The sequence below is a fragment of the Medicago sativa genome, chromosome 4 (genome assembly GCF_051527215.1).
Source record: "Medicago sativa cultivar Bolivia chromosome 4, Bolivia_mono, whole genome shotgun sequence".
Classification (NCBI taxonomy): Eukaryota; Viridiplantae; Streptophyta; class Magnoliopsida; order Fabales; family Fabaceae; genus Medicago; species Medicago sativa.
In genome coordinates, this window is record NC_140752.1 from 32,220,242 (window position 1) to 32,281,189 (window position 60,948).

The 60,948-nt window shown below is 35.5% G+C and overlaps 4 protein-coding genes and 2 long non-coding RNA genes across 7 annotated transcripts; 5 read left to right on the top strand and 1 right to left on the bottom strand.

Annotated features, from left to right (window-relative positions):
* The first annotated feature begins 6,534 nt into the window (after positions 1–6,534).
* LOC146928804 (uncharacterized) lies at positions 6,535–8,037 on the top strand. The gene is made up of 2 exons (XM_085707129.1): positions 6,535–6,751; positions 6,869–8,037. Exons 1-2 carry the CDS (start codon positions 6,535–6,537, stop codon positions 8,035–8,037), a joined length of 1,386 nt encoding a protein of 461 aa, XP_085563255.1.
* A 23,019-nt stretch (positions 8,038–31,056) lies between these two features.
* On the top strand, positions 31,057–32,550 carry LOC146928805 (uncharacterized). Its single transcript, XM_085707130.1, has 4 exons — positions 31,057–31,206; positions 31,736–32,000; positions 32,092–32,188; positions 32,276–32,550. Exons 1-4 carry the CDS (start codon positions 31,057–31,059, stop codon positions 32,445–32,447), a joined length of 684 nt encoding a protein of 227 aa, XP_085563256.1. The 3' UTR covers positions 32,448–32,550.
* Positions 32,551–33,429: 879 nt separating this feature from the next.
* Positions 33,430–34,905, top strand: LOC146928806 (uncharacterized). Its single transcript, XR_015005867.1, has 4 exons — positions 33,430–33,566; positions 33,669–33,794; positions 33,892–34,146; positions 34,603–34,905. It is a non-coding gene; the product is annotated as an uncharacterized LOC146928806 (long non-coding RNA).
* Positions 34,906–36,091: 1,186 nt separating this feature from the next.
* Positions 36,092–39,587, top strand: LOC146928807 (uncharacterized). 2 transcript variants are annotated; one of them, XR_015005869.1, is made up of 4 exons: positions 36,092–36,251; positions 36,340–36,441; positions 39,252–39,508; positions 39,541–39,587. It is a non-coding gene; the product is annotated as an uncharacterized LOC146928807 (long non-coding RNA). The 2 variants fall into 2 exon arrangements; XR_015005868.1 differs by having other exon boundaries at positions 39,252–39,587.
* Positions 39,588–50,878: 11,291 nt separating this feature from the next.
* LOC146928808 (uncharacterized) lies at positions 50,879–52,401 on the bottom strand. Its single transcript, XM_085707131.1, has 2 exons — positions 51,692–52,401; positions 50,879–51,257 (listed from the first exon to the last, which is right to left on the bottom strand). The coding sequence occupies exons 1-2, from the start codon at positions 52,399–52,401 to the stop codon at positions 50,879–50,881; spliced, it is 1,089 nt and encodes a 362-aa protein (XP_085563257.1).
* A 4,763-nt stretch (positions 52,402–57,164) lies between these two features.
* LOC146928809 (uncharacterized) lies at positions 57,165–59,558 on the top strand. The gene is made up of 3 exons (XM_085707132.1): positions 57,165–58,286; positions 58,392–58,518; positions 58,561–59,558. Exons 1-3 carry the CDS (start codon positions 57,165–57,167, stop codon positions 59,556–59,558), a joined length of 2,247 nt encoding a protein of 748 aa, XP_085563258.1.
* The last annotated feature ends 1,390 nt before the right edge of the window (positions 59,559–60,948 follow it).

The window sequence follows — 60,948 nt, forward strand, 5'->3', positions numbered from 1 at the left end:
AAACAAATGATCTCCAACTTGAAACTCAATATCCTTCCTCCTTTTATCATGATAAATCTTATGCCTACTTTGAGACGCTTTCATCTTTCCATGAATCATCTTAACCTTTTCCGTAGTATCTTGCACAACTTCCGATCCTAACAAAGCACTTTCTCCCGACTCGTACCAACACAACAGGGTCTTACACCTCCTCCCATACAAAGCCTCAAACGGTGTCATACCAATACTTGAATGAAAACTGGTGTTGTAAGTAAACTCAATCAACAGAAACATTCAGCCCAACTTACACCTTGTTCCAAAACACAAGCTCTCAACATATCTTCCAAAGATTGAATAGTCCTCTCGGTCTAACCATCAGTCTGAGGATGATAAGCAAAACTCAACCTCAACTTAGTTCCCAAAGCTTATTGCAAACTCTCCCTAAACTTAGAGGTAAACCTCGGATCTCTATCTGACACAATGCTAGATGGAATACCATGCAATCTAACTACTTGGTCAATGTAGATCTCTACCAACTTCGCAGCAGACATACCAGTCTTGATAGGAATAAAATCTGCCGACTTCGTCAACCGATCAACAATCACCTAAATAGAATCACTTCCCTTCACAGTCTTAGGCAACGCTCCAACAAAATCCATAGATATACTATCCCACTTCCACTCCGATAGAAACAACGGTTGCATCAACCCGACGACTTCTGATGTTCAATCTTAGACTTCTGAAGAATCAAACAAGCATACACAAACTCAGCTATATCCTTCTTCATTCCTAGACACCAAAACAACCTTTTCAAATCCTGATACATCTTCGTCACTCCTGCATGATAACGCAGACTACTCCTATCGACCTTCCTCCAAAATCCGTTTCTTAAGCTTAGGTACATCTGGTACACAAACTCAATCATGAAACATCAAAACACCATTCTCATCCAATATGAAGTCCAATCCTTTACCTTGATTAACCAACACCAAATGATCCACATGTTCCAAATGCACCTTCTGACCTTCCTTGATTTCCTCCAAAATGTTACTTGTCAACTTCAACATTCCTAACTTCACACCACTTGGATTCAACTCTCTTACCAAACTCAAATCCTGAAATTGCTCGATCAACTCCAAATCTTTCACCATCAAAGCAGACATATGCAATGACTTTCTACTCAAGGCATCCTCCACCACATTTGCCTTTCCTGGATTATAATTTAACTGAAAATCATAATCGTTAAGAAATTCCAACCATTTTCTCTGCCTCACATTCAACTCCTTCTGGTTAAACAGGTACTTCAAACTCTTGTTATCATTGAACACTTCAATCTTCGATCCATACAAATAGTGGCTCCAAATCTTCAACACAAACACAACTGCTGCCAATTCGAAATCATGAGTCGGATAATTCTTCTCATGAACTTTCAAATGCCTCGACGCAAAAGTCACACCCTGACGATTCTGCATCAACACACCTCCCAAACCCATCTTAGTATCATCACAATACACCACCAGATATTCCTTAGGTTTCGGAAAAATCAACACTGGAGTTGAAGTCAACCTCTTCTTCAACTCTTGAAATCTTTCCTCACATTTAGCATCCTAAACAAACGCTTGTCCTTTCCAAGTCAATTGCTTCAACGGTAAAGCCAACTTAGAGAATCCATCAATAAACCTCCAGTAATAACCCGCCAAACCAAGAGAACTTATGATCTCAAAAACTGACTTCGGAGTCTCCCATTGCAACACTGCATCAACCTTCGACGGATCCACCACTATTTCACCTTTCAAAATAACATGACCAAGGAAAGTCACTTCACACAACCAAAACTCACACTTCAACAACTTAGCATACAACTTCTTCTCTTTTAAAGTGTGCAACACAATCATCAGATGCTCAACATACTCCTCCCCTAACTTTGAATACACCAAGTTATTGTTTATAAACACTACCACAAAGTGATCCAAATAAAGATGGAAGATTATGTTCATATATTCAATCAAGACACCCGACGCATTAGTCACACCAAATGACATCACAGAATATTCATAGTGGCCATATATCGTTCGGAATGCAGTCATGTAAATATCTTCCGCCTTCACTCGTATCTAGTGATATCCGGGTCTTAATCAATCTTACTAAACACTTCTGCACCAACCAACTGATCCATCAAGTCATCAATCCTCGGTAGAGGATACCGATTCTTAATCGTCACCTTATTCAACTAACGATAATCCACACACAATCTCATATTGTCGTCCTTCTTTTTAACCAACAACACTGGTACTCCCCACGGAGAAACACTCGGCCTAATAAACTTCTTTTCCAACAACTCTTCTAATTGCTTCTTCAGCTACCCAATTCTGATGCAGACATCCGATAAGGTGCCTTCGAAATAAGACTTGTTCCTAGTACCAAATCAATCGCAAAATCCACCTCTCTCTCCTGTGGTAAGTCGGTAATGTCATCTAGGAAAACTTTTGGAAACTCGCACTACCGGAAAATCGCCAACTCCCATCTCAACACCTTCCTTCAACGAGGCAAACAACATGAACACATAAGCGTCACCATCCAAAGACTTATTTACTTGCTCCGCGGTCAAGAACTTCTCTCCTACCTGATCCACATGTAGAGAATGTCATGCTTTTGGTTAAACAATTAATGTTAACTCCCAAAGACAACATCAAATCCATATCGAAAATCACATCCATATGAAACAAAGGCAAACAAACCAAATCTAATTCAAAATCCACTTTACCAAAATTAATAGGACATTTAACACAAACCACAACCAACTGAGCTTCTACATCCAAAGATACCTCTACATGACCTTCTCTACAACACTTGAAGCATCTTGCTTCTCCCCCACTTCGCTCAAGCCCACCTAAAACAACAAAACAAGTACCGAAGGTATCACTATACCATTAACATACAATAGGAATAATCACCCAGTTTTGGTCTGGACTAGACTCACATGGCTTTGATACCACTTTGTAACACTCTAAACCCCGAAAGCAATAATCACACAGAAAAATCATTTATCAAGAGATTTTAGAAGCTACATCTACATATTTCTCAAAACATGCATAGTCTATTTTTTTCAAAATGCTCGCAGCAGAAAATCAACAACATAAAAATTCTCGACAACATAGAATAATACTCAACATGCCATGTGTCACTCCACATTAACACATCACCAAGATACAATTATCCTTATCATATATCTGACTTAAGCCATCAATGGTATCAAGATAAAAAAGGTCTCAAGACCGACCCTCCTACATCAGAGCCTAACTAGACTCTAAACGAAAACATAAACGAGGAAGCATCCATGCTAGTCCTAAAGCATCAAAAGAAATAAACCACCTCAATCTTGCAAATCACCTACATCATTAAAAGTGTTGTGAAAGTAACTCAAAATTGGAGAAATTGAAGTTTGCTGAAGCTGTCAAAATCAGAGTACGATTTGAGAAATTGGAGCACGATTTTGGAGCAGAATTGGCACTTTAATTTAGAAAAATCGGAGCACGATCTGGCAAAATTGGAGTACGATTTTGCGCAGAATCATAAAAATAAAACATATTTTATGGGCCTGATTTTGTTGCAATTTATGAGGGATTCTTTTACTATAAATATAGGCTTTGTATCAGAGTAAACCTTGAGATAGAGGGGGTTGCAACAAGGGTTTAGAAAGGCAATAACAAAACTAGGGTTTGTATAGAGTTTGTCTCTTGGTAACAAACACTAGGGTTTGAGGGTTGATTCACCTTGGGAAATACTATTAGGATTGAGTCTCTTGGTTACGGGAAGATATTGGGGCTTTGGGTAGAATTAGGCGTGTCATACCCCAAATTTTGACCAGTTAAAGTTTTTCCGCTTTTTATATCGGTCAAATTGTTTTTATTCGTATTTTTAGTCAGTTGAACATTTCTATTTGTATTTTAGCTCGCTAAAACATTTTTTATTTGCTTTTTCAAGCAGTTAAATATTTTATCATATTTTTCTAATTTGTTAGTTAGTTAGAACTATTCTAGTTGCATTTTAAGCAGTTACTTTTTTAATCGTATTTTAAGTTTGTAGTTTTTATCTTATTTAGTTGTTATTTTTTTTTCATTTAGTTTATTATTTATTTTATTATTTAGTTTTAGTGTTTAATTTATTTATTTTAATTCTCTTTTTAGTTAATTGGTCCTTTTAGTCATTTTGTCCTCAAGGTTCTTGCTGCCCAAGTCAGGGGCACTTTGGTCCAGCAAATTTTCATTTTAACCTAATTGGTCACTATATATAATATTGTTCCAATCATTGGAGGGGGGCTGCACTGAATTCCACAATAACACATCCCAAAAGCGGCAGCAAAATTCTTTGGATCTAACACATTTCTTTCCCCAAAAAAATCATTGCATGCATATTTGATTTAAACTTGCTCTATTTAATATACACCCTCCGGTCACTAATATAAGCAAAAGTTTAATTTTTAGATTCATTCATTAAATGACGTATGTAGTCTATAATAAAGACTACATACGTCATTTAATGAATCAATCTAAAAATCAAACTTTTGCTTATATTAGTGACCGGAGGGTGTACATGTTTATTTTGTTGCATTTGGTATTCTTATTTTGTTATTAGTACTTCGGTATTTTATTCGGTTTAAATTTCATAATATTAGTGTGTATTTAGGTATTGATGTAATTTATTTTTGAGCATTTTATTTCTTGCCATAGAATGTATCTAGGAGGGTATGTAATAATGTAGTAATTGCACACACCGACACAAGCACCGACACTACACCACTTTATTTATCGCTTTACGCTCGTTTTATTTTTCGCATCGTTGCGCTAGTTCACCGTTAGTTTAGAAAAATATTTTTATCTCAAAAAAGTCAAGCAAGTCAAACTTCAACGTACTTTCTTAATAAACCTTGGTCCGTAACCCAAGTGTTTTCCCTTTATTTTCTTAATCAAATGTTTAAGCAATTTAACATCCACATTAGACATGGATTTCTTGCAATTAAAATTAACCAACTTCATCGTATTTCTTCTTGCCTTGAGGCCTCTCATCCCTTCTTAAAATCTTTTTTAAAATTGTTAAAATCAACATAACCCACCAAAAATATTTTTTAGAAAGAAGGAACTACTTGATTTTGATTCCGTTTACGGATAAGTAGGCAAAGGATTTTAATCATTCCAAATCAAATAAAAACAACAAAAACATACTTCTTCTCCCTCCATTCTTTCACTTAGTTTATAAGCAAGAATTTTCCAATAAATAAAAATAATTTAGCACAAGATAAATTTAGGAAAGAGGTTCCCACGGAATACCGTGGTCGTTAGGGGTGCTTAACACCTTCCTCTATCGAAACCAACCCTCGGATCCAAAGTCTAGAATAGGGTTTTAACTCTTTTTTTCCCTTCCCACGAAAAAAATCGAGAAGTCCAAAGATTGAAGGTTCAAAACCAATTAATGGATTGACCCCCGAAAATCATCAGTCTACAAAATGGCGACTTCACTAGGGACTTAAATCCTAAGCGGGTTAAACCCACCTTACTTCCTTTATTTTTGTGCTTTATTATTTGTTTATACTTTGTAAATATTTTTACCTGGTTACGTGAGTGGTGAGACAAGTCCATTACCCAGACTTGAGAGAAACATTAGGATAGGACGGTGGTATAATCATAGTGTCTTGCCAAGAGTGAATTTTTTTTGTGGCACATGTGATAACCCCACTCAACTGAGGGATCTTGGAGATATACTATGTTGACATGAGTATTCGTGTTTGGCATGTTATTTTTAAGTGACCGCTAAAAGTTGAGGACATTTAGTTACCTTTAACCCCTCTTGGTCTTTTAGGACGTAGTGCGATGGCTAATCTTGAGTTAATCTTGGTTTAGTCGATACGCGATACTACACTCAGACGAGACTTTCTTACGAATGATATTGGAACGGAAGTAATTCCGTAACCCGATAAAATTTGTAAGTGGTTGAAAACTCTGGGAACTTGGTAGAACCCTTGTTACAAGTGTAATTCAAAGCCATAGTCCTTACCAAATGGCGTTGTTATCCCTAAACTCCAACTTTGTGGAACTTAAACCTCATCATGTTTTCCATGCATAATCATGCATACATGCATCCATTCATAAATACTTTTCTCCATCAAATATTGAAGGACTTAGCCAAGTTTTTGTAAACATCAAAGGAATGGACCTTGTAAGAATGAACACCATGCAATACAATTTCAAAAAAAATCCTAACTAAGCTTTTGCTTTTGTTAAAGAACTTTGTCCTTGGTTTCATTCTTACTTCTTGAAAAGGGAACCGATTGCAATATCTTTACAAATCTTCAAATGAAACCATGTTCATCTGCAATGTTTACAATTCACCTTGATAAATCCTTCGATAACAAAAAAATATAGTACATTTTTTGCATAAACATATCATGCATCATTTTGCATTCATAGTTTCTAGTTCGTGTCTCACACTTTGGTTCTTTATACAAAAGGTCATCAATTAATCAGTCTACTCGCATCTACAACACTCGAGCAAATCAGAATGGATCATCTTGAACAAGAGAACCACAAGCTCCGTGAGGAGGTGATAACCCTCCGGGCCGAAAATGAGATTTTGAGGAACTTAGTGTCTTTGATGACGATTGCACAGAGTCAGCCATCCTCTATTCCTATTGGCAGCACTCAAGCTCAGACAGTTGCTTCCACTACTCCGATTTCAACAGTGTTTGCTAGTACTCCTCAACATGCTATGTTGGAAGGTTATCTCTGGAGTACACCTTTAAGTTCAAGTGAAGTATTCCGTCCCGATGTCTCTAAGATTCAGGCTCCTTTGGTGTAAACGCTTATCCCTCAATCGGGCACTTTGATCCCTGAAGCTGCTATAACCTACTCAGCTCCTTTGATCCATACTACTCAGCAGGACTGTGAACCCATCTATCACTCAGGAAATGTGGTTGCATACAACCAGGTAGAAGAACTGAGAGAAAAGTTTGATAGAATGCAGTTGGAATTGAAAGCTCTCCGTGGTGAAGAACTGTTCGGGGAAAGTGCTTATGATCTCTGCTTGGTACCAAATGTCGTGATACCACCCAAATTCAAGGTCCCTGATTTTGAAAAGTACAAGGGGAATAATTGCCCTAAGGACCATTTGACAATGTACGCCAGAAAGATGTCCCCTCAAGTCAACAATGATAAGCTTCTCATCTACTGCTTTCAAGATAGCCTGACTGGTGCCGCTTTGAAGTGGTACACGGGCATAAGCCTTGCTGATGTCAAAACTTTCAAAGATTTGGGCAAGGCTTTCATCTTACGATACAACTACAACTTGCACTTGGCCCCAGACAGAGATGAACTGCGGGCTATGACCCAGAATGATAATGAATCTTTCAAAGGATATGCCCAATGGTGGAGAGATTTTGCCGCTCAAGTCAGTCCACCTCTAAATGAGAAAGAGTTGACCAACATTTTCCTGGAAACTCTAGATCTGTTCTATTTTGAGCATATGCTTGCAAGTGCATCTGGCAATTTCGCGGATATGATGACCGCGAGCATGCGTGTTGAAGAATGGGTCCGAAAAGGACATTTGATCAAAGAAATTGTTCCCACTGATGGTTCAGAGGAGGAAAACCAAGAAATGAGTGTGGAGGAGAGTCAGCCTCAACAACAGTATCTGGCTTATCACCCTGTCACCGTTGTTATGCCTGTCACAAATGTTGTTCAAAGTTCGGGTTATCAACCCCAGTTTCAGCAATATCAACAACAACCTCGACAACAGGCTCCAAGAACTCAAATTGATCCCATTTCTATGAAGTATGCAGATTTGTTCCCAAGGTTGCTTGAAAGGAATTTGATCCACACCAAGGCACCTCTTTCAGTACCGACAATATTGCCAGCAGGGTATAGAGCTGATCTCTCTCGTGCCTTCCATCAAGGGGCAGCAGGTCACGATATTGAACAATGTTTTGCATTTCAGAAGATAGTACAGAAGTTGGTCCAAAAAAACCTCATACCTTTTGAAGAGTTTGAATTCAAATGTGCAAGTTAATCCGCTATCGGATTTTGGAACCTGATGTTGATACACGGAATGTTTAGTTGCAATTGGGTCTTTGTTGATGTTTATTTCTGCTACTCATCTGTTTAATTAATATGTTTGTTTGTTACTTTATGTTTTTCAAAAAAAAAATCATTTCGTCCCAACCGAGACGGAAGTGAACTTATTTAGGGCTTTTTGCTTCATGTATTTTCATCATTAAATAAAAAGTCGCTTTTATCCCGACTTTGTTTTTATTTTGTGCTTTTTCTGGAAAAAATGGTAATACAAAAAACCAAAAAAATTCTTTTTTCTTTAAATCATTTCCACATATCTGCATAATTATAATGTTTATATCAATAATCAAATCATGCATTAATAAACCCGTTGAACACTTTAACCCTGTATTCCCACTCGACTTTGAGTTCCCTGTGTCCGATGTAACGCCCACTTTGATATTTAATTATTTTTATTAAGTTAGAGTCTATTTATGTGATTTATTTTAAATATGTGAGGTGTTGGTATTTTATTAAGTGGTTTTATTCTATTATTTATTAAAATATGAGAATTATTAGAATAAGTAGATTTGGGGGTTAGAATAGAAAGAAGAAAGAGTTGTTGGGCCTAAACAGATTTAGGAAGAGTATTTAATATTATAAATAAGGAAGCTTAGGTTAGAAAGAGTTTTTACGTTAAACCGCTTTTTGGAAAAGAGAAGAACAAGGAGAGAAGAGAAGAGAAGACAAAGAGAAGAGAGAAGAGGCTGCATCGATTGTTAAGGTAAGGGTGAGATTAGCATTCAATACTATTATGTGTATGATTCTAATGAATAGATTTAATGAGTTGTAGGAAGAGTTTGTGAGGATTGAGGAATTAGGGTTTTAAGTGAAGAATTGAGGATTAACCGATGAAAAGTTGCTATATTGATGTAGAAACTATGTACAGACCTTAGATAATCCATAGGATGATTATTGGATGTAGTTTTGAGGTTAGAACCATGGAATTAGATGAGATGTCGGTGTGTTTAAGAATTAGGGTTTAAGAATTGTAATAGGTTGTTAATAGATTTGAGAACCCTTTGAATTTGCATACAGTAGGTTGATGAATAATTAGTGTTCTAATGATAGGGTAATCATAGGGTAATGATTAGAGTCAAGTTTGGAGAGTATTGGATCGAAAACGAAGTCGAAAAGATTTCCCCAAGGCAAAATCGCAGCTGAACAGCGATTTTGCTGTCAGTGTGCAAAACACGTTTTTATTGTCTCAGTTTGACAAGTTTAAGTTCCGAACTGGGTTTAGATATACACACGAAAGTTGTAGGTATGGATGTTAGCTTTCTAATGCCATTGGTCTTACGTCAAAATGATTTATAGAACTTTAGTTATGGTCAAATTACTGCACGTAGGTCACAGTGAATTTTTATGGACTTCTGCACAACTTTTTCAAATTTAAAATAAAAACAGGTATTGATCGGTACAGAATTGGCCTTTGGTGTAAACATGAAAGTTTTAGATAATTTTGTTAGCTTTCTAGTGGTTTTGGTTTCACGTGAATATGATTTTTAGTTTTTGAGTTATGATAAAAATACTCAAAGGAGGTCTTAGCAAAATTGCACAGTGATAGCATTCTCTGTTTCATGACTTTGCGTCTGTTTCACATGTTTCTGTTCTGAATTAGTCTTTGCTATAAACATGAAAGTTGTTGATAATTGTGATATCTTTCCAGTAGATTTGGTTTGGCATGAAAATATGTTGTGGATAATTTATTATGTTATATATGAACAGTATATATGCTGTTCATGTTGCTGTTGAACCTTGATTAAGATGACTAAGAATATTAGTGATGTGCAATTGTTATATATGCACTATATGTGTTATTTATGATGCTTATGTTGATGTGATGCTTAAGATGCTATTGTTATCATTTGATATTGTTATGTTATGATGCTGATATGATGTGACTTATAAGTGCTGCATATGTTGTTGTTGATCTTATTTAAGATGTAAATGTCGGTCTAAGTCAAAGAGTTGTAAGATGTTCACGAAGTTTCTAAGACGTAAGATGTTGAGTCCATGCATACCCATTTAAAGATAAGGGCTCATGCCCTGGAGCTTTTGCTCAACGTCGACGAGGGCTCATGCCCCAGGAGCTTTTGCTCAACGACGATGAGGGCTTATTCCCTAGGAGTATATTTATGCTCAACGACGATGAGGGCTTATGCCCTAGAATGGTACCACATGCATTTGCATTGTCAAGACGTTTTAAGATGAAAGAGTTGCATAGTCGAGTCAAGATGATTTAAGATGAAAGAGTTGCATAGTCGAGTCAAGATGATTTAAGACGAAAGAGTTGCATAGTCGAGTCAAGTCGTTAAGTTGTGATGTTTGATGAAGTATCTAATGATGAATTATGATTAAGATGATATATGATGTTATGATTAAGATGATATATGATGTTATGATATACGATGATATATGAGGTTATGATGTATGATGATAAATGATGTTATGATTAAGATGATATATGATGTTTATGTTTATGATTAAGATGATATGTGATGTTTATGATTATTATTATGATGATATATGATGATCCTTATGACTAATGTTTGATGATATATGAAGATGTTCATGATTATTATGTCGATGATATGTGATGATGTTTGTGATATTATTGATGACATGTGATGATGTTTATGACTAATGTAGAGAGAGTAATGATACTAGTTAATGAAGTTTAAGATGTTAGATATAGTTGTTGAATTATATGCTTAATATTATTGTTTTGTGAATCTCACCCCTTCTGCTTGAAAATGTTGCTCTTCGTATGGGTAACTTGCAGGTAATCAAGATTAGGCGTGGTCGTGAGTGGACTCCTCACAAGTGTGTCTTAGGTGCTTTCATACGTAACGAGATGTGGACTTTGCTATTGTTTTCTATTCCTTATGTATTGTTTTACGAGATTTATGATTAAGTTACTAGATTTGAACTAATGAGATGTTTTAGACTATTATGAGACATATATGATGAGACCTTTTGTGCCAAAGACTATTTTTAGATGTTGAATGATTCCGCTGCAAGATATTAAGTACTTTGTTGATTGAATTTTGAAGGATAAATTATTATTTATTCATTTATGTTTTTTATGAAATGTGACATTCCGTTTTATGATGAAAACTCTGATTATTAGTTATTTGAAATTTTTATGTTGGGAAAACGGGGTGTTACATCCGATTTCTCGCCTACTGGGGCATCATGGCCGTCGAAGCTGCAAATATCAAGAAAGATTGTCCAAAAGAGGATTTTCATGTACAAAGACTAGCACGAGATGCTTCCATCTTCCTTCCAGGGATATTGTACTTCAAGTGCACACTTTAGCAGGGGCAGCCCCCCCACCATCCCTCAGCATACAATATAAAGGCAGTACCTCACATGGAAGTAAAAGTCATGTCAACGGGAGTTCCGATGGAAGACAAGTTTGATTGAATTTAAAAGTGTTATTGCCGTGTGCCATGGACAGTTATATCAAGTATTCGCCAAAGAAGGCTCGTCCCCGTGAATGTCAAGAAAGTGGCTTTGTGCTCAAAAATATGTTACCTGATTCTAGGGGCAATGAATGCCTAATTACAAAGGATAGTGATGAAATTGTATGTCCTATGAATACTGATGCAGTCAAGAAATACTTTGTTAAAATGAAAAGCTCGATAAGTCGCAAACTTGAAAAGTGGCTTAGGCAAAAAAAGAGCGTCTCGATGGACTGAAAACCCGAAAGGGCAGTCCATGCAAAAGTTAGAGACATAAAAAAAATGAATGGTTATCCTGATAGGTTGAAACCGACAAGGGCGATCTATGCAAAACTTAAGGATTGTGACAAAGTAACTGCATCTGGTCGGACATGACTCACTTGGGGCATTTCAGCCGTCAAAAGACTTATGGTTTATGGCAAATCAACTGCATCAAAACAGATATGATTCACCTGGGCCATCTTAGCTGTCAAGAGACCTCCGATATGAAGCACCTACAGATTAAAGACTCGGAACAGTGGAATTCAAAGTTGTTAGGGAGCATAGCAGTTATTGTGTACAATGTACCTTTCCCATATAATTACCATTTTCCAAACTTTTTAAAATCCGTGGATCCACGCCTTTGGCAGGCTACTACTCCATTACATCTAATTTGGGCCTGTGCCCATTTATTTGAAATTCTCATTTATTCTGTTTGCAAAATTATCTTCTATTTTTTATGTGAATACTTAAAGCAAGATTTTTTTTAAAAAAAACTTTTTTAATGTCTTTTGAAAAGCATAAACAACAGGTACATCTTCTTTGAACTTATGAGTAAGAGAAGCATACATCAACATTCATCCCAAAGACAGTTAAACTCTGCAAGATAGGTATGACCAAGTGCTGTGAGATGGCCTCTGTCAAAAACAAAAAAAAAAAAAAAACAATACAAAAAGAAAAAGAAAAAGCTCGCTAAGTCGAAAACTCGAAAGGGCGGCTTAGGCAAAAATGAACGTCCCGGTGGATTGAAAACCTGAAAGGGCGATGCAAGCAAAAATTAGGGGCATACAAAAAAGAATATTTTCCCGGTGGACTGAAAACCCGAAAGGGCAGTCCAGGCAAAAGTTAGGGATTCAAAAAAAAAATATACAAAAAATATAATAAAGAATGAAAAACAAAGACAGAGGCATCACAATTCAAGTGGGTCAAATGGAATAATGCACTTTGTGCTGGTTTACAAATGGCGTTTTTTCGCCTGTGGATTGATTAATGGCGACTTCTGCTTGTGGTTTGATTAAAGGCGAGTTTTGCATGTGGTTTGATTGATGGGTTTTATTCCAAGAAATGGCGACTTTGGCCGTTAGTTTGATTGATGGGTCTTATCCCGAGAAATGGTGACTTTGGCTTGTGGTTTAATTGATGGCGACTCCTGCGACTTCTGCCAAATTGTTGATTGATGAGTTGTGTCTTCAAGTGGTTTGATTATTGGGCTTTACCCCTTCAAGTGGTTTGAATATTGGGTCTTACCCATCGGTGGTTTGATTATTAGGCTTTACCTCATCAGTGGTTTGATTATTGAGCTTTACCCCATCAGTGGTTTGATTATAGGGCTTTACCCCATCAGTGGCTTGTTTTAAGGGATTTACCCCGTCAGTGGGCTTTAACCCGATAGTGTTCGACTCATCTCTAGTAATGTTATCCCCAAAGAAGATTGCCAAGTGTTTGTACTGCGATGTCGGTCCACCTCCATCTTACTTGCCCAGTCTTGTCAGTTTCACTTGTTATAAAGAGTCTCACAAGTTGTGCTTTCATATATTCATACATTCATTCATATACATATTCATGCATATAAACATTCATGCATATATTGCATGCATACAAATATCATTTATACATGATTGCATTGACCACCTTGTGTCTTATTTCAATTGTATCTCACAAAAGTGTCATCCCCAATATGTCTGACCAGAGATGTCACCCAGAGTCTTGTTTGGTCGTATCCTTCAGTTCGGTCTTCACTCATTGTGTGTCAAGCGAATAGCTTGCAAACTTCTTTTGTCATCTATGCGTCAAGCGAATAGCTTGCAAACATAATTTGTTACCTTTGTGTCAAGCGAATAGCTTGCAACCATCTTTTGTTCCCTTATGTCAAGCGAATAGCTTGCAACCATCTTTTGTTCCCTTGCGTCAAGCGAATAACTTGCAAACATTTTTTGTTGCCAGTGTGTGAAGCGAATAGCTTGCAAACTTATTTTGTAGCCTGTGTGTCAAGCGTATAGCTTGCAACCATCTTTGTTACCTGTATGTCAAGCAAATAGCATGAAAACTTCTTTTGTTACCTCTGTGTCAAGCGAGTAGCTTGCAAACATCTTCTGTTGCCTTGGTGTCAATCGAATAGCTTGCAAAATTCTTTGAATTCGGGATGATATCCTGCCAAATGCCTTTGAATCAGGTTAATACCCTGCAAATACTATTGAATCAGGTTAATAGCCCGCAAATACTTGTGTCAAAAAACCTTTTACCAATGTCTTTCCAAACTTCCCCAATGACTGTTCAAACTTTATCTTGAGTGTCTGGTTTTAACATGTTCGTCTTTACTACTTCTAATGGTAATAGACAAGTCTTATTTCTTGTAATGTTGTCTTTACTATTTCTAAAGGTAATAGACATGTATTTTTCTTTCTTGTGATGTCGTCTTTACCAGTTCTAAGGGTAATAGACATGTGGTTATCTTTCTTGTAATGTCGTCTTTACCAATTTAAAGGTAATGGACAGTCTTTCCTCCCCAGTGATATCTATCAGTTTGTTCCCCAGTTAGTTTATTTTCGTCGTCTTTACATTCATACTTGCATCACAAAGCATTCATATCATTATATTTTGCAGCATTGCATCCTTAGTATTTCAACTGGTCAAAATTGGTGTACTTAATATTTAAGTCTCTTCGACCCGTTGATTTAAAAATTTCATCTTTTAAATCCCCGTGACGAAGAAACTTAAATAGGGGCATCTGTCATACCCCAAATTTTGACCAGTTAAAGTTTTTTCGCTTTTTAAATCGGTCAAATTGTTTTTATTCGTATTTTTAGACAGTTGAACATTTCTATTCGTATTTTAGCTCATTAAAACATTTTTTTTCGCTTTTTCAAGCAGTTAAATATTTTATCATATTTTTGTAATTTGTTAGTTAGTTAGAACTGTTCTAGTCGCATTTTAAGCAGTTACTTTTTCAATCGTATTTTAAGTTTGTAGTTTTTATCTTATTTAGTTGTTATTTTTTTTTTCATTTAGTTTATTATTTATTTTATTATTTAGTTTTAGTGTTTCATTTATTTATTTTAATTCTCTTTTTAGTTAATTGGTCCTTTTAGTCATTTTGTCATCAAGGTTCTTGCTGCCCAAGTCAGGGGCACTTTGGTCCAGCAAATTTTCATTTTAACCTAATTGGTCACTATATATAGTACTATTCCAGTCATTGGAGGGGGGCTGCACTGAATTCCACAATAACACATCCCAAAAGCGGCAGCAACATTCTTTGGATCTAACACATTTCTTTCCCCAAAAAAAATCATTGCATGCATATTTGATTTAAACATGCTCTATTTAACATACATGTTTATTTTGTTGCATTTGGTATTCTTATTTTGTTATTAGTACTTCGGTATTTTATTTGGTTTAAATTTCATAATATTAGTGTGTATTTAGGTATTGATGTAATTTATTTTTGAGCATTTTATTTCTTGCCATAGAATGTATCTAGGAGGGTATGTAATAATGTAGTAATTGCACATACCGACACAAGCACCGACACTACACCACTTTATTTATCGCTTTACGCTCGTTTTATTTTTCGCATCGTTTCGCTAGTTCACCGTTAGTTTAGAAAAATATTTTTATCTCAAAAAAGTCAAGTAAGTCAAACTTCAAAGTACTTTCTTAATAAACTTTGGTCCGTAACCCAAGTGTTTTCCCTTTATTTTCTTAATCAAATGTTTAAGCAATTTAACATCCACATTAGACTTGGATTTCTTGCAATTAAAATTAACCAACTTCATCGTATTTCTTCTTGCCTTGAGGCCTCTCATCCCTTCTTAAAATCCTTTTTTAAAATTGTTAAAATCAACATAACCCACCAAAAATATTTTTTAGAAAGAAAGAACTACTTGATTTAGATTCCGTTTACAGATAATTAGGCAAAGGATTTTAATCCTTCCAAATCAAATAAAAACAACAAAAACATACTTCTTCTCCCTCCATTCTTTCACTTAGTTTTTAAGCAAGAATTTTCCAATAAATAAAAATGATTTAGCACAAGATAAATTTAGGAAAGAGGTTCCCACGGAATACCGTGGTCGTTAGGGGTGCTTAACACCTTCCTCTATCGAAACCAACCCCCGGATCCAAAGTTTCGAAAAGGGTTTTAACTCATTTTTTCCCTTCCCACGAAAAAAACCGAGAAGTCCAAAGACTGAAGGTTCAAAACCAATTAATGGATTGACACTCGAAAATCATCCGTCTACAAGGCGGAAGACTTATTCTTGTAACCCATTGATATCTCTTTTGTAAAGTTACTCATCATTATAGTTAAACGGAGGGCTGCTCTCTCCTCCAGACTAGGTCAATTTGGACCGAACTAGGTCAACAAATTCTTTTGTGTTCTCTCTTTCTTTCTCTCACTGTTTTCTACTTTTGTTTGTGATTATAACTTCCATACACTTTGTTTTGGTTGTTTGACTATCCCTTGCTCCACACATCAAGTTTGTTATTGGTGTGATTTTTTCATCGAATTCACAACAAAAAGAAATGATGTTGTTGTCAACCAAACGACCACCGGTGGTTAGATACCGATTGCATAGTTAATTATAATCAAATGAATAATATTAAAGTATTTCATATCTCACTTATGCATAAACGTACTCATCATCCTAGAATACTAACATCGTGTGAATATTATCTTCAACTCAATCATAATAGAACCATTCACAAATTCCACATCAAGGGGTCATCACATCATCAACAACTAAATTCATAGTATTCATACTTTGTCATGTATAAGCATCAATCATGTCTTAACATAACTAAACTCATCAATAATCTTACAATTTCAATTTAGCATAGTAATACATAATCCATTATTTCATTTCACCTTGTCGAATAACATATCATCACCTTTCACATATTCAAATACACATATTCGTCACTAACGGACAATAATTCCATACACTCTCATATAATTAATTCAACTAATCACAATCATCATTTCGAGTGTATAAGCAAGGAATTCATCATCATTAAAGATTTCACCAATTCAAACACATATGATATACACTTCATTACCATCACCAAAATAATCATCTTCCAATCAATTCACGAAGTGTACAAGCAATCACCAAATGACAAACATCATCATGTACACATCTCCACAAATAATCACATTATTCACTAAATCACATCATCACATAATTCATATGCATGCAATGCTCTAGACACGACTCTACATGCATGTGGTACTAGTAAGTATTTGGAAATCGAAGGTAATATTACTGAGTGATCCCCTATCTTCATGGTTGTTGGATATCGAAGATAATTTTACCGAGTGATCCCTCAACATATCTCATGCATATTAAACATCAATTCAATCATAATCAATCATATTATCATGAATATAAGTCATTTGCATACTAAATAGTCGTAATTCAATATTTCACCAAAGTTCGTCTATGAAAATTCCAAGTTTCGTCTATTTTCACCTTTTTACCAAAAACCAAGTTTCATACTCTTATAGTCCTTCATCTACGTCCATTATCACAGTAGACAAGTCATAACATCATCATTGCTCTTAAGAAAAATCATTATCCGATTATTTCAAAATCATGTTCGTCTCCATTTTAACAAAACCATTATAAGTCCAAACAAATCATGTTCCAGCAATTTTTTTAATCAAAACAACAAATTAGCATATCATTTTCAACTCAACATCTCAAGTTCAATAACCAAAACATAGCTTATTTCACATAATCACTTAAAACGACTTTTAGCTTAAAAACCCTTTTATTTTGTTTCAGTTGCACCCAAAAACATTTCTCAAACCATCAACACATTCATATTTACAACAACAACTTCATCAGTTAAAACATAGGTTTCAATTCATCATTCACCAAGTATCATGATTATTATTTGTTTTTCACACAAATCACAAAACTGCACAACTTACGCCAAACTTCACAACCAACATCATCATATCATTTAATATCACAACTCCATAGATACATACTCATTTATTCACTCTAATAAATTCCGCAAACCCAATATTAATTTTGAGAAAGTTGTGCTGAAATTTCATAAAAATTCACCTTGAACTACGTGTAGTAATTTGACCATAACTCAAAGTCTAGAAATGGTAATTGGGTCAAACCAAATCCCAAAGAAAACTAATATCTGTAGCTACAACTTTCGTGTTTACACCTAAAGCAAATTTCTCAATGAACAATGCCAGTTTTTATTTTAAATTCTGTACAAAAATGAAAAAGTAAAAAAAAAAACTTAACTTATTCAAATTTCACATTTATCATCTTCAAATTCATGAATTCTGTAACACCCATACTAAACGTATCTATAAAGTTTAGCATGTGAGTTAACTTTAGTACTGGATACATTAAAATTTACAACATAAATTAAACTTCAATGAATATCTTATACAACAAAGTGTGTTCGTACAATAAGATTACAACTTAACTTTTCTAGAAATAATAAATGCATCCTTGCATATCTGTATCATCCTGAAGCGGTTACGAACGAACACTTGCTGCAACATCCATTCGGCTACTAGCTTGCTAATCCCTCCTAATATCTGAAACAAATAAGGATTTGGGATGAGACATAATGTCTCAGTGAGTTCTACCTAATCCTAGGCTATGGGTAACCTCGGGGGAAACCTACGGTCACCACGTGTCTACAATACAACCTGTCGGTTGATTATACGTGTGTGGGGACTTGCCTACTTAGACGGTCGTGCATACTAGGGCCGTCATAATATCCTTAACTTGAAATAGGCTTCTCTTTTTATACGTGTCAAGGCGGTCAAGGGGAAACTAAAACCGCAAATGCCAAGAATACGCTCTACGTATTAAAGCCTAAGCATGCTATAATCATGACACGATTCTAAACCGGACGATTAGGGGGAAACCTAAGATCGTCTTCGACACATCTTTCTTTACTTGCTTCTACTTGCTTAAATACGTTGTATCTAACAACATATCTTATCTTATCACAAAAGTGATTCTTACTATCTTACTAGTTCTTGACGATCTACGTCAAGGCTCTATGGCATAACATATAAATGTCTAATAAATATGCATAGTCAAATTCATTGATTATGTTAGCGTTTAACAAACAAACATTATCTGAGTTCATTTTATGGATTAGTCCCGGGTGGAGTAACCCCGGAAGTTAATCCCTTACAACCAGTGAAATGCTTAGCAAGAGCGCACCTGACTCCCTTAGTGACGTGCGGGTCCCTTACCGCTTACCTCGTTCCCCTTGGAGAACCTTTTATATCCAACCTTGGAAGGAATACAAAAGATACGTCACCATAACTTTGACTACGTAGTGACATGCTGCTCCCTTACGGCTTAACTGTTCCCTTTGGAGAACCCCTTGTATCCAACCTAGTGTGGATATCAAGAGACATGACACTTTCATCTTAAAAAGTCTTAGTCTTATGCATGTATGATGGTTAAACTTATTCATACTATCTCTTTTACCTCGGATCCTTAAGCGATCCCTCTAGAGGTAAACTATATGCTTGCTTAACTTACTTTGTGAATAGACATCTAATCAATTCACGTCTTGCCATACTCGTATGGAACTTTAGCTCCTATTTGAAGATAATACTCTATATCTCTCCGTGTCTTATCAAGCATATACTAATGCATAGCATTCTATTTCTTTACTAACTATTCCAGTTCTTGACAAGCTATGTCAAGGCTCTACTTTCATTCCCTTTCTTAGTTCGTCTCTACCCGAATAAATCGGCTTAATCTCCCTTAATCTTCCTTGATGTTCATGCTAAGATTTGCCATGATTTTCATTTCAAGAAACTTTTGATGTTATGTGCATTTCCTAGATGTTGTTTTAGGGTTATAAAGTTATAAAACGATGAAAGAAAAGCCTCAGAATGCACCACCGACCCCACAAAGAGCCAACAAGCCAAAAGCATGCTGGCTGGTCCAGATGGTTTCTCTATTAACGACCCTGGAGCGTGTTATGTCTAAAGAATTTCGCTATTAGTGAAATATTTCACTAATAGCGAGTTTCTTCGAGTCTGTGGTGCTGATTTTGCAATTTTGACCCAAAACTCGTCAAATTCGACCCCGCAATGGTCCATAAACATCCAGAAACTTATAGGGGCATAAATAAACTTATTTCATGGCAATCTAACACATAATCAACAAGGATTTGCCAAAAGGGCATTAGGGTTCTAAACCCCTCATTAACATAAATCTCTACTTTCTAACTTGAAATTACACAACTCAAAGGTGGTAAACTAACCATAGAACTCAGCTAAACATGCTCCTTGCAATTTCCTCAAGCTTCAAGCTCAAACCCTAGCTCATGCTTCATCCATGATCCAAAGCTTTCCAACCAAACCATGCTTAAATCCATTCTTCCACTTGTTTCTTGCTTGCAAAGCTACCATAATCCATACTTGATCATGATTTGAAGGAAGTTTGGATGATTATAATGGAAGGAGAGGGGTGATCCCAGAGAGAGATGGAGAGGAGAACTCTTTACCAAAAACCTAGAGAGAAAAGGAAAATGGGAAATGAGATATTTTGGTGCCAAAACCATATAAATATCTGCTTTCGTGCAAATACCATTATACCTTTGCCTTAAGCGTGTTTAATACGACACTGATACACAACTCGTAATAAACTGACATCACGTAATAAACATTTCATAATCCTTACTTTCCATGAACTTCGTCATCTTGCACGTTTGACTGGTAATATACCGATACTGACAAGCGGGATATTACATTCTACCCCCTTAAAGAAATTTTGTCCTCGAAATTTAGAGATCACCTACCAATCACTGGGACTAAAACCTGCCTTCTTTGGTTTCAGTTAAACAAAATCTAATTAAACTCAGTCTGAAGAGTTTGAAGCATACTTTCCTCATCGATACATGTAACTCATCCTCTTTCTTAATCCGCATAAATTCGAATATAGCCTCTTCAGTCTTACTCTCCTTCTTATAATCTTAGAACTATCTTAGAACATCATGTTTTAAAAAAAAACACACCTCTGCTACAGGTGAATTGGTTGTCTTGGATCTATAACTTATCCACTTAGCATGAACCATTCATATAAGTAACCTTTCATTGACTCTAACACTCAGGATTTGCCTTTAAATTGGGGTCTAGCTGGAATCCAGGTTTGCCCTGCAGTGCTCGCTTGCATCTAAAACAACTTATCACGCATACATCTTATCATGCATACATAACCTTTCTTATCGCACCTTGCGACTTACGCCTCTTACTTATGTTACTTATCTTGATGACTTTACACATCTCTTAACTCTTCAAATTCTTAAGAAACCTTTATATCTCTTCTCAATCTTCTTGCACCCAAAATCATGGGTAACTCACATAACTTGACTCGAAGGAGCGAAATCAATTACACCAATTCACCTGACAACCTATTAACCAGTTTTGTGGTTCACTTGCTCTTAAAACTTTCTATTATGTCCATCTGAACTTGCATTAAACACTCTAGGTACAATCTGTGCATCCCGTATGATATAGATATCTCACGGACTTTGTCGTTCCTTCATTAAACTTTCTAATAATGATACTTTTTCTAGCATTTTGCTTTAAGAAATTTCTAAACATTGGTACATAGGTTCTTGGAACGAGTAGATACATATCTAGAACAAAACCATTTTAAAACCGAGTCTGCAATGGTACTGCAGAACAATAGGATGAGTCTCTATATTTTGAAAAAGGTTTTATATCTCGCCCCAAACTTGCCTATAACAAGTTGGACCTGAAGTCTGCACGTCATAAGTGAGCTTACTCGCTTACGGTGTGCTTCCTCAGTTTCAACAATGTACAATATTACACTTTTAAAACAATTTCGTTCTCAAGTTCCTTAATACAAATCTCAACTTTAAAAGTTATAAAATCATAGTTTGAAATTACTCTATCAAGTATCGTTATCACTTAACAAGTTTGGTATAGGAGGGTATGCACTTCATCGTGTAAATCTCATGAACCATATTCCCTTATTATAGTACATACTCTTCCTGACTAACCAAGAGCTCTTATACGCATTTGACATCACCAAAGAGGCAACCTGATTCCTTCATTTGTCGTAACTCTAATCTTTCTTGTCTTTCTTAAGTGAAGATACATCCTTTTTACTTTTACCGTAATCATCACTGACTGTATGAGCATGAATACTTACTTATCATATCGAGAACTCCTCGCTCGTCTCATAATACTTCTCACTAGCACCGTATTACTACACCGAACATTCTTCACGAAGATTCTTACTACCAAATTCCATGGTTACTGTCAACCACTTTACCGATTAACTTCCGTTGCGCTACTCTAATTCCCACCAGTTGGCTCTAACCAATACTCTAATCCGTTGAGACGAGTGAACTTCACACTCTTCTATCATTACATTACTATCTTCTAGAACTCTTCTCAAGACTTCCTTTGTTGCAATAAACTTTGCAACCTTGCTCTACCCTTTGCTTGTAAGATTTAAATCTCAGGGTAGACTCACCTCTTGACATATCAATGCCATACTTACACTTGTTCTCGAGAAATCTTAACTCATGGTATACATCTTTGTTACTACATACATTCTATTTCCATGAATCGTTCTTACGACTTCCCATGGTAAACACATCTTGCACTCGAACATACCTTCCTTATGCATCTAACATTCTATCCTCGCTTTCTCTCATACTATGTTTTGCTTAGTCATACCAATGCTTGCTCGTTAATTTTTCTTTTAAAGAAAACTTCATAAATTAGCATACGGGTCATTGACGTTGATGGTTTTCCACTATTCATAAAAACATACTGAATCTAGGCCCAGTCGTTACTCTAAAATCACAGAACGTGTTGATAACACATATGTGCCATCAAATCTTGGTTCTAGTGAGTTTAGCCCACTCTACGCGAGTCGTAACAGACTGGTACCTACAAAATTTCTTTTGAATTTCAAAAATGTCAACTTCAATCACCCATACGCGTATATCTTTCTAAACTCATGTAAAATTTATGATTTAATCCCATAACGAGCCTTAGCAAGTCAATCAAGCAAAACATAGGTTCGAGGGGTACTCATAACTTCGCAAAATCCAAGAATCTTATGATTTCAGATAAGTCTTCACCACTTTAACTTCTTTCTTCAAAACTTCACATCTGTGACGTCCATTCTAGATGTCGGAACCTCTAAACTCTTGATCTAAGTTCATTCTTAACTCTTGTCACATTAACTTCCGAAGTTACCTTAAACCGAATCGATTTCGTTACTGGTTGCCTATGCTTTTTCCCTTTAGAAACCTTAGAATGCATCAGTTACTTGATATAATAAAGGGTGTTTATTGCATAAAGGATTGTAAAGACAATTCCCCCAATAGCCACTACGGACCCTTGAGACGAATTGACAGTTTTCGAAAAAAACTGAAATTTCGCCCCAGATTCGCTATCAGCGAAATCCTCTGGAGTAATTTCGCTCATAGCGAAAATTTCGCTATTGGCGAGTTTCCTCAGCTGAGTTTTCTAGAAAACATCTTTTGCATGAAAATTCTAATTTCTCAAGTAACCCAATGCACATCAGTCATTCTGAACATCATAAAAACGTTTTACATCATATGCATGGAAAGCATCAACTTAATTCGATACAATCCTTGGCACGTCAGAAATTAATGCCTTAGTCCTGATAACATAAAACTTTCACTTAATTCCTTAACTTCTCCCACTACGAATATCTTACCTCATTACGTTGCCGCTTAATGCAACTTTTCGAACACCAGAACCTTGTCCACTCTGAACATACAAGTCTTTAACTTCAATCACATAACACCATTCTAGAGGGTCTACTAATTCCGTCAACCTATGTCGACTTCTTCCTATCTGGTAGACTTGCACTTGTGTTCCAGAATATCATTCTGTTCTATACATCAAACCCGTTCCAACTACGACTCTCACTGAAACTTCAGATCCTACTAAGATACTTCATATTCTTCTCTTATGGGTATACGAAGTAGCATTGACAACTTAACCAACGCTGTCGGAACGTCCCTTCTTAACATTTCCTTACATTCCCGGAGGGTTCATACTTGTACTTACTTAGTTCACCGGCCAACTACTGGCACGATCAACTTCTTTCTAATACTCATCCGAGTTCTTACTCCTGAGTTCACACTTTCCAGTGCATCTTCATCGCATACTTCGTTCCTCCTGGGTCCTATTCAGCTCTCAGACATCCGTTCTAATCGTCAAATGCTAAATTGAGTTGATCAGGCTCAACTAACAACAACAACTAGAACATTTACCCGGAACCCAATGGTCCCACTACTTTAGTTGTAATTTAATGACTCAAAGCACGATCTGAATCGACCTGCTCTGATACCAAATGTAACACCCATACTAAACGTATCTAGAAAGTTTAGCATGTGAGTTAACTTTAGTACTGGATACATTAAAATTTACAACATAAATTAAACTACGAAGAATATCTTATACAACAAAGTGCGTTCGTACAATAAGATTATAATTTAACTTTTCTAGAAATAATAAATGCATCCTTGCATATCCGTATCATCCTGAAGCGGGTACGAACGAACACTTACCGCAACATCCATTCGGCTACTAGCTTGCTAATCCCTCCTGATATCTGAAACAATTAAGGATTGGGATGAGACATAATGTCTCAGTGAGTTCTACCTAATCCTAGCCTATGGGTAACCTCCGGGGAAACCTACGGTCACCACGTGTCTACAATACAACCTGCCGGTTGATTATACGTGTGTGGGGACTTGCCTACATAGACGGTCGTGCATACTAGGGCCGTCATAATATCCTTAACTTGTTATAGGCTTCTCTTCTTATACGTGTCAAGGCGGTCAAGGGGAAACTAAAACCGCAAATGCCAAGAATACGCTCTACGTATCAAGGCCTAAGCATGCTATAATCATGACACGATTCTAAACCGGACGATTAGGGGGAAACCTAAGATCGTCTTCGGCACATCTTTCTTTACTTGCTTCTACTTGCTTAAATACGTTGTATCTAACAACATATCTTATCTTATCACAAAAGTGATTCTTACTATCTTACTAATTCTTGACGATCTACGTCAAGGCTCTATGGCATAACATATAAATGTCTAATAAATATGCATAGTCAAATTCATTGATTATGTTAGCATTTAACAAATAAACATTATATGAGTTCATTTTATGGATTAGTCCCGGGTGGTGTAACCCCGAAAGTTAATCCCTTACTACCGGTCAAATGCTTAGCAAGAGCGCACCGGACTCCCTTAGTGACGTGCGGGTCCCTTACGGCTTACCTCGTTCCCCTTGGAGAACCTTTTATATCCAACCTTGGAAGGAATACAAAAGACACGGCACCTTAACTTTAACTACTTAGTGACATGCGGCTCCCTTACGGCTTAACTGTTCCCCTTGGAGAACCCCTTGTATCCAACCTAGTGTGGATATCAAGAGACATGACACTTTCATCTTAAAAACTCTTAGTCTTACGCATGTATGATGGTTAAACTTATTCATACTATCTCTTTTACCTCAGATCCTTAAGCGATCCCTCTAGAGGTAAACTATATGCTTGCTTAACTTACTTTGTGAATAGATATCTAATCAATTCACGTCTTGCCATATTCGTATGGCACTTTAGCTCCTATGCGAAGATAATACTCTATAACTCTCCGTGTCTTATCAAGCATATACTAATGCATAGCATTCTATTTCTTTACTAACTATTCTAGTTCTTGACAAGCTATGTCAAGGCTCTACTTTCATTCCCTTTCTTAGTTCGTCTCTACCCGAATAAATTGGCTTAAACTCCCTTAATCTTCCTTGATGTTCATGCTAAAATTTGCCATGATTTTCATTTCAAGAATCGTTTGATGTTATGTGCATTACCTAGATGTTGTTTTGGGGTTATAAAGTTATAAAACGATGAAAGAAAAGCTTCGGAATGCACCACCAACCCCACAAAGAGCCAACATGCCAAAATCATGCTGGCTGGTCCAGAGGGTTTCTCTATTAGCGACCTTGGAGCGTGTTCTGTCTGAAGAATTTCGCTATTAGCAAAATATTTCGCTAATAGCGTGTTTCTTCGGGTCTGTGGTGCTGATTTTGCAATTTTGACCCAAAACTCGTCAAATTCGATCCCGCAATGCTCCATAAACATCCAGCAACTTATAGAGGAATAAATAAACTTATTTCATGGCAATCTAACACATAATCAACAAGGATTTTCCAAAAGGGCATTAGGGTTCTAAACCCCTCATTAACATAAATCTCTACTTTCTAACTTGAAATTACACAACCCAAAGGTGGTAAACTAACTGTAGAACTCACCTAAACACGTTCCTTGCAATTTCCTCAAGCTTCAAGCTCAAACCATAGCTCATGCTTCATCCATGATCCAAAGCTTTCCAACCAAACCATGCTTAAATCCATTCTTTCACTTGTTTCTTGCTTGCAAAGCTACCATAATCCATACTTGATCATGATTTGAAGGAAGTTTGGATGATTATAATGGAGGGAGAGGGGCGATCCTAGAGAGAGAGGGAGAGGAGAACTCTTTACCAAAAACCTAGAGAGAGAAGGAAAAATGGGAAATGAGATATTTTGGTGCCAAAACCATATAAATATCCGCTTTCGTGCAAATACCATTATACCCTTGCCTTAAGCGTGTTTAATACGACACTGATACACAACTCATAATAAACTGACATCACGTAATAAACATTTCATAATCCTTACTTTCCATGAACTTCGTCCTCTTGCACATTTGACTGGTAATATACCGATACTGACAAGCGGGATATTACAAATTCTCATCAACAACATATACCCAAAACAATTATGATATATTCATCATGAATTCAACATCAAGTAAAAACAACATCATCATTTTCAACATTTTAAGCCAAAACTTCAAAATAATCATTTCTACATAGTTCAACAATGAAATTTAAGTACCCACAACAAATTTCACATATTGAAAATCATCACTTAACTAGGAGCACAAAAATCAACAGTCAAAATTATGAAAATCGTAATTCATAAAAGCAATTATGACCCATAAGCTAAGAACTTAACCATAATTGATTATACACCCAAACATAACCCCCTTACCTCTTGTCTTCACAAAATTAAGTTAATCTCCACTCCTCATTGCTCCTAGCTTGAATCCTCTTTGAATCTCCCTTTTGGTCACCTCCTCTTTGTTCTTCTCTCTAACCCTCTCTCTATTTCTCTAGCCTCTCTTTGTGTTTTGTGAAAAATGAATGAGTCCTAACTTAGTTTCTCTCATGAGTTATCTATATATAGTCACCACTCAATTGGGATTAGGTTAAAACTATTTATATTGGGCATAAAGACTCTTACTCAATAATGAAAAGTTACTACGTACACACTTAACTCTCTAAAACATCTCATAATTACCACAAGTTACTACTAACTTAGTAAAAATAACTATTCCCACTAAAACACAAAAAATACCCTTCTTTCTAAAATTACTTAATTTCCCTTGCTAGTAAAATTACTAAAATTCCCTTTGTCTTAAAAATGACTTAAATACCCTTCTAGGCTAGAAATTCACTAATCGCAAGTCAAATACACAAACAAGAAATTAAACACATATAAACAGATATAATAAAAAATAAAATAATCCTAGCGAAAAGCAGGTTATTACAGGTTCAGGGTCTTACTCGGAGTCTGTATGCAGCAGAAACATCAAACACGAAGATAAGAGAGTGAGAGAGAGAGAGATCTATTTATATTGGTTTCTCCCACAAAACAAGAGTAGTCAAATCCCCTTGGACTTCCAAGGGATTTCACTATAATCTCACTAGATTACAAATGTTCAAGGACACTCCTAAGAGACTTCCAAATGCTCAAGTATACTTGCAAGAGACTTCCAATGCTCAATCACAACTGAAAGAGAATTCCAGTTCTCAAGCACACAGTCAAGAGACTTCTAAATGTTTATAAATAAACAAGATGTGATCTTACACTTGATAAACAATTAGAGGCGTAAACTGAACAAAACAGAATAGACTATAAATACTTTAGAATTTTTATGATACAAAGTTTGATAAGAAATTTTTAAGTGCTTTTGCGCTATTTGATTTTTGTAGAGTAATGACATAGTAAAAATAGCAGAGTCTTGTTATTATTCTTAAAGTCTTCAACTCCTTATATAGGCAAGGATTTGAGAAACACTAGAGAACAAATGTCAGCGCATTAAGAGTCGTTGAGAAACTTCAAATCAAGATTGTTGGCCCTTTTCCTGATATGGATAGTTTCATAGATTAGACATTTGAAATTCCTTTGCAGGAATAATAAAAAAAAACAATACAATATTGCATATGATGAAGAATTATATCAGTACTTTATATTAATACAAAAATATATTATCATTTCACAAGGAGTTTTATTTCTACAAATAATTTTGTCACTGTTCTAGCCTCAAAGCTGCATGTCGATACAATGCGATACCACAATTTTGTCGGCGTCGAAGGAAGTTACAGGAGCCATAGAATAGTGATTTTCTAATGGGGTGGAGATTTGTGGAAGGTGAAGACACGACCAGAATATGTTGGCGAGTGGTGTTACAACACCGATAGTAGGGAAGCTTGTCGTAGTTGAAGGCTTCAACGACGATGTTGAAGTGTGATTCACTTTCAGAGGGAAGTTTCTGATGAGGATTCTGAAAGAATTACAAGGAATAGAGGGAAAATTCAAGGTTTGGAGATGGAAGTTTATGATAATAATTACGTTGGTAAAGGAAATGCAGTTGTTAGGAAGACGAATGCATGAACAAAAGTCTTTGAACGCTAAAAAAAACTATGTTGTTAAAAGAAGGTTGTGATTTTAGACAAACGTGATGTATTATAGAGGTCACATCAACATTTGTCGGATTCGCATGACTAGTGTGTCATATAGATAGCAAGTTCCAAAAACATTAGAGATAACAGTATTACACATGATGAAAATTAAAAGAAAAATCCTACTCTCCTTTCTAAGGTATAAATCTTATTTCATAGTTTGTCAAGTGTTTATTCTATTTCTTTCTAAGTCCTTTGATGTTAAAATTTGATTAAAATACCCTATAGAGACTATGTTGCTTGTTAAACCAATGAAAAACGAACTACGAAAAATGTGAGGTTCATCAAAGAAATGAAAGCATGAACATATTAATATATTCATGAATTAAAAATCAATAAAATATTTCAAATAACTCCTGAAATTAACTAATGACCAAAGAAAACTAACATAAATAAAAAAACCTTAAAAATAGACATATCAATAAGAATTATCAATACTTTAAATTAATAATAAAATATATTATCATCTCACTACACTAGGGTATTATTCCTACAAATTATGTCACCATTCCGAACTATTAAGCATAGTTTTAAAAACCGGACCGGACCGGCCGGTCGGACCGGTCAGACCGGGAACCGGAAGGGTAGCCGGTCCGGTAAGGTTATTGGATCGGTTATGCAATCAAACCGGTGAGAACCGGCTTGACTCGGCCAAAACTGGTGACTCGCCGGTTTTTCAGAACCGGCCGGGTCAATGCTCTTACCACCACCATCGGACCTACCGTCTTTCGTCCCTTCACCGTCAGCCTAAGTTAATTATTGCAAAATGAGAGAGAGAGAGAGAGAGAGAGAGAGAGAGAGAGAGAGAGAGAGAGAGAGAGAGAGAGAGAGAGAGACGTATGAATAAGTATTTGAAAGCAGAAGATCCATTTTTAACAGAATTATGTCGCAACACAGGATAAAGGAGAAAGACTGAACTTTGAGCGGCGGCTTATCATATTCTTGTTTTTGCACCTTCTTTAAAACCCTAGATAGTTATAAGGACAAAATAACACTATTGCCCTTCGTGTGTGACTCATATTACAGAAAACAGTTGGGCTGTGAATGACATAAGATATGGGCTTGAACTTTATAAACCATCATTAGTATTAATATTATATTAAATTAAATTTTTGCTAGTAAAAAAAACACTACCGCCTTATAAAAATGTTGGTGTAACTTATTTAAAAAAAATAAAAAAATGTTGTTGTAACATAAATATTTATCATAAATATTTTTTTACGGAAATTAAGATAAATATTTGTAGGGTTCTTTTATTCATTGTTTAATTAATCAATGGAGCTTAGCTCAGTTGGTAAGGACAATGCATAATATATACAAGGTCCGGGGTTCGAATCCCGGCCGCCACCAAAAAAAAAATTAATCAATGGAGGATTTTCTTTAAAAAATTATACATATTAACGCTAATATTTTTAATAAAAGCTACACGTATATTTGTTAATGATTTTTGACCTTTTATAGGTTTCATAAGTATTTTTATAAAAGAGATAGATTCATCCGGTTCAATCTGATTTAATACAAATAAATATTTTTTATAGAGTCCGAGTCATACAACCGAGTTATCCGGTTTAATCCGATTCAGTTATGCGGTTCAACCAGTGACTCAGTGGTTCGACCATTAACCCAATGACCCAATGACTTCGCTGAGTCGATGACCGGTCCGGTTTTTAAAACTATGCTATTAAGTATCTTTTATGATGTTTCTTTCCTTTTTCTTCATAAATTAAAGTTTCAAAGTAATTATTGGCTACTGAAAACTAATCTAAACAATAAATCTTATCACCGACCTTTAAGAAGGTCTCCTTATAAACACATTTTATTTAACCACAAGATTTAAATATGATACCTTACTTTTGATATATGAGTTCAGTTTCACTTATACTAGCATAATATAATGTCAGTTTCACTCTCTCTCTCTCTCTCTCTCTCTCTCTCTCTCTCTCTCTCTATATATATATATATATTACTTATTTCTAATACTAATAACAATGTTAAAAAAATGTGCCAACCCTAATCCTAATCTTTTTGGCTCCAATTCATTCTGACCATTATATGAATCTATGCTAATCTCCACACAATCCATACGTTCCCAATAAACACTGTCTTTCAATTTTAAAACACAATTGCATTGGTAACATACACACTTTCTAATCCAATAAACTCACACCAATCTTCTCTTCCACTTTCCAATAAACTCTCTCTTTCCAATATTCATCCACTATCGTACCTGAAACTCTCTCCCCATTGTCTCCCTTCGTCGTATCTTCTTCCACACCGTCAGTTGCGGCGATCACGTTACAATCACCGCTGCCGTAGCACATTCAACGAAGATACTGAAGACTTCTCTTCATCAGCTTCATCCTTCGATAAATGGCAACCGAATCAAACCTCGAAACTGAATGTGAAATCGGAGAAGCTTTCCGATCTTCTGAACATGGCGGAGGTGGAGATAGAAGCGGAGGGCCGGAGGCGAAGAAGAAGGAAGAAGCCTTGGAGGAACTCAAAGCGTTCTCTTCCCTGGTAACGTCGCAACCCTTCTTTCTCTCCCAAATACTATTTTTTCATTGCTCTTATATCAAAGTTACGATTTTTATTCTCAGCACATAGGTTAGTTTCTTTAATTTCAATTGGGTTTCTCTCAATTTTCTGTTTTGTTTGTTTATTTATTGTTTCATGATAGTCGAAATTCAAATCTTAATACCTGTTTTAATCTGAGAGTGAGAAGAAAATTCCAATTCAAATCTGTCACTCGAAACATTGGATTTTTCTCTCCAGGTAAATCATTATATTCAACTTTTTTTTTTGTTAATCATTCTATTAGGTTGATTTGCTATCTTCATCATAATTGAGATCATGTCATACAAAGAAATTATAATTTTTAATTTATTTGTGATAATGATAGTATGGGTCAGTAACATTCAAAATGATGATTAGAAGTATGGTAATCAATATTGAGCCAATGAGCAGGTAAATATATTTTTTAAATTCAGTTTTGTAGATTACTTCATATTTGTCAAACTGATGTCTTTTTTTTTTTTTGATTGAGTAGTGTGGTATGATTCATGCAACTACCAGGAAAAAACCTCCTGCCAATCTTCAAGGATCAAATAGAAGAGGGTTCGACTTATGTTTGGAGAAATTTATGGTTGCTCAGAATGACCCTACGTTCAAAACAACTGCTCCTAAGTATAAGTTTAACTTCATGGGAGGAACAAATGTTTTTAAGGTCAATGCTACTGAAATCCCAAAACGAATTTTCAAGTTTGTTCCTTTCTTGGATATCTTGGCTACTCACAAGGAGGATCATTTGCTGGGTAAATTTTTTGTATAGCATTCAATGGTTTTAACTTTGATGCCCTTTTAGAAAACTCATATATTTGTGTTATAAATATTTTGAAACTTCAGATGTTAATGATCATGTGGTTGAGAAAGACATTATCAAAGAAACTGTGAAGGATGGCAAGAGTAACAAGGTCTTGGATGCAAATTTGGTAGATTTAGAGTAAGTTGACTGAAAGTGATGATGAAATGATATTCAGTTTATTATGAATTTTAATCACGTTGGTAATTATGTTTATGGGGTGTGTAGGGGAAATAGAATTCATTGTACCATGTGGGCTGATTATGCTGTGACAATGCAGCATTGCTTGGATACGCATGACTCATCGCTTCCTATGGTTGTTATATTCCAGCTATGCAAGCTTAAGAAGTATTACGGTAAGCCTAATTTGTTGGGTACTATGTCTACTTTTAATTGGTGATAGGGTTAGATAATCATTTTTAACGAGTGTAAAGCTTTAAGATAATGTTGTAAAGTAATACCTAGCATTATAGTCTAATGAATTCTAGAAATTCGTTATTAAATTTCAAGTGTCATAGGTATTTCTAATGCATTTTATGGCACGAAAATGATGGTGAATCCTAACATACCTGAAGTGTCTGATTACATAGAGAGGTATGACATATGTGTTTTAAATGTGTAGTTAGTCTCGATATCTTCACTGTTATAAGATGAAGTATTGATTAGATTATTAATGCCATGAAATATGGCAGGATGAATGGTGCAAATGTTTAGCCCACAAAAGTTGTTAGTCAGATGACTGGTCCAACTGGAGTATCATTGGCTGATGATTTACTTCAAACTCAGAGGATGACCATTGAGAGTTTGATTGATTCGTCCGAGGTGAACCTTGCTATATTTAATTAAAAACGAATTTAAATATAAATTATCTGAATATTGAGATTGAATCTAAATATGAATTATCTGATCATTAATCGAGTTTTATGGATTGAAGTGGAGGTTTTAATCCAAAGTCATTTGTCGTTTAAGGTATAAACTTCATGTTGAAGTGATAGACAACACAGGGTCGACAACATTTGTCAAGTTTGATCGTGTTGTGTCTCAAGATGTGGGAAGATGGTCACAATCCTTCCTTGATGCCATAAGTGAGGTTAGATTCATGAAACTCAACACTTCAAAATAGCTGTATAATTTTTCTCAAACTATAATTTTTACTTAACAATATGTTATATTTTGTGTAGACAAACACTTCTGCTCAATGTCCTACTGAGCTCAAAATGTTTGTTGACAAGCGAATGTTGTTCAAAGTTGAAGTGAGCGATGCCAACCTCTTTCGTAATAGGTGCAGCTATATAGTAAAAAAAATGACCATGGATGACAGTATCATTGAGCGGTTTATATCACTACATGGGATAAGTATAAAGTTCAACAAACTTTATTTTCTTTTGAACTGTCTGTCAACCAATTCTATATGGTCTGAGCTATATTTTTTTCTTACTTACATATATAGCTTGCTAATGATGAGGAAGATGTTGCATACGTCGAGACTGTTTGTGAGTTGGCTGATGAAAATGATGTGGTATTTTTCATTTCCAATTCATTTACATTTCTTTCATCTATAAATGATTTGCTTATATATGAATCAATAGACTAATAAAGTGCACCCTTTTTTCTCTTATAGGAAAATGTTGAAGGAGTTGATTCAAGTAACAAGGACGAAATTACTGTGGTTGATTCTGTTGTGACTCCAACAAGCAAGGCATTGGGAAAGATGGTTGTTTGTGAGCTGGCTGATCAAAATTCAGCGGTATATATTTATATCAAATTAGATCACATTATTTTGATTTGTTAAAGAATTTAGTAGTAGCAACCATCTAAAGGAATGCACCATTTTTTTGTTTTAGGAAAAAAAATCCATGGAGCTGATTCCACTGATAAGGACGATGTCACTACAGTTGATTAAATTGTGACCCCGACTAGCAAACCTTTGGGGAAGAGAGATGCTGCTATTGTGGAATCATTGGATGACCTGTCTGTTGATGGATTTGATGCATCCACACTAAAGGAGCCAAAACCAAGCATCGTTTTGGGGAACCGCTGATTTTATGAGAAAGTTGTTTGTTACGTTGCTGGTTTCAAATCAGTTTGCGCAGCCAGAGGTAGTATGGTTTAAACATTGCAGAACTTAAGCGATGATATTTTGTATCGCCAAAGGCGCATCTTGCGAGTTCCACGTATCTGTTTTGTGATATACGTGCTTTGTGTTATTGCTTTGTATCTAACTTATTTATTTTGAGAATGGCTTTTAATGGTAACTCTATTTTTGCTGCTTTTTATTACAAATAATACGCTGACATAATAAGATTGTATGTTTGATCATAGCCATTCGTTTACCTTGAATTAAGTACTAGATTTTTATCTGCACATCATTGTACACGTACAAAAAAAAATTATTATATGATGTTCATTCAAATATTTCAGTTGTTTTTCTCATACACACAGTTGTTTATAAAGATCACAATTTATTCCAAATATTCTTCGCATCATATTCTAATTCACCTTTCAAATAACCTTTCATGTGATTTGATTATCAAACAATTTGGTTTGCCATACAGATCTGCAGCTAGACAAAGATCAAATAAAGAGCTATACCCTTGCAGAAATTGAAATGTTAATACAGTATCATGGGAAGGATATGAAGGAACATTATCCCTCTATGCCAAGAACTGATGTGTCTATAAATAGTGATGGCCGCAACAGATTGATTTATGATGAATTGAGATACATAAAGTATGAGAATCATTGAACTTATTTTGTAACTCACTCTTTATCTAACATTTTCATTAATTGTATTTTCATATTATGCTTAATTTTAGTTGTTACTATATAAGACTGGCTTGGAACTATTTACCAACATGTACATATATTATATGTTATATTCTACTATATTTTAATCCACACTATAAATGCCCGTGCGTCAGCACGGGTAGGGGATCTAGTATATATATATATATATATATATATATATATATATATATATATATATATATATATATATATATATATATATATATATAAGGAGAGATATATTGACTCCAAGAGTAAGTCTTTAGACTTACTCCAAATCACAGCCCTCCATTCAATTTTAATTTAACGGTCTTGATCAATCACAAATTAATATCTCGTGAGGTTTCCCTCTCCCTCATTCGTCGCCTGCCAGTGTCATCCTTCCTTTGAGACCAGATCACAATTCACATAGAATACATCTAATTCATTGATTTCAATTTTTTATCAGATGAAAATAATCTCAGTACATCGATTAGAATATGATAACTAAAATTAAGAGCAAAATTATTGAAATCAGAGTAAAAGACAGCAAGAATTTCATTGAAATGAAACTCTTTGTAAAATTATATCAAAGTTTGAATCTTTAGATTAAACCACTTAAAATCCAAAATCCAAAAATTGATTGATGAAATATATGTAAAATGTAACACTGGTTGTGGAAGCACAAATCTACCACTCCGAATTCTGTTATGGGGAAATTGAATTTGAAGCAAAAATAACAATATAGAAAAGCATAGGAAGCCTTGTTAAAAAAAGAAAAGAAGCATAGGAAGCAGAGAAGAAACAGATCGTAGGAATTGGCTCTCGGTGATGGTGACGGCTAGGGAATGAGTGAGGAAAATAGTATTCACCGTAGAATGAATTGTAGTTAATTAGGACCATTAGATTAAAAGAGAAAAGAGGGCTGTGATTTGGAGTAAGTCTATATATCCTACCCCTCTCTCTTATATATATATATATATATATATATATATATATATATATATATATATATATATATATATATATATATACACACACACACACACACACATATACACATACATACATATATTATGAAATGCTAGATAAGTAATAAAAAATAATTGAATATTGGTGAATAGGTTTTAACTATAATTACAAGCAACATTTTTATAAAATATCTATTAGATAGGTTAAAGGGACAAACATGATACATAAATTTAATTTAGTTACATTTATTAATAAATATATTTAGTGAGGAATTTTGTGCAACGGAAGAATTATTAAAAACTATTTACTTGATGTAAACATTGGATGAGGTTTTTTACTATATAAAGTGATCACACAATTCAACATTTGTTAGAGGCAAAGCTAAAAAAAATGGCTAAAATTCTCAAGTTTGTTTACAATGCGATCCTTTTTGTTTTTGTGTATCTTCTTGTAATTTATGCTGAAAGTAAGCTCATTCTCATTTTTTTATCTTAGACAAAACATTTCTCTCATATTTAGTAATTTTTGTTTTTTATCTTTACTTTACATTACAGAAGAGTGTGATACTGACGTCGATTGCCAGAAAAAATTTCCTGGTGCTAATCAACATCTTTTGTGGTGCAATAACGGTTATTGTGAGTGCCATACCCATGAAGGTAGAACATATTTCTCTTTTGGATCTAAGCCTTTTAATTATTTGTTCATTATAATATTGTTATTGTTATAATTTGTCTTAATTAATTCTTCGTGTAAATCATAGCCCTTGCAATTTCTTTAATCGCATTATGTAACACCCTCAAACCCCACTTGGAATATTTAATAATAAATCAACAGATAATCACAAAGGTTCAAGGTGTTACTTCATCATTAATCCAAAATAGTCATAACTCATCATAATCATAATACAGTCGCAGTGGAAATGAATCATATAACCTCACAAAGTCATAACTCATAAATCTCATAATAATTCAATATAGGTGAACTCGAGGGTTCCTCAAAACAAAACAATCCAAAGTAAATATAAATAGATTCTCAGACACCCTAATCAGAACACTGCCACTAAGACTATAAAAGCAAAAGCATGAAAAGGAGGATAGGCATCAAGCCATCCTCGGGTACTCACGCCAATCAAGCGTCCTCAACCTGCACGTCTGCACAACTAGGATGTAGGCGACCAAACAGCCACTGGAGGGTAAGATATACATTCAACATAAAGAAGATATGAACTTAGGCATAGTATTTAGGAATTAAAACATCACATATGGATATACATATTCATTTCTTAAAATAATACCATTACATTCATTCTTATTAAATCAACAAACATAATAATTCTCAAATCATCAACACATGATCTAACAAGTATTCGCATTATCACTTTATTGCCAAATGAAACATATATCATTCACACTTCATCACCATCACCAAATATCACATGAAACACATAGTTATGCACACATCTTCACATATATTCACATAATCAAATCACGACTCTCACATAGACTCATATGTAGTTATGTTCTAGTTCGACTCTATATGCATGTGGTACCATGTTTTGGATGTCAGAGTTATGTTGTCGATTGATCCTTCATCTTTAAATAAGTCGTCTTTAAATTATAATTCGGAGGCATGTCACCGAATTAATCACCCATCTTAAATACTCATCTTTAAATAGCAATTAAAATAGCACACTTATACTATAGACAATATAATGACAAAATATATCTCTTTAGATAATACTCTTAAGAATAAAAAAAAATCAATCGTAGCTACCATTATCTTTTTAATCCCTGGTAGATCTTGGTTCACCCTATATATATATTAATTGAAAATCTATTTTACCATATTCATCCCAAATATGTACTAAATCTTTCATCCACTTGAGAATATTGAAAGAGTGGAATAAATGCTCTGATAACTCTAGCACGTACTCAAGTATGCAACAACATGTACAATAAGGAAACAACACCATATTTGTTTGTTGAAATTAATTATATACACAAGTCGAAAACCCCACCAAACACGTCTACACAATATGAAATTTGCAAGAGACGCATAAACAAAGTTAGATTGAATCTTGGGAAAATTAAATTATATCTAATTACCAAAGACTTATATATAAAAAAAAGTTCCAATACATACATTTTTTCCTAGAATTTTTAATATAGTTATGTTAATTCATCATTACCAATGGTTGCAGTGAAACATTATAAGCATGAGTTTAAAAAGAATAGCATAACGAACTATGGACAAACTAATGATATAAATCCATCCCAAAATAAGAGGTAATGAGGTTGAACAAACTTATCAAACTCAAACAATAGGTTATAAAAGCTCCAAAAAAGTTGTCTTGTAATTGAAAATTCTGATTAACAAACGGAACCATAAAACCATAATGAAAAATATAAATAGAATGGGTAATTTATATTTAATGAGGATTAAAATTTATGTTGTTATTACAAGAGTGAATCCTTCTTTGAAATTAATTACAAGGTTGTTCTTGAGGATTTGTGTGCTACGTATATTTTTGTGATGAATAGTATTGAGAGAAGCCACATAGCTCAAGAGAGGCAATGACGGTGATGTGATGATAATATATTTATGACCTACCTACATTGTTAATGGAGGAACAGATGTTAACATTTTTGACATGAGAATAAAAAAATGATAATTTTCTATGTTACTTTGTGAAAAATGCATCGTATTTATAGTTTTTTTTAACACGTGGGTGAAAGTATTAAATGAATTAGATTGTGAAGACTCCATGGGGTTTGTCAACCCAATTTATAGGGAGATTACTCTTTGGTGTGGAAACCCTAGTGACTCTTTATGATTCCTTAATTTTAGGGCATATTTATAGTTGATAAACTCTGACTAATCACCTATCATTCTAATACTAGTAAGAGTGTGATATGCTAAAGTTCACCCTGAGGAGTGGTGTTCTTCTTTTACCTCCCTTGTCACCATATTCTAATTTATTAAATACAAGTTAAGTCTACGGCATGCATATGTAGTAGATGTGTAGGAAATAGGAATGGTTTATTTGATATATGTATCTTGTAAAATATGTGTATGCCTCAAATAATTTGTAGTCATAAACGTATATTCGTGTGTTTGTTTCTATTCATTACTACTTTACCACTTTATGTTTATTTAGATATATGTATTCATACCGAAAGGATGACATAGATGTTAATTGTTTTTTTTTACTGTATTCCATCTATCTCTTAAATTACTCTATAAAGGAGCTCAATGAAACAAAAATTTCACATTTGGTTTTTAATTAGAAACGTTCATTAATGAACGTTGACTATAACCCTTAGCCTTCCAAGCTAACGATGCGGGTTCTATATCCATTACCTGCTTATATCTTATTTCTTTATATATTAGATTCGAATATATCTTTTTCTATTATAAAACATCAACCCTTATTTTCTACATGTTTCTTTTCTATTATTATATGCAGGTTATCCTCAACAAGACTAAGGAGTGATATCAAGATGTTTGTGTATGAGAATAAAGTGGATATTTATTACCTCACCTTATTATAGTTTTTATTTAAAGTTTGTTTGATTATTGTTTATGTTTAACTTGAGTCCTAGGCACTGATATTGTGACATCAGTGTCAAGTTTGATAATTCGATCTTGACTTATTATCTTGGAAACCTAGACAACATTACATATGTTATTATAGTTTGAGGATAATTGTAAGGTTCTAAGAAGGCAAAATTTTTTTTTTTTTTTGGTTACTGAAGGCAAAATATTTTATTGAGTTATGACATTAAATTTCTACTTGTCATGATGATGTGATATATTAAGCTACATGGAAATTTAAACTTCCAAGTTCATATAAGGCATTAACAATAGAGATTAGAACTTCAAAATATAGATCTTTTTAAACTTGAAATAAATCTTACCAATAATTTGAATAGCATCTTCGTTTCACAAAGACCATTCGTTTTCTCAAAATTCTCAGAGTTCGTCTCATTTTCTTCATGTTTCAAAATTAATTTATTTTTCAAAACAATTCTATGGTAAACCAATCATTTAAGCTCAATTACATTCTAATCAAATAGGTTTAGGTATTTGGGAATCCTAGGGTTGCATTTGGAACCTTAAAAGTACTAAAAATCGTCGTTCCGGACAATACAACACTCGCATGAACGTGCACGTTTTTCCTGGGAAAAATGCACGGTCCAGGAAGTAACACATGGTCTCTGCACTTCCTGAAAGCAGACCGTGCATTTTGCTCTATCAGCAAAACATCACGTTTTCATGTTTTTCGCGTGCAAGAAAAATCCAATTTTCGATCCGTTTTCGATTCCGTTTTCACTGAATTCATCCCAAACACTTAAACAGTAAATACTCACCCCAAGACATAGTTTTCTAACCCAAAACAACTTATTTCAATTCATCCAAAATGACTTATTTCTCAAAAGTGCTTAAAACGGCTTTTAGCTCAAAAACCAGATTTACACCCAAACGATTCCTCACTCAAAACATAACAGTTCAAAACAGAAATTCTAATTAATCCAAATTAACATAATATCTCAATGAGTCCATCCAAAATCATCAAAATCAAAGCTCTCCTCTTTTGACCCATTTTCACTAAAGTCACCAAAACACAATAACTTGACCAAACATCACATTTATCACGTTCAAATTCATGGATTCTCAACACAAACATATACCCATCAACATTTATAACACATAAATCATGAATTCATCATTAATCATCATCAACATCATCATTTTCACCAATTTAAGCTAAATTCTCAAAGTAAACAACTTAGCATGCATCAACAATTAAATTTATGAATGAACAACAAGTTTTCAACAACTTTCATATAACCAAATTCACTACTCGATTCAAAGCAAGAAAATTACACGTAATTTTCACTAATCAAACAGAACAAATTATGACCCATAGACTAAAAACATGATTAAAGATTATTAGGAAGAACAAACCTATATCCTTACCTTGATTCCTCTTAAGCTTAGACAATTCACTAAGATCTTCACTCCCCTCTTGAATCCTAGCTTTCCTCTTCTTTTTACTTCACTTCTGTTCTCTTCCTTTCTCTTCTATCTCCACTTCTCTCTCAATTCTCTCTATTTCCCTCTAGCCACTTTGTTTGAATGTGTGAAATGAGTCTAACCCTAATTCTCCTCATAAGTTATCCTTATATACTCCAGCCCAATGGGCTAGGTTACTTCAATTCATAATGAGCCTAATGACTCTTACCACTTAATTAAAAAGTTACTACACACTTAACTTTTAAAACATCTCTTTAATTACCATCTCAAAATAATTAGCACAAGTTACTACTAACTTAGTAAAAATAACTATTCGCACTAAAAACATTAAAATACTCCTCATTCTAAAATTACTAAATTAACCTTACTCATCAAATGACCAAAATACCCTTAGTCCTAAAAATGACTAAAATACCCTTCTCGTTTAAAAATCCACTCATCTCAAGTCAAACGCACAAACAAGCAATTAAACACATATAATAAATAAATAAAACAATCCTAACAAAAAACGGGTTGTTACAGTTTCCACTGGTTTATTTTCTTTCAATCCTATCACCAACATAGTCAGCATCACAGAATCTAACCAACTTATAATCTATGGATTTCTTATAAAGAAGTCCAAGATTAGTTGTTCCTTTCAAATATCTGAAGATTCTCTTAACAATAGTTAAATGAGATTCTCTAGCATCTGATTAGAATCTTGCACACAAGCATACTCTAAATAAAATATTGTTGGAACAAAATGTGTTTAACAATGAACCTTTGAGAGTTTTAATGATAACAAGGTATTAAAAATTGTCAATTGGATAAGCTAATATTTGTTCTGGATGAACAAAAGAGAGCTAAGAAATCAACAACAAAGAAGCTTAAAGCGTATGAAGAGAAGTGCTCCTGAAGTCAAAAGTGCTCATGAAGACAAAGTGCTCCTGAAGTGATGACGTCATCAGAAGCAAGTTCATCAGAAGCATCTCATCAGAAGAAAGTTCATCACCAGAAGCTGAAGTTCATCAGGTGATACAAGACTTAAAGCTTCAAGGGTTGTTCAATGGATTTTAACTCGTCTAAGCATTGCAGAAGACTAGAAATGTGAAGCAACGGTCATTTTGAATGGATTTAAAGGCATTGTATGCTTATCTTCAAAAAGCGTTAACAAAGTACAATTGTACGAAGTGTACAACCACTACCTCCACTACTCTGTTTTGTCTCTGCTACAGGACAAGAAAAACAGCTCTGCCTGCAACAATGTTCCTTCACAATGGGAATGGATTTGAAATTGATCCTTCATAGGACAACTACCATATCAGGCAAAAGATCATTGGTGATTAATCAAAGCTTCAAAAGACTCTTTTTGATGTGCTGGCAATTTCACAACGTCTCTTTCACACCTCTATATAAAGGAGTGAAGACTTAGAGATTGATATAAGACTCAACAACAATTTACAAGTGTCAAAACTCTGCTGAAATTGTTTTGCATTAAACGTTCACTTAGAATTTCTGTTTCAAAGTTCAAATCTTAGAAATTCTAGAGTTTTAAGAGTCTGTATCTGATTTACCACTGATTGTATATCAAGTGTTCAACCTCAAAACATTTTTCTTTGTAATTCTGTTTGATTAGAAGTCTCTTGCAGTTGTGCTTGAGCAATAGAAGTCTATTGATTGTGTTCAGGAGCATATGAAGTCTCTTGCAGTTGTGCTTGAGCATTTGAAGTCTCTTGCTAGTTGTAGCAGTGATTAGTTGTAATCAGATATTACATTATAATGAACTCTCCTTGGAAGTGCAAGGGGGACATGACTACTTCCGGTTTGTGGAAGGAGCCTGTATAATTGCTTTGTGTCTTTCTTCTTTCTATCTCTCTGTTTTTATCCGCTGCAAGTTAGTCCTGAACTTCACTTCAGAAGCAGTCTCTATTTGCTTCTGGCCAGTGTGTTTCAGCTTAGGAGAAAACGAAGAAAAAGCTAACATAATTCAACCCCCCTTCTTGTGTTTTTCTCACCTTCAAATATCTGGTCTAGAAGCAGATAGGTATAACAGTTAAGCTAACATACCTCTATATAACTTCTGATCTACCTTTGTACCAGTATGTTCTTTGCTTAAGGTGCAGGTTGGATACATTGGAGTAGTCATCACTTTGCATTCTTCAAGATTGAACTTATTCAGAAGCTCCTTTGTATACTTAGATTGATGAACATATACTCCATATTTGCATTGTTTGATTTGAATTCCAAGGAAGAACTTCAATTCCTCCATCATGCTCATTTTAAATTCATCATGCATTAACTTAGAAAATTCCTTGCAAAGATATGCATTAGTAGAACTAAATATAATATCATCAACATAGATCTGAACAATTAAGAAATCTTTCTTAAGTGTTATTCTAAATAATGTAGTGTCAACTTGACCTCTTTTAAAATCATTTTCAAGCAAGAAATTGCCCAGTCTTTCATACCAAGCTCTGGGAGCTTGTTTCAGACCATAGAGTGATTTCTTAAGTTTAAAAACATAATTAGGATGTTTTAAATCTTCAAAATCTGGAGGTTGTTTGACATACACTTCTTCAGAAATTACACCATTTAGACGGGTACTCTTAACATCCATCTGATATAAGATTATGCCATGATTAACTGCACAGGATAGAAGTAACTTGATTGCTTCTAGTCTTGCAACTGGAGTAAATGTATCAGTGTAATCAATATCATCTTGTTGATTGTAACCTTGAGCTACAAGTCTTGCTTTGTTTCTTATAACTTCTCCAAGTTCATTGAGCTTGTTTTGAACAACCATTTTGTTCCAATAATGTTCTTCTGAGGTGGTTTAGCATCCAGATCCCAAACATCATTTCTTTGAAATTGATTGAGTTTTTCTTGCATTGCAATTATCCACCCATCACCAGAAAGTGCTTCATCAACAAAAGTTGGTTCAATCGTTATAGCAGTCACAAAGATGATCTTGTCTACCTTGGATTGTCTTTGTTTCCAATGATAAGATCTTCTGAATGTAAAGACTTGTATTGGAAGGTGCTTTTGGATTGAGTTGCTTATTGAGAACCATAATGAGTTTCTTCATAAGCTTCTTCATCTTGATGAACTTCTGGAGTTGGATCAGCTTCCGAACCTTCAGGATTGACTTTAGACTCTGAAGTCTGAGCAAGTTCTGAAGCTTCATCTGATAACTGAATATATGCAAAACTTTAGACTAGCTCTGGCATTTCATTGTCATGCTCTTTGTCATTAAATTTGAGGTGCATTAATTCTTCAACACATTATGTTTCAGAATGATACACTTTGTCTGTGTTGGATCTTTTAGAGTAACCTAGAAAGATTCCCTTCTGAGCATTGACATCGAATTTCCTTAGATAGACTTTATTGTTCAAGATGTAACATGTACATCCAAACTCATGAAAGTAAGAAATACTTGGTTTTCTTCCTTTTAAAAGTTCATATGTTGTTTTGTTTAGAATTGGTCTAATATAGATTATGTTCCAAACATAAAATGTTGTGTTTACAGCTTCTGGCCAAAAGTACCTACCAATATTAGTATCATGAATCATGGTTCTGGCCTTTTTTTTTTTGTAAAGATATGTTCTTTCTCTCTACAATCCCATTTTGTTATGGAGTTCTAGGAGAAGATAAATTATGAATAATTCCATGTTTTTCACAAAAAGCTTCAAATGGATCATTTTCAAATTCTCCACCATGATCACTTCTAACTTTCAAAATTTTCATTTCCTTTTCAGACTGTACTTGTATGCAGAAGTTACTAAACATAGTTCTAAGGAATTTGACCCAAGTCCATCTGTTGTAATCATCAACAATGAATAATCCATACTTCTCCCCACTGATTGATGTTGTACTCACTGGTCTAATTAGATCAATATGAAGTAGTTTTAAGGGTCTGGAAGTAAAAACAATGTCTTTAGATTTAAAAGATGGTTTCATAATTTTTCCTTTCTCACATGCACCACAAAGTGCATCTGAGTAATAGTCAATGTCTGGTAAGCCTCTGACCAGTTGTAACTTACTAAGTTTAGAGATTAATCTCCAGTTAGCATGTCCCAAACTTCTGTGCCACAGCCAATTCTTATCGCTCACTGACAGAAGACAAAATATCTTACGATCAGTCAGTTCTGAAAAATTGATTTTAAAAAAACATTGTTCTTCCTTTTACCGTTGAACACTATGGATTTATGAGTTTTGTTGATTACTAAGCAATTGTTCTTATCAAACATCATTTCATAACCACTATCACAAAATTGACTTATGTTAAATAGGTTATGTCTTAGTCCATTAACAAACTAAACATTATTAATAGAGATAGAAGAGTTACCAATAGTTCCCATACCAATAATCTTGCATGTCTGGTTTCCTCCAAATCACATAGTTCCTCCCTCATTCATGGTTAGGAACATAGACTTTTTTCCTGCCATGTGACGCGAGCAACCATTGTCCAGGTACCATGATCTATGATTTTCCTTTCCTCTTAAGCATATTTGCAACATGGACAATTCAGACTTACCTACCCATATCTTTATGGGTCATTTTTGGTTAGTTCTAAAAGGTTTAGACTTCGTTTGTGCCTAGTGCCTAAAGTTATGAGGCTTAGGTTCATTCAAGACTCTAGTTTAAAAACATTTTTGTCTTGAATCCCACACTGCTTCAAAAGTTGACCTCATATGAACCTTAGCTTTCAAGATTATAGATTTTGTTTTCATCAGAACCTGGGACTTAAAAGTCATTGGTTCCGATCTCTTCAAAATCTGAATCTTTGAAGTCTTAGGTCATGTTTGCTTGTGTTTTCGGCAAACTACAGGCTAGTTCTAATTATTACAAGCGAGACCAAACTAGAGATCTCAGGAGCATGTTATGCCAAGGTTTTGATCGGAAAATTTAAAAAAAGAGCCACGAGATGCACTCAGGTTACTTAGAGAGCATGACGGGTTTGTAAAGAAAAGGCACTGTCTCTTGACAGGTTTGATATTGCAAGCAAAAGCAACGTAAAGTAAAAACGAAAAGATAAAGGGCTTTAAGCACGTAAACTTAAAGGAAAAGGTAAATGCAATGCATTAAAATAAAGGTGGTTTACAAATCAGTTTACATACATTCTGTATAACTCATTTCCCTAGACGTCGATAGTTTGGGTGTTGTAGAATTCTGTATATGATTTGCGATCCATTTTCTGGCTTGGAAACACTTTTTTATACTAAAAACCTAACTGGCGAACCACTAACCCCATGATCAGCACTTCCGCCATCTTGGACAACTGCTTGCCCCATGTTTCCACTAAGGAAACCGCTTCCAAGCTTGAAATCATGCTTTCCCGCCTTCACTGCTTGACTTCGACCCGAGCTCTTTTCGACTTTGATCCATCGAACTTCAAATCACGCGTTAGCTTGCTATTTTGTTGAAATCTTCAACCTTAAAATGTGAAAGCCTTCAATTCATGCAAAGTAAAAGGTTAAACAAATGTTGACCATATTAAATGAGCCTTTTGAATTTACAGGCTAACAAAATGCCCCCCAAAAATGCCAATTTCGACGATATGACTCAGACGAGGAGAACATTGGCATTTTTGAAAGTATTTCACATGTTCCATCAGTACTTTCTTCCCAGTGGTCGACACCATTTCGTTGCTTTAGATGGCCACCTCTTGCAGTTGAAAAGTTAGTGGGACACCATGGTAAAACAAATACCAACTGTCATCCATTGATCATATCCATCGCGATACACACGTGGCGACATCTAGACGACTCAAGAGCCAAAATTCATTGTGTTTCCACTCGTTACAACCCGTTTCAATTGCCCCTTTTCTTTAGCAACAGTAATTTGTTTATCACCATTTTCCCCTTTTCTGAACCTCCTGTCGCCCTTTCAAGAAAACTTTTGAATTCAAAAAAGATGGCTTTTGCTAGCAATCAAGCAGCTGGATCCGCTAAAGGCAAAGAAATTCCTCTTGTTGCCATCGTTGAAACTCTTACACTGAAGAACAATCAAGCTTACGCTCCAGAACCTGGCCTAGATGCAGAGAAAGCAAAAATCTGGCAATCCCAGGTATTGATTCTATATTCTGTTTCTGGTACCGTTTACGCTTTCCTAGGGCCTTACCAAGATCATAAACTGAAAACTCCAAAACTTGAGGAAAATTTTCCTGGCTGTGAGGGTCGAAAACCCTTAGTTTTTTCGGAGGATATTCCCAATATGTCTTACATTGCTCACCGAGTCTTTAGATCTTCTCCTTCAGCTCTCCATGCCCATGCCTTTCTGAATTGGTTAAAGAAAGTAGAATCGAAGAAAGCCTCATTCTGGAGAACTTTAGGCATTTACAATCTAATCCAAATTTCCAGAACCGGATTAAATTATGATTAAAACCTCATTTTGGCTACGATGCACTTCTGGGAAAGTTCCACCAACACCATGCAACTCAAGTGTGGTCCATTGTCACATACCCTGTTCGACGTGGCTACCATTACTGGACTGCCCCCAATCAGTGAGTCTTATGATCCTGATCGAGAGAACAAGACACACTTCAAGTTGGACGTAGTTGCTTATGAGGCATTCATAAACAAATACTTCGACAAAAACACCACTAAAGTTTCTGACGAATAACACATTGCCTTTCTCGCCTTTTGGCTCAACCACTATGTCTTTTGCACCCGCTCACTTCAAATAGCTAAGCAATACGTTACCTTGGCCACTCAACTTCATGAAGGTCATTCATTTAACCTAGGGAGGCTACTCCTGGGAACTTTGTACAATTCCATTGGGGTCGGGTGCGAAACTATGAAAGATTTAACTGAAGGCAAAACCCTGAATCTAGCTGTTCGTTGGTGGTTCTTTCAATTGTGGCTTGTTGCTACCTTTGAATCAAAGCTAAATTTCCACATTCCACAAGTCCATGATGAAGAAGTTAACAATCGAAAGTTTGAAGGATTTCGACTTGCTCACCTCACCAAGAAGACTATTGGTCAGTCCGCCGTCGAAGACTTCTTGGAATATTATGATGTCTTTTCCAGATGTGACATCTTCGAACCAACTATGGCTCCTTTTGTTGGTCGTAAGCTAGGTCCTAAGTGGTTTCAAAGGGAATTTTCAACGAAGGAAAACAAACACCTTACGAACAATGTCGAAGTGTGGAAAGCTTACTTGACCCCCACTTTTCTCCCTGTGAGAATCACCACTGGCAAAAATGATTTCAGATTGATTGGCTATTACCCTCATTTGGTAGCACGTCAATTTGGATTAAGCCAATTTAAACCGGCGGCCATTGCCACATTTTGTGAGACCATTTATGAAAAAACATCCACAAAATGTCGGAAGCTCCGTACCAGCAACACCTTAGCGTTTGTAATGGCCTAGCCCCAACAATTGAGCCTATTTCCTTCCAGATCTCTCATGAGTGTACTGAAAGTTTCTCTTTGTGGTGGCATTCGTATTATTTTGCTCACCTCCTCGATGAATCGACGTTTCGTGCCAAGTGGACCAATGCTTTTCCTTCTTTGCATAGCAAGTCGAAGAAACCCAAAGGTATGCATATCAAAGAGATACAGGCTTTCCATAAATTTTTTAAAGTTGTGTACAATCTGTTAAACGTCGAAAGAACAGTAAAGGAGGCTGCACTGGTTTTGAGACAGAAAATGCTTGAAAAACTTCAAAACATAAAATTTCCTTTTCGTGTGGGGGATATACAAATCAAATATAAAATGGCTTTGGCATTTCATTGTATAAGATTCCCCATACTTCCCAGTACAGACTTTACTTTGTCTTTCGAGACAGGTTATCCTTCTTGGTTCTATTTTGGCTACGATGTCATCCAGAACTCTTTAAAACCAAAAAATCAACAGGTGACCTGGACTAAATTCGGTTTACACAACTATCCAAAAATATTACACTATGGAATTCACCAAGTTCGCATCGAACGCCTGGATATTGATTGTTTAACAGATGATGCATCAAAAATGTTTGAATGCAAATATTTTCTCCAAACAGACTTATTGTTGTAATATTTGTATCATTGGTTTTACAGCTTCACCTCGACTAAAAGCTCAAAGCAGTGTATCAACAGAAGACACGGGCTCAGCTTCTAAAATTCAGACAAGACAAGTAAGTTTTGTATTTTACCTGTCGGAATGCAGCTCACTGAAACTCTAAACGGATTTGCTTTTGTATTTCTAGATTCGAAAGAGAGCTATCGAGGCCACGTCTGAAGCCACCAGTAAGAAGACCAAAATGGTCGTCCAAATCCAAAACCCAATGGATCCCAAAATCTGACAAAGGCAAATCCGCTGCGGGTGCCTCTTTTGATTCCAACAAGAAAGTTTCTGATACTGAACCTACCAAAAATGTTCCTGTCAAAGGACCGGAAAGTGCTAACCCTTGCCCTGACGGTGATAAGGTACCTTCCTCATTTTCGAATTTGAATATACAATGTTCTCCATTAACTTGCATTTTGATTCAATCTCATAGGACACTGCATCTACTGCTGGAGAACATGCTGGACCTACACCAAAAACTTATCATCTTTCTTCTTCTTTGAACCCTGTTGTTGAAGAGGTAGAGATTGATATATAGTTTGGTACAAGCAAGTGATGAGTTCGAACCAAAGACAGATGTTGCCCCCAAGGGGCAAGAGGAAATTCATCCAAGGATAGAGTTATGTCAGCAAGTCACTGAAAACTTGCCCCTGCACCTCAAATCTCAATTTCACCTAAAACTGCTTTCAGTGTTAGCAACGCTAACGAAGATACTGATGAAGCTGAAGATGACAAAATTCATCTGAACCAAGGTGAAGGGGATAAACTTTCCCCCATGAAGGATGTTGATTGGTTTGACAAAGATCCAAGCCATGACACCATTATGGTCGAAGGAAATTAACTCCCTTCGATGGATCAGCCTCCCAAGGAACTGAAGTAGAGAAGTCTTCTCTTGACGATGAAATTGAGGATGGCGGTAACTTTTCTCCAGGATCTAACATCAAAACCACTCATTTTACCCATCTCTTAGTTCCTGTAGATAAAGAAGCATTTATGAACCTCAGGAGAAGGGATTCGATGGCCGCTTTAGGGTTGGTTTTTGAAAACAAAAGTTCTATCCTGACTTCAAATCAATGTACTCCTCCTTTTGCAAGTAACGATCTTCTGACCGTTTCTCATGACCAAATCCTTCAACAATTCAAGGCGAAAATACTGAATGTGGACCTTGTCCAATATCTTCGACAAGATGATGGTTCCTATTTTGAAGTCAAAGGTTTGATTGAAACTCTCAACAATTCTTCAGAAACTGCAAGTAACAAAGAGCTACTTCGTTTCTTGCTTGGGTTTGGTCCTTTGCTAGATACCCTCGCTTGTGATCTCAAGAAGAAAAGAGAGATTACCATTGATGCCAACAAACAGGATCTCCTTCGACAAAGGGAGCTCAGTCAAGGCAAGTCCATGAGGACTGAGGCCTTTTCTCTAGATATCCAAGCCTAAAAGGAGAGATCTGAGCTAGAAAATTTAGAAGTTAGCATCCCTTTGTGGGAAGATGAAATTAGCGAATCTAGCTTGATTTCAATTTCAGCTCAACAACAGGCAAAAGCATTTCAGCATTTCGACAATATTTTCTCGCCGAATTTAATTCTTATGTTTTTTTGTGCTACTTTTATTTTCACACAACAGACTTTACATCTTTCGATAGGTGCCTTTTATTTTGTGCAAAATGGCAAAAAATTTCCAAATAAACCTCTTGCCCCCACAATTTTTTGTCGTTTGACAAAGCTAAAAGGGCATGGATGAGAATCATCCAATTTGATTCTAAAATCGTTCTTTTTGTTTTGTATTTAGAAATTTTCACCTTCATGGCAACAAATTCCAACGTTTGCCATTTTAGTTTTTCCTCAGGAACTATCTCAATTCCTTTTCAAAGATATAATCAACCTTATGGTTACTTTAACCATCGTTATTTAAAACTCACAATAAGCGTTTTGATAGTATCTTCGTTCTAATGGTCTCTTAACCATCTCTTGTCATCACCTAACCGCTAGGGCTTTCTTGATTTTATTTCGGTCAAGTAAACCATAGTCTTGTTCTAATCATTTTTCTCCAATCTGATGATTTTTTTTACCTTTTGGTACATTGCTCCACCGTTCTTCACTCCAAATGGCATCGTTACCCATCTGCGCCTTTTCTCGTCGAACTGTGGATATGGAGCAGTCTCTTTGATGTTTTCTGCATTTTTATTGATGTCCACCATTCGACATTCTACAACATAAGCTTCTGTTCCCACCTCCGCTTCGACCGATAAGTCTTCGACAGCATCAATGATTGCTTCAACCATATTGCAACCTGCAATGTTAGTGTACATCATGCTCGCATCCTTCAAAGGATCAAAGTCTACTTGCATTTGAGGCTTTGGCTTGTTTCCAAACTTCAATCTACCTTCATCGAGACCCTTTTGAACCAAATCCCTAAAAAGGGAACATCGTGAGGTGTTATGTCCCAAAAAATTATGGTATTTACAAAAACTTATTTTTTGACGTTGCTCTAGTGGCGGGATTTTCAAATCTTTTGGTACTACTATTTGATCGTCAACAACTAAAAGATCATAGATCTCGTCACATTTGGTTACGTCGAAGGTGTATGTTTTTGGAACATATCTTTCATTGCTTGGTTCGATAGGATTGTTCCCGTCAGAGGGCCTTAATGATTTACATGTATAAGGGGCCCTGGTTTTTATCCAGCAATGTCAACCTCCTTTGTTTCGACATCGCCAAAAGCTATGTCGAATTCTTGATTACCTTCATCCGATCCGTTATAAGCAATCTTCTATCTTTTGTAATGTTTCTGAGTTCTGGCTTTTTCAGCCTTTAGTCTTTCGACATGTCGAACTCTATCGGCCAACTGGGCCATATCTCTCAAGTGTTGAGTGTCTAATTTCTTCCTGATGGAATAATCTAGGCCACTAGCAGCCATTTCGACCAACTCATGTTCAGGCACTTGAGTGAAACATCTTGCCTTTAATAATTTGAATCTATTGAGATAGTCATTAATAGATTCAGTGGAATTCCTCTTAACACTTGCCAATTCTTTTAGACTTATCTTAGATTGGCCCATGTAAAATTGTTCATGGAATAACCTTTCTAATTCAGTCCAACTTTGGATCGAATGAGGTGCAAGAGTAGTGAACCATGTAAAAGCATTCTTTGTTAGAGAATTTGGAAAATATTTCAACCTCAAATGCTCATCATTTTCTAGATCTCCTACCTCCATCAAATATCTTGTGATATGTTCGACAGTGGACTCACTGGTATCCCCTGCAAATTTGGTGAACTTAGGAATTTTATAACCCCTAGGAAGTTCAGATTGTAATACCAATTCCGACAAAGGAGAAACAAAGTTTGGCCTGTGTAGGCTAATATTCAAACCATTTTGAGCCATTATATTTTCGACCAAATTGGCTATGTTGTTATGCACTCCTATGTTTTGTTGTTGGACATTCCTAACAACCTCATCGGCAATATTGTTTCTATCCACCAATATCACTTCAGGTTGACCCTGAATTATTGGTTTGACCGGTTGGGGTTGAGGCACATGTTGTGGCCTTTGAACCATTGGTTCGATCAACTACAACGATTGTTTATTTTGTATTTTTGTAACTGGTTGATAAACCGGTTGATAAACGCGTTACTCTCATCCATTTATTGTCTTAACAAATTCATCGAATCTACTGTCAACACTGGCAGCGTATTCCAACCAAAAATGCTAGAACTTGAGGGACTATGTACGTTGTGCCTTATGAACGGATTTTCTTGGTCTGCAAATGCAGACGCACTATTATGTACATTTTCCATCATTGAAGTTGGCATACCATACGGTTGTTCCCTAGAAAGGTTTTGCATACTTGTATTTCGATCATCAAACCTAGGCCTGACTAAAGGAGAACTTTGAGTACTGGTAGTCGAAGGAACACCAGCAGTGAATAGGGGTATAACGGTTCCCATTTCTGGTCGTGTCATCGGAACAGACGTAGAAACGTTTGAGGGAGTGGTTAAACTCATTTTCGTCGAAACTGGCATAGCCATAGTTGCCCCCACAGGGGTCGACACGCTTAAGGGTCCGTTTGGTTCAACGAAAGGGAGGGGGAAAGGGAAGGAAGGGAAGGGGAGATATTTCAATTAAATATATGTTTGGTTCAAATGATGGGAGGGAAGGGGAGGGGAGGGATTTTAATCAAATATATGTTTGGTTCACAAAGGGAGGGGAGGGATTTTAAAACTAAATTACTTTCTTATCCCTCTAATATTAAAATAGTATGACGATTTTTAAATTATTCACTTCATAAAAAATTAAACATGAAAACTTAGTAACTATAAACGCCATAAATAATCATACACAAAACTTCTGACAAGATATTGGGTATTCATAAATATTAGAGCACTGATTTATAAAATATATTTATAAAATAATCTACGAAAGTATAAAAATATTTATAAAAAAGTTATTGTTAGAACTGATTTATAAAATATATTTATAAATAATCCCGCACAAAATTTGTTGATAATGTTTTAATATATAATACAATTAAAAAATATTAAATAATAAAATGAGAACAACGTTAGTACAAAAAAAAATTCTCGTAAAAAAAATATTAAAAGAAAAGAATATGTGGTTCTACTTAAAAAAAAAAAAAAGAAGAAGAAAAGGATGATATAGGCATGTTAAGAAAAAAGGGTAATAAGCAATATATTGAAAACACTTAAATTTTTAATAAGGACGATTTTGTCATTTAAAAATGAATATGAGGATAATTATGTCAATATAATTAAAATTGCATTAACTCATTTATCTTTCCCTCCCCTCCCCTCCAAAAAAACTCCAATTTGAGGGGGAGCAATAAATGAACTTATAAGGGATTTTGCTCCCCTTCCTCTCCCTCCCCTCCCCATCTAAAAATTGAACCAAACACAACAAAGTTAAAATATTCCCTCCCCTTCCCTCCCCTCCCCATCAAAACCCCCGAACCAAACGGACCCTAAATCTCCCAAAGGAGAGGTCGCTTGTAAGGATTGTGCTTGTGAAGATGATTGTGAAGAGGATAAACTGGCACGAGCCATAGATTTACCACCTCTCAAATGCATACACAAACAATTTGTTGTTTTTAGCAATAAAGTTACCCCGAAATAGTAACAAAATTCTAAAAACGGATCTCACTAAGGAGATGGGTTTTGAAAAAGTTTTTTTAAAACAGTTTTTTATGAAAAAGTTTTTGAAAATCAATTGCACAAACAGGGTCCCACTGGGTGTGCCAATTTGTTTGCATGTGTTTTCGGCAAACTACGGGCTAGTTCTGAATATTACAAGCGAGACCGAACTAGAGATCTCAGGAGCATGTTGTGCAAATGTTTTGATCGAAAAAAAGGGTTTGAAAAAAGAGCCACGAGATGCACTCAGGTTACTTAGAGAGCAGGACGGGTTAGTAAAGAAAAGGCATTGTCTCTCAACAGGTTTGATATTGCAAGCAAAAGCAACGTAAAGTAAAAACGAAAAGACAAAGGGCTTTAAGCACGTAAACTTAAAGGAAAAGGTAAATGCAAAGCATTAAAAAAAGGTGGTCAGTTTACATACATTCTGTATAACTGGTTTCCCTTGTCGCCGGTAGTTTGAGTGTTGTAGAATTTTGTATATGATTTGCGACTCATTTTTTGGCTTGGACAACTGCTTGCCCCACATTTCCACTAAGGAAACCGCTTCCAAGCAGGAAATCGTGCTTTCCCGCCTTCACTGCATGACTTCGACGCGAGCTCTCTTCGACTTTGTTCCATCGAACTTCAAATCACTCATTAGATTTCTATTTTGTCTAAATCTTCAACCTTAAAATGAGAAAGCCTTCGATTCCTGCAAAATAAAAGGTCAAACAAATGTTGACTATATTAAATGAACCTGTTGAATTTACAGGCTAACAGGTCCAGAGTTATTCAAAACCTTAGACTTAGGAACTTTTGACTTGTTCAGAGTCTTAGATTCAGAAGCTTCAGGTTTTGACTGGTTCAGAACTTTAGTTTTGTCAGCTTCTGGCACAAAATAAGGTTTTAAACATTTCTTAATGCAGTCAAAACAAGGTGTAGTTGTGGTTTTGGGTTTACCAAATTCTTCAGTAAAACCATTTCATTCTTCTTTGTTCCTTCTGACATTATAAATCATACAAGCAACTTTGCTTCTTTCAATGCTAGTCACAATAAACTTTTGTAGTGGAATATCTTGCTCACTTAATAGTTTCTTAAAATATCTTATCAATCATTTGCTTAAAATATCTGTTTTCACTTTCTATGTTTTCCATATCCAAATGAGTTCTCTCATGTTCTCTAAGTAACTTAACATATCTTTCTTTCATATTTTTTAACTCTTTGGATTTGGTTTGGTAATGACTGATAAGTTCTTTAACAGAATTAATAAGTTCAGATCTAGTAAGTTTATATTATACCTCATCTTCATTTTCAGAATCTATTCCAGATTCTGCATCAAAAGTTGTTGTAGCTACCAAAGCTAGATTAGCTTCTTATTCAACTTCCTTCTCAGATTCCAATTCTTTGTCAAAATTATCCCAAGTAGCCATCATACTCTTCTTGATCTTGTTTCTGAAGTTACTAGATTTGAAGTTTGTTTTCTTTGACTTCTCCTTTGACTTGTTCTTTTACAAATCTGGACAATCAACAATGAAGTGACCATGTTTCTTGCAGTTGAATCATTGTTTATGATCTTTTTCCTTTGAATTTGATCCTTTGTAGACACTCCTTTTATTTAAGAACTACTTGTTTCTTTTAGCCAAATACTGAAGTCTCTTTGAAAGCATAGTCATCTCCTCGACTTCTGGATCTTCTTCAGAACCTCTAGTAGGAGACTCATCTTCAAATTCATCAGCTTTGAGAGATTTTGAAGACATTCCCTTTGACTTCAGTGCTATAGATTTGGATTTCTTCACAAGTTCATCTTCATTGAGTCCTAACTCATGACATTTAAGATAACTTATAAGATCTTTAAGACTGAATGTGTTTAGATCTCTTGGTTCCTCAATAGTTGTCACCTTAGATCTCCAGTTAGCAGGAAAGCTCCTTAGAATCTTGTTCACATGATCAGAAGTTACATAGTTTTTCTTCAGAGTCTGAAACCTTGAGTACATAGCCTCAATGTTTTCATCCTCTTTCATCTTGAACATCTCATACTGTTGAACAAAAATATTAGCTTTGGCTTCTTTGACCTTCTCGTTGCCTTCATAGTTAGAAGCACAAAGACTTGAACATAGATTTAGCAGTAGATTTGTCACCCAACTTCAAGTATTCTTTGTGAGGTAAAACAACAACAATAATTCCTCTGATTTTATGATGTTTCTTATAAAGCTTTTTCTGAGCAGCAGTGTGTTTCTTTCTATCAAAATCTACACCTTCTTCATCCAATGTAAGATCAACATCATCTTCAAGGATATCCCACAATTCTTCATCTATACCAACGATGTGAGTGTAGATTTTACTTTTCCACCAAGAAAATGTTTCAGGATCACCATTGAACATAAGTGGCTTGTAAGAACCAGATGACTTGTCGTCATTACCATAGTCATATGATACATTTCTGGAATCTTCAGAAACAGTAGGTCCATCACCACTAGAAGACATGTTTGTTGGAACAAAATGTGTTTAACAATAAACCTTTAGAGTTTTAATGATAACAAGGTATTAAAAATTGACAATTGGAATTGCTAATATTTGTTCAAGTGTATAGGACCATAGACAAAAAAATTTATATCATACAAAAAATAAATAGCAAAGGAATCAACAAGATTGAAGCTTAGAAGCTCTTGAAGGCAAAGTGCTCCTGAAGACTAGAAGCTCCTGAAGACTAGTGCTCCTGAAGACTAGAGGTCCTGAAGTGCCACATCATCAGAAGCTGCCTCATCAGAAGATGCCTTATCAGAAGCTATTTTCACCAGAAGCTGAAGATCAACTGAATTTGCAAAATTCAAGGATTCAAGAGTTATTTCATGGTTTGAAACTCTTCTAAAGATGGCAGAAGACTAGTGGAACTTTGCAACGGTCATTTCAAAAATATTTGAAGGCATTTGCTTGCAAAAGGAACAAGAGCGTTGACATTGTACTTTGTACGAACTGTACAACCACCTTCTCCACTACTCTGTTTTGTGTCTCTGCTACAAGACAAAATAACAGCTCTGAATATACAACCAAGCCTGCAGAAATGTTCCCTCTCAACTGGAATGGATTTGAAATTGATCCTTCGTAGGACAATAACTAAATCAGGCAAAGGATCATTGGTGAAAGATCAAGCTTCAACAACGACTCTTTTTGATTTGAAATTGATCCTTTTGTATGTTGAATGGACCAACATATGAAAATCTGGTCAAGGATTTCTGGTTAAGGGTTGAAGTCTACAATCTGAGAGCTGCTAAGTTGGAAGAAAGACAAGATGTGTCAAGTAATTCAAGTCTGAAAGGGAAGACTAGAGAACAAATGGGTCTTGAACCGTTCAAAGGTTTAGAAATCAGATCCGCAATGATGGGTATTCCTATAACCATCACAGAAGAAGTTATTGCAAGAGCATGCAGAGTAGATCCTGAAGGCAGATTTCAGTGGAAAGTCAGCAAGAAGGATATCTTGTTAGAAAGCTTCACGAATTTGCTGCTGAAAGGAAACCCAGATGCTAAGTATGTGGACATGGAAGATAATCCCAGAATACTCGTGAAGTTTATCACTGACTGCTTCTTTCAGAGAGGAGGAGGGTCTGACCAACCAAATCTGGACCACAAACTAGTACTGTATTTCTTGGCTTCTTTTCAGAAGATAAATCTTTCAAGATACCTCATGCATCATCTGTGCTGGGCTATCAAAGAAGGAATCAACAAGCAAAGAAAGCAAGTACCATGTGGAAGGATGATGTCTGAAATCTTCCATCAAGGCAAAATGCTGGATATTCTGAGAAGATTCAAGCATGCTTTTGACAATTACTTTAAGGTTACTACTGCTGGGAAGATTATCAATAGCAGGACTCTGGCTTATATGGGGATTATCTCTAAAGTTTCTCTCAACGAAAAGGGTATGGAAATATCCACAGCTGAATCAGAACTGATAATGGATTTTCCTTCCATCTCAAAGGAGAATAATCCTGAAGTCTTGGCTGGATATGTAGCTGCACATGCCAGAGAATCAAGTGCCAACATTCAGAATGAAAATGTTCCTGATGCTCCTGAAGGAATCAAGGGAAAAAGGACCATGAGCAATACTGAGTCTGAAGCTGCTGGTGCTAAGGCCAAGAAACAAAGGGTTGCCAAGTCTGAAGTAACTAACTACGACAGTGCTTCTGTTTCTACTCAGAAGATAAGAAGAGGTAAAGGAGATACCTCAATCACCAAGGAGAAGGTGAATTTAGCTCTTGAAGAAATGGAGGCAGAAGAGCAAAAGCCTAGAAAAAGGAAGCAAGTTCCTGAACAGATTGTCAGTCCTATGTTTGTAGTGACTCCTGCTATGGCAAGAATGGCCAAAGAACATGCTGACAAGTTGATAGCATAAAGGAAGGAAAAGGCTGCACAATACATTCAGGAGAGGGATGAAAAGCTCAAGGCTATTGGGCAAGAAAACCGTGATGAATTCTTCTTGAAAAAGATTGCTGAAGTTAAGGCAATTGCTGGTGAAGCTGCAGAAGATGCTGTGGAGGAAGCTCAGATGGGTCTGGAAGAGATTCAATGAACATCAGAACCTGGTGCTTCAGGATCTGTTCCAAAAGCTGCTGCTCCAGAGTCTACCTCAGAAGCTGACAGCTCAGTCAAGGTAACTCAGATTTCAGAACCCTTAATCACCATCTCACCTTCATCGTCATCCACTGATAGTGATGACATGACCTTAAATACCCTTCTTAAAACTACTCCAAAAGGCCAGTCATCATCATCCAAGCTACAGAAAAAGCCTACTAAACCTGTATCACCTAACGAACCTATTGAGGTAAGAGTAGGAAAAATCTTAGAGCTTAAGTATAGCAAACTACCCCCAAACCATCGTGATAAACCACAAATCATTCAGCCTCTCAACATGATCATTCCTGACAATCCTGTCGAACCTTCATCATCAATTCCTACTGAAGACACCACAGTATTAGATAATCTTGAAAGTCATTATAAAGGTGAACTTCCTGGTGTTAATCTACAAAAAGCCTCTGAAGTGGCTTCTGTTGAAGTTGCTTCAGAAAGCCCCCATCATCAATCACCAACATCACAAATACCACAACCTACTCAACAAAAGACCATTCCAGAATCTGTTCCAGTGACAGAGTCTGAACCTTCTGCGTCTGTCCCAGATTCTGAACCTATTCAACACCAAAAACTTAGTGTTTCTGACCAACCCTCATCTTCATCTGATATTCAGATCCTTGAACAACCACCCTTAAACATTCTGAAATCTGAATACATTGAATCTGAGTTATCAAAGATCAGCACAGAAGTGAAAGCTCTAATGCAACAAAGAAACGTTCCAACTCTATCCATTGACTATGAGGATCGTTGGACATCTCTGAAGAGCAAAGCTTCTGAACTGCTAGATGTTGTGAGTGACAAATGTCTTAGAATCCAAGCTGCTGCAGTGAGACGCCACTTGGAGAATATGCATTTAGCTGAGCAAGCTAGAGGCCCAATTCTGTATCTAGCAAATGAACCTTTCTATTCAGAATCAGAGTATGTATCAAGAGAAGAAAAGGTATTCAAGATGCTGAAGTAGAAGATAGCAAAACAGCAGGAAGAGTCTAAGGCTAGGGAAGATTCTCTACTTCAGAGACAGTTAGCTCTTGAAGAAACTGTTAAGCAGCAGACTGAGCTCCTGAAGAAGCAATCTGAGGACATTACTCGTTTGATGGCGTTAATCCAACAACCTCAACAACCCAACCCTTAGATGCACACCTTAGTTGTTCAGTTTTCTTTATTAATTATGTTGCTATTTTTTATGCTTCTGAAAATTATCTATACTCTGAACTTCTTTTTGCTTCTAATTAATATTGTATATCATCTCATGTTTTACATATTGTTCTTAAGATATATGCTCTGATTAACCTTGAACATTTGTTTTTACTTTGAAAATGGTTAATTTGCTCTGATTATATTGCTCTGAACCTTTTTACTCTAAGTTTTTCTCATCTCTTCTTTTTGTTTATTTTCTTTTTGCTAATGACAAAAGGGGGAGTATATGTGATAGTATTTAAAGGCTTTGAGCCCCATTATTAATGATATTTGAAAATTATTTTGAAAAACTTCTATCATTCTTACCTGAAAGGTATAAGCTCTAAACGGAAGAAGGAGTATCAAATTTCAAATAAAATTAATTGAACCATTCTTCTCATCTATAATCTACTTTTCATTTGAAATATTATTGCGCGCTAAATGAATTTAATTAACTTGGATAGAACTTAGGGGGAGCTTACAAACCTCACCTTAAAGACTATCAGACTCTAGGGGAGTTAGATCTTACAAACCTCAGAACCCTAAAGTCAACTTGTTAATTAGATTAACAATAATTGATCAAGTTTTAAATACTATTGTTTGTCATCATCAAAAAGGGGGAGATTGTTGGAACAAAATGTGTTTAACAATAAACCTTTAGAGTTTTGATGATAACAAAGTATTAAAATTTGACAATTGGAATTGCTAATATTTGTTCAAGTGTACAGGACCATATACAAAAAATTTATATCATACAAAGGTTCTGAATGAGTAAATAAAGAGCAAAGGAATCAACAAGATTGAAGCTTAGAAGCTCCTGAAGGCAAAGTGCTCCTGAAGACTAGAAGCTCCTGAAGACTAGTGCTCCTGAAGACTAGAGGTCCTGAAGTGCCACGTCATCAGAAGCTGCCTCATCAGAAGATGCCTTATCAGAAGCTATTTTCACCAGAAGCTGAAGATCAACTGAATTTGCAGAATTCAAGGATTCAAGAGTTGTTTCATGGTTTGAAACTCTTCTAAAGATGGCAGAAGACTAGTGGAACTTTGCAACGGTCATTTCAAAAATATTTGAAGGCATTTGCTTGCAAAAGGAACAAGAGCATTGACATTGTACTTTGTACGAACTGTACAACCACCTTCTCCACTACTCTGTTTTGTGTCTCTGCTACAAGACA

Coding starts and splice junctions, on each gene's coding strand:
- LOC146928804 (XM_085707129.1), top strand. CDS start 6,535: ATGGATCATCTTGAACAAGAGAACCACAAGCTCCGTGAGGAGGTGATA. Junction 6,752..6,868: donor TCAACATGCTATGTTGGAAG/GTTATCTCTGGA, acceptor TGATCCCTGAAG/CTGCTATAACCTACTCAGCT.
- LOC146928805 (XM_085707130.1), top strand. CDS start 31,057: ATGGCAACCGAATCAAACCTCGAAACTGAATGTGAAATCGGAGAAGCT. Junction 31,207..31,735: donor TCAAAGCGTTCTCTTCCCTG/GTAACGTCGCAA, acceptor TTGATTGAGTAG/TGTGGTATGATTCATGCAAC. Junction 32,001..32,091: donor CAAGGAGGATCATTTGCTGG/GTAAATTTTTTG, acceptor TTGAAACTTCAG/ATGTTAATGATCATGTGGTT.
- LOC146928808 (XM_085707131.1), bottom strand. CDS start 52,401: ATGGTTCAAAGGCCACAACATGTGCCTCAACCCCAACCGGTCAAACCA. Junction 51,258..51,691: donor CACTTGAGAGATATGGCCCA/GTTGGCCGATAG, acceptor TTCCCTTTTTAG/GGATTTGGTTCAAAAGGGTC.
- LOC146928809 (XM_085707132.1), top strand. CDS start 57,165: ATGTTGAATGGACCAACATATGAAAATCTGGTCAAGGATTTCTGGTTA. Junction 58,287..58,391: donor AGCAAGTTCCTGAACAGATT/GTCAGTCCTATG, acceptor CAATACATTCAG/GAGAGGGATGAAAAGCTCAA. Junction 58,519..58,560: donor TGTGGAGGAAGCTCAGATGG/GTCTGGAAGAGA, acceptor CTGGTGCTTCAG/GATCTGTTCCAAAAGCTGCT.